This window comes from Xiphophorus couchianus, chromosome 6 (genome assembly GCF_001444195.1).
Source record: "Xiphophorus couchianus chromosome 6, X_couchianus-1.0, whole genome shotgun sequence".
NCBI classification, from domain to species: Eukaryota; Metazoa; Chordata; class Actinopteri; order Cyprinodontiformes; family Poeciliidae; genus Xiphophorus; species Xiphophorus couchianus.
In genome coordinates, this window is record NC_040233.1 from 1,331,599 (window position 1) to 1,394,080 (window position 62,482).

The 62,482-nt window shown below is 41.7% G+C and overlaps 1 protein-coding gene and 1 long non-coding RNA gene across 2 annotated transcripts; one reads left to right on the forward strand and one right to left on the reverse strand.

Annotated features, from left to right (window-relative positions):
- The first annotated feature begins 2,559 nt into the window (after positions 1-2,559).
- On the forward strand, positions 2,560-20,920 carry LOC114146703 (uncharacterized). The gene is made up of 3 exons (XR_003595945.1): positions 2,560-2,737; positions 3,484-3,489; positions 20,911-20,920. It is a non-coding gene; the product is annotated as an uncharacterized LOC114146703 (long non-coding RNA).
- Positions 2,890-40,461, reverse strand: LOC114146702 (phospholipid phosphatase-related protein type 4-like). The gene is made up of 11 exons (XM_028020991.1): positions 39,819-40,461; positions 28,911-29,096; positions 26,574-26,703; positions 26,145-26,340; positions 24,643-24,700; positions 24,350-24,523; positions 19,530-19,665; positions 18,092-18,320; positions 17,222-17,837; positions 14,649-14,784; positions 2,890-14,451 (listed from the first exon to the last, which is right to left on the reverse strand). Exons 1-11 carry the CDS (start codon positions 39,897-39,899, stop codon positions 13,541-13,543), a joined length of 2,853 nt encoding a protein of 950 aa, XP_027876792.1. The 5' UTR covers positions 39,900-40,461; the 3' UTR covers positions 2,890-13,540.
- Positions 40,462-62,482: the final 22,021 nt, after the last annotated feature.

Here is a 62,482-nt window from a genome sequence, read left to right on the forward strand (position 1 = left end):
ACTCCATCTCTTCCTTTTTTGCAGTGTGTGTTCGTGTGCAACACTGTGGTGAAGTGAGCTCCTTGGCATTGTTGCCATGGTGAATTTTTGACCAGCCAATCAAAGCTTACACAGCAGTGTAATTGTCACGTGTGCGTGTTTGTGCAAATGTGTACACACATGGTTATGTAAAGCTCATACTACATAAAGACATGAAGAGATTGCATTTCTATACCAAAACGTCTCTGGTGTCTCTGCACCCGCCCCCAGTTTGTTTGGCTTCCCAGCGCTCCCTCCTCTTATTGCCATGGAAACTCAGCTGAAATTGCAGGGTTGCAGCTGCAGAGAGGAGATCTGGTGAAAACCAGGGAACGAGGAAGACAGAAGAGATGCTTTTGTATATTTTTGATTTAAATGCCTAATCAGGTGATGTGGAGGTCATCATTCCCACATCAGTCCTGCATCTGCACAGAAATCAGGTCAGCAGCTCTGTCCCTGCTGTCTGTCCCTCCCTCTGACTGAGGGGGTGAAGAAGCTTTCCTTGAAAAGCTTTAACAGGCACTAAACACTGCTGTGCTTCTCTTTCCCTCTCCTGACTCAAACCAATCCAGATTTCAGTGACCTTATAATGTTCCATGTTGGCCCTAATCACTGTCACTCAGTTAGCTATTAATAGCAGGGAACACTTCCATTAACACATCCCCTTCCTCTGCTCTCATACCTCACAGTGTTTATCATGTGAGCTGGCAATCTAAGGCTAATCATCACTTTGATAAGAAGCAATGACCGCAGAAATCAAATCTTTTCATAGCAATTATCACACTTAATGTTTTGCAAGCATTCTTGAGCCCTTGAACTTTTTTTACACATTTTAACTGAGATTTTATGTGACAGACCAACACAAAGTAGAGCATGATTGGAAAGAAATGATGCATAAATTGGAACTAACGTCAGAACAAAGCTTGTGTGAACAGGAGGTCTCACTTTAACATAAACTGTAGGAGTGTTTTGTATCTCAAGGTTTTGGTTAAAACAAGCTTGGTCTTTATTCAGTGAAGTTACTGACCGTGGGAAATTTTTCAGAAGTTTACTCAATTAAGAGTAGCAATACTTCATATTTAAATTACTCAAGTAAAAGTAATAAAAACATTGTAGTAAAGCCTAAAACTATGTTGTTGTTTTTGTTTTGTTTTTTGCAAAGTTTCTGAAGTAAATATAACTGAGGAAATGTAACTAGTTACTACCCACCTGTACATGTTTGATAGATTTTTTTTTTCTTTCAAAAATCATCAACTTTTCTATAATGGAATATTCATCCATCCATCCATGTGTTACCTAACACGCTTCTCCTTGCAGGGTCACCAGTGGGACCATCAGAGGGTCACCAGTTCGCCAGTTCCCTTAGTTCACCCTGGACATTCATATTTTATAACATTTCTTTAAGAAAAAAAAAACCTTTACTTTGCAAACTGAAAGCAAAAACATATACTCAGTGCATATACATTTGAGAAACTGCTAAGGAAACATTTATTTATTTATTATCTTTCAATTTAAAAAAATTCTGACTGTTGTCATAAAGTGTCATTTGGTAAATCATGACACTTTTAATACAAAGTTGACATTATTCAAAATGTCTTTGTTATGACAACTTGACATTAACCAAGAAATCATGCTCTGACATAAATTTGTTATAAAAGTATTAGTGATTCAACTTAAAAAATTATGTATCTTTAAGCTATTAAAGTTAAAGTTTAATCAGTAAAGACATTTTGAATAATGTCAACTTTGCATTAAAGTGTTATGATTTACCGAATGACACTTTATGACAACAGTCATAAATATTCATGAAGACTTCCTCATATTCATGACGGTGTTATGTCATGTTTATGACGGTATCATGTCAGTCTTATTCACAACCCATCAAATAAAGAGTTACCAGAATTTGTTATCATTTTGGTAACAGTTACTGGTAGAGGATGCAGATCCCTGACTCAGACCGTTCTACTGCAGCTCTGGCAGTCTGTTAGGGGAGGTAAATCTCTGCCCAGTGAAGATTTGTAGCTCTAACAGGTTTAAATCCTCCCCTTACTTCTGACCAGCTTCACTGTTCCTACTGAATCTTCCCTGCTGCACGATTTTCTCAACACAAAGTGTCAGAAATATTAGAGGGTGTTACTCCTTTTTTGAAATCTCTCACTCCTTCTAGCAATGGATTGTCAGCAACTAGAATGGATTTCTGCTTAGTGTCTTTCTGTAGAAATAAAATACAGTTTCTGTTCCAATAAATGCAGATCAGAGAAATATAACAAACATTTTACTGACAGGGTCATTTTGATATCAAACCTTTATTTTGTTACAGAAACACCACTGCAAAACATAAACTTTGATATTTGTCAGTATCGGTTCACTGAACTGATCAGTGACGGTAGAGTAACAGTTAATTATCTTCATCACATCAACAGTTAGTCTCAATTGTACTGCATGTAGAAACCTTTCTGTTTCCTCTAAGCAAGGCAGTGCTTGTCTTCATGTGACACTTTGAATGTGGAAGCCACCTTATAGTGTCAGCTCAAGAGCAACCTTCACCCGTTTCCCTTGTTTAACTTTGATCCCAGTTTCAATGTCTGAGCTGGTCGTCCTGTAAAAACACTGTTTTACTCTGCATGTTGGCAAATAACAGCAAAGATGATGTGAAAACACGAAACAGGCTGAGAAAAATCCCAGTTTGACACAATCTCTTCATCTGAGAGGGCCTTTAGTGAGTGAGGTGAAGCACACCTCACTCACTAAAGGCTGGGGAAAAGAAATGCTTATGTTCTAATTCCAAGAATGGAAAAGAAATTAAAAAAACATCTTGATTTACAGTGATTAATCACTGTAAATATCACATTTAAAAATTTTTTTTAAAAATTCCATCTCTGAAGGCTTTATGCTTCTCTATATAAAGACAATCTGAAATGCTTATTGTTTCGAGTCAAAAGCATAAGGCGGAAAATACATGACCAGTATATAATTCACTGCCCTCAGAAACAAAAACATACTTCTCAAAATCTGAATATTGTGAAAAAGTTGAATATTTCTTGTCAGAACAGACTCTTTACACATAGAGAGTGGAATAGTTCAAGTCCTTATGTCTTGCAGTTTTGCTGCTTACAGTTTACAGATAATGAAAACCAAAAATGCAGCGTCTCAGAAAATTACATTAGATTAATGAAACAGGATTTTTTATACACAAATATGAGGCAGCTGAAAAGCCGGTTCATTTCTCTGCACTCAGTTCTTGGTTGTGGCTCCTTTAGCATGAATTACTACATCAACACAGCGCAGCATGGAGGAGATCAGCCTGTGGTTCTGCTCAGATGTAATAAAGTCCAGGTAGCTTTGATAGTTGGGTCTGGGGCCTCATCTTTCTCTTAACAACATCCCACAGATTGTCTGTGGGGTTAAAGGTCAGGCCAGTTTGCTGGTCAATGAAGAACAGGAACACCAGAATCACTGAAGCAGCTTCTGGTACCTCTAGCAGTGTGGGCTGGTGCCAAGTTTTGCTGGAAAATAAAATCAGCATCTGCATTCAGAGGGAAGCATAAAGTGCTCTAGAATGTCCTGGTAGATTCTACATCGACTGTGGACTTCAGAAAACCCAGTGGACCAGAACCAGCAGATGACAAACCATCACTGACTGGAAACTTCACTCTGGAGTTCCTCTCCACTCTTCCTCCAGACCCTGAGACCTTGATTCCAAATAAAGTTACTTTCACCTGAAAACAGAACTCTGGACCATAGCGTTCCAGTTCCAGTTCTCCTTACCCTGACAACGCCTCTGGTTCAGGAGAATGTGACATGAGGAATGCAGCATTCGTCACTCATGTCTGGTATTCGTCTGTGTGTAATGACTCTTCTGAAAAAGATTTCACTTGACAACCCTCTCAAGGCTGCAGTCCTCCCTGTTTCTGTTACCACACTTCTTCCTTCTGCTCAACTTTCTATGAATATGCTTGGATGCAACAACCAGCTTCTTCAGCATTGATTTGCTGCGTCTTCCCCTCCTTGTGGACGCTGACTGTGACTACACACAGTCAGCAGATTGTGTGTAGCCGACTGACCCAGAGTGAGAGAGCACTCAGGAAACCTTCAGCTGTTTGCAGGTTAATTCACTTATTATGGTGTCAGTTTCACCATGAGGTTCTAATATTTTCCTTTTTGTAATATTCACATTTTCCGAGACATTGAATTTTAGGTGTTCAATATCTGAGCCTTAATCATCAAAATTACAACAATATTTCCCTCCATGTGATTAATCTATTGGTGTGAGTTTCACTTTCTGAAATGAATGACAAAAATAAACTTTGAATTCTTTTATTAGCGGAAGATGGGTGCCTGTACTGAGCCAGGTTCTGGTTCTGGTTCTGCTGCAGGATTCTTCCTGTTAAACGGGACTTTTTCCTTTCCATGTCACTACATGCATGCTCAGTATGAGGGATTGCTGCAAGTCAATAACTTGATGCTCTGCTGGTTTTACTTAGAAACTTTTTAAGCTACTTTGAATAATTAGTTGAGCATACTGTACTGTTTGATAACTAGAATCAATTGGAATTGAACTGAAATGATTGTTTTGTAAAGTCCTTTGAGACAACATTTGTTGTGAATTTTGGTGCTATATAAATAAACTGAACTGAATTGAACTTCTTCATGATCTTCATGTTTAATGTACTTGTAGCTACAGAGTCAGCACACTTATACTGAAACTTATACAGGTTAGGAACAGATTCCAAATGTCTGTTCTTTCCAACATACCTGATGATGTCAGAATCAGCAGGTTGGCTAACACTTTGGAACAATGAGCAAATCTACATGGAACCAGGAGAACCAGTCTGAGCTCATGAACACTTTACAGGGATAAGTAAAAAGATATAAATATTTATTTTTTTTAGCAATAGAAACAGCAAAGCTCACATTAATAAGCATATTTTAAAGAAAAAACCAAGCCAAAACCACACTAAACCTTCAAAAACATTTTACAGCAGCAACATTTTAGAAATGCAAATCTGGACCATGTGTGAGACATTCTTGGACATTTGTCTTTAACAGTCTAGAGGCAGTGTCTTGATAAAGGGAACACTGCAGCAGCTCTGTGAGAAAAACCTCTTATTTAGTCCATAAAACATCGAGAGTGTGAAGCCCTCAGGAAAAGCCCTCGCTGCTGTTTATAGGTCGTACAGTTTGGTAGCTCAGCAACCTATTATTTAATACACAAAAAATATAAGAGTCTTCTAGTTTGTAGCATTTCATATGATTTCTTTCCTTTGCTTCAGAATGTGGAACTTGGACCTGGGATCATGTTCAAGGTTCAAATCTGAAACCCAGTGAAATTTTGCTACGTGTGCCTAAAGTAGAACAGATAACAATGGAACGCTCTTTATTTTATGCATCCAAGTGCAATAAAAACATTTTCACTAGTAGACGCAATTCAGTAGCATCACATGTACTGAGACATACTGTTAAGGCCAAGACCCACCGAATCCGATTTGGCATCTGATCCAATGTAAAAACCTCACAGATGAAATATGCAGCAACTAGAAACTCCAGCAACTAGAAACACATCTAAAGGTGGCAGGTCCGTGTCCTGCCACCTTTAGATGTGTCCCTTGTCCTACACACTGAAATTACTGTAAATGGCTAAACTGCATGCAGTCAGCTTCCACAGAGCTCTGCTGATGAACTAATGTTGGTGTGAGACATCTAAAAGTTGCAGGAGACCGACCCTTCAGGGCTGGAGTTTGAGATCACAGCTAAACTGGAGAAACTTTGGCCTGTCCCAGTCTTCATCTGACTGGGATCCAACCAGACATCGGTGCTGGCTGGAACTTTAAACATGAATTGTTAGCCTTAATGCAATGCATTATATACTTCAAAGTTAAATTGTAGGAAATTTTAAGGGTTAAGTTTGCTTTTCTTACGCTCATACTGTACCAATATGCCTCCTTCAGCCAAGACAGCCACTGTCCCATATGGCTGCATATAAAATCCAGTCAAGGTTGCAGCATTTTAATATTGTGTATCACATTTACAACCCCTACATATGAACATGTCTATTTAGCCTTTTAACATAAAACAGAGAGAAAATTAATTCTGTTGACTTGAATTGCTAATGGTAATTAGCAACAAAGCAATTTGTTTTCTGATTTGGCATGATGTCATTTCCACATCCAAGCACCAGTTTCTCAGACAAACCCACTGTAAGTGTTTCAGCATTTCAACGTGTCTGGAAACAAAGTGGTGTTAGATGGACCTGATGCTCTCAGACGGTTACAGCAATCCCTTCACAGCTCACTACAGGCCTGACCGGAGAGCCAGTCCCCACCCTGTCAGTACACTATATAGTTGCTATGGCAAATATTCACATTTAGCCAGAGTAAATAAAAGCTATACACTAAGAGAAATATCTACATAATGTTTAATACTACAAGCCATAAAAAGAAAAAACACAAAGTATTAGAAATACGTAGTATTTAAATCATTTTCTCTGAACCATTCACTTTCAGTGTCATTAACTTTGGACCAATAGGTAGTATTAATTATGTTTCAGAATGTTTGTGCGGAACCGTCCAGGACACCAAAGGTTCCTACAGAAAACTCTCACCATGGTTTGAATGAGTGAAAGATGAAATCAACATATGAACTGTAAACTCTTGATAAAGCTACTTACACATTTGATATTAATAACGCAGCTCCATAGCAACGACATAGAAAGCAGTTCAGACTCAAGGATGGACCACAGACATGTAATCAGCTCTTTAGAATGCTTCTCATGTCATAAAGTTGGAAATTGATCAACATTTTAAACGGCAAACTCATTCCATTTTAAAGTCAAGGACAGCTCAGTGAATTTCCGGTGAATAAGTGAGATTTGTTGGAATGTTTTGGGGTCGACTCATTTCTTGCGTGGATCTAAGTTGTGCTTCCAGATCGTTCAGACTTGTGCCAGTACAGCCTGACTTTAAATGTTATATTCCAGAAAAAGAAAAGGTACATAAGGTCAATAACATTTCACAACATCGAAAAAATGGACATAAGTTTCCATTGACAAATGACTTTAGGCTTTGAAATCAAATTTCTTTACATTTACATTGAACAGTAGTTGTTAAGCAAGGAGATTTTCAACAACATCCTGCCGAAAACATAAATAATTACAACTACAGGTACAACCTGAAACTGAAGCAAATATCAAATATGATCAAATATTCTGAGGGATTCATGTGTCGGGTAATAAGTGTTAACACCAGACTAGATCACACCATGGGATGATTAGAAATCATATTTACTAACATTTATCAAAATATTCTTTCCTTTCTGCAGAACTATACAGAGGGATAAACGTATGCATAGGGTACACTGTCCCCCAGTATTGTTGGAAGTTATGGACCACATATCTGCAAATAGCTCAAATTAACTTCAGAGTCCCTCTAAAAAAGCTTTGAACTGTGTGGGATGTGCACACATAAACTCAGTTTTATTTTCATTCTCAGAACTATGCAAGTTAAACAAAATGGCACTGGATGTGATGTCGATTCCTAGCTTATGATGATTGAGAAACATTGTATTTGTGGAAGGTAATGTAAGAAAGTTCTGCTCTCCAATTGTGACTGATAAAGCAGTTATTCTCTTATTTATAAAGATTTGCAAAAACAACAAAAAGGTACTCTTGGTTTGCTCTTTTTTGCAGTGGTTTTAACGGCACAGTTTGGAGAAGCACCAGAAGTAGTTTTTGCCCATTATCACATATAATATTAATGTAAAAATAAGTAAACGCAACTGTGAAAGAATAAACTTCAAAATGTTAGAATTACGTTTGGAAAAATTGCACTTTTTGAGAAATATTTCAAACTAACAAACTGGAGTCGTTCATCCTTGCCAGGATTGTATGTTGCTAACATTCATTATAGATCCTAAATACAACTTTATTCAGTCTGAACCTTCTAGACAGAGTGCTGGTCTTTTAGGGCACTCCAACAATCTATGTATTATCTCTAATAGAATTATTTTAACTAAATAAGCATAAAAGAAAATATTAATATTTTTAAACTTATTAAAATACATCTTGATTTGTAAACAAACGTGAACACTTTTAAGTTCTATATATTTTAGGATAAAGTCACAATGACTTCCTTTTGACATTCTGTATAATAACTTCCTTTTTCTATATTAGTGTTCAAACATTTGAAAATGAATACTGGTTCTGTGAGAGCTCCTCAGGGAACGTTGTTAAGACCTGCATCACACTGGATGAAGACGCTCCACATGAACTATCAGAACTGATGCATTCCAGTGAATTAGCTCAATTTTGCCCATGACGCTGATGTGCTCCTAGTACTTTTCAAAGTAGTTTTTTCTGCTGTTTTCTACCAGATGCTCTACACACTTTAAAGATGATTTATTCCTGGAACATTCCTATGCTCGGGTCAATGACCTGACGTGACTCTCTGACTGTGCTTTACAATAGAAGATCCTGCTACCAACACATGAACAAAACCATGAGGGTCAAATTTTAGCTGTGTTCAAACTGTCAACTAGCAGGCTCTTTTGGCTCAGGCTGGTTCTGGTGGCTCAGGGTGGTTCTGGTGGCTCAGGGTGGTTCTGGTGGCTCAGGGTGGTTCTGGTGGCTCAGGGTGGTTCTGGTGGCTCAGGGTGGTTCTGGTGACTCAGGGTGGCTCTTTTGGCTCAGGCTGGTTCTGGTGGCTCAGGGTGGTTCTGGTGGCTCAGGGTGGTTCTGGTGGCTCAGGGTGGTTCTGGTGGCTCAGGGTGGATCTGATGGCTCAGGGTGGTTCTGATGGCTCAGGGTGGTTCTGATGGCTCAGGGTGGTTCTGGTGGCTCAGGGTGGATCTGATGGCTCAGGGTGGTTCTGGTGGCTCAGGGTGGTTCTGGTGGCTCAGGGTGGTTCTGATGGCTCAGGGTGGTTCTGGTGGCTCAGGGTGGATCTGGTGGCTCAGGGTGGTTCTGGTGGCTCAGGGTGGTTCTGATGGCTCAGGGTGGCTCTTTTGGCTCAGGGTGGCTCTTTTGGCTCAGGGTGGTTCTGGTGGCTCAGGGTGGTTCTGGTGACTCAGGGTGGTTCTGATGGCTCAGGGTGGTTCTGGTGGCTCAGGGTGGTTCTGATGGCTCAGGGTGGCTCTTTTGGCTCAGGGTGGTTCTGGTGGCTCAGGGTGGTTCTGGTGACTCAGGGTGGTTCTGATGGCTCAGGGTGGTTCTGGTGGCTCAGGGTGGTTCTGGTGGCTCAGGGTGGTTCTGATGGCTCTGGGTGGTTCTGGTGGCTCAGGGTGGTTCTGCCCCCCAGCTTCTCCATCCTCCCAGTCAGATAATGATAGACTGCCATCACACTTCTTTTTCCTCCTTTCCTAAATTCCGTTTTCAGAGTTTAGGGGCTCTAACTCCTTTTCATCCTTCCACCAACTCTGATTCAGGACAATAGAACCGATTTCCTATAAAATCCTTTGTATAATCTAACAACTGCAAAACATCAAACCAGGTCAAAGGTTAGCACAACAATGTGCTTTTTGTTGAGTGATCAGGATATTTGGAGCCCATCCTTCACTGACTAGACTCAACCTGTGTAGCTGCTAAAACACATTCAGTCACACTTCTAAAATAATGCCCACTATGTAATAAAAGTTGAAATATTTTTTCCTTTTACTATTTTGGATGAAGTTAAAAATACATCAACACATACTGACAGCGTATTATCATCATATAAGCTTCATCATGACAGCTAAAATTTCATAATAAGCAAACTAACATCTGAGCAGAAGCCTATAAAATCATAATATACAAAGCAGCAGTTATACATATCTATTGTATTCTGTCTATTTTCTGACAAAGCCAACACCTGATACTTACATACTGTATAAAACATTAAAGTCATTTCTAAAGGCTTCTTTAGAGAAATTTTATCTTGCCTCATGTTCATAGTTTCTATACATGAGGATTACCATGCCTTTAAAGAATTTGTCTAACCATAACATTTGATGAGGCTGTGCTTTTAAAGGCTATTGATTTAAAGGTTAATTCACAACTTCTGAGTTGCGTCTCAAACAAACTGTTTAATGTGTGTTTTTATGGGAAAATCCAAAGAAATCAGCCAACTGAAAATCTGGTCCATCCATGGCTGGAAGGTGCCAGGTTCATTTATTTAAACTATCATTGATGAGGATGAACAGCAGTCAGGAAGGACCTGGTGTGAAATGTGTGCATCAACCCCACAACAAAAGTAGGAGATCTGGTGAAGATGCTGGTGATGGCTGATGATATTTCGGTTTGCAGATGCATTCTGGGATAAACTCTTTAGGTTCTGGTGACATGTTCAGGTCTGATAAACTAGAGTTGAAGTATTGGACCATAATGACCATTGTAACATTTGAAGTAAAAAGGCGGAAGCTTGTAACCCAACTTTGAGGTATGGGAGTGGCAGTGTCATGCTGTGTGATTGTTATTCTGCAGGTGCACTGATCAAAATAGCTGACATGATGAACAAAGACTGCTGTGGGGAAATATTGAAGCAACATCTCAAAAGATCAACCAGGAAGTTAAAACTTGGGTAGATATGGGTCTTCCAAACAGACAGTGACCCAAAGAGACAAATGAGTTCCAAAATATTACTGGGCAGAACCATAAAGCTGTGTGTGAGCAAGGCAGCCTACAAATGTGACTCAGTTCCAGTCTGTCAGAGAGAATGGACTGTAAAGGCAAACCAGTCTGAGACTGAGAAAAGTTACCAGAAACTTTTGACCCACATCAAAAAACTTAACAGAGAATTCTACTCAATACTGAGGAAATGTATCAAAGCCTTTCAATGTAAAATATGTTTAAAAAAATCAAAACTAATGTATCTCACTCATTATAATGATCCTAACTGACCAAGAACCGTTTTATCTGAATAAATGTCAGACTGTGAGAAAAGGAGATTGTTTTTATACATAAATAGCTCTTTCAACTGTGCTTATATATCAAACAAGCCAAACATGACAGCATTTCTGTTTCCAAGGAAGTTGCAATAAAACGATGAACACACTGAGAGCAGCTGACAGTACATGTCTTCTTTGATGACACTTTGGCAGGAAGTAAAACAGGAATGTGAAAACAGATCATGTCTGTGGACAAGCTGGCTTACCGGCAAAAAGAAAAAAAAAATCACTGAAGGATTTATACCTGCTGAATTTATCCTATTGATGTGATCACTGCTGGAGCTGCACTGTTGCGTGGCAGCAAGAAGCTTTTGGGTTCAAATTCCTACCTGGGTATTTTCTGCATGGAGTTCACATTAGGGCTGCACAATATTAGAAAATGTTGTGATAGGATCATATCAGTAAATACTGCAATAATATCACGTGAGATCTGTGACTACAGGAAAGAAGGAAGGAACAAAGAAAGAAGAAAAAAGATGAAAGGAAGGAAGGATATGATTGATAGAACCAGCTACATAATGTCTCACTGTTGAATGATGGCAACATAAAGCTTGAAGCGTTCTTCATAAACCATAATGTTCTGCAGCAGACTGTTGTTCTGGTCTGTTCATCGTCTCTCATGTTTTCGTTAAAAAGTTGTGTTACTAACAGAGTTTCACATTTTGGTTCCACTTGTTCTTCAGGTTTAAAACAGGACTAGGTAGGTTTGGTACAAGTGAGTACAAGGGCTGCACAATATTATAAAATCTACTGATGGCAATCATTTTAATTTTGGTAAATATTGTGATGATAATATCAGGTGCCTGTTTTCTTCTTTCCTCTCTTTTGAATCTGTGGTTACTCTGTGATCTCTTGGCCTGGTTTGACCTTTTGCTGTCCAGACTTTGTCCTACTGGCAAAATATTGCATTAACATGAAAAATACAACTTGTAAAATATATTACCCAACAATTATTGCTGTCCAAACATTTTTTTGTGATATGAATATTGAGCACACTGATATTTTGATGATAATACATTTGTGATATATTATGCAGCCCTAGTGAGTAGAGAACCAACAGAGCCATACTGAACATTTTTGACATAAATATATGTACAACTACCTAGCAATTATTAATATCAATTGTAATGATATTGATATAGCAAAAAAGGTTTAGGTGTGTAAAATTCATTAAAACAACTAAAAAGTTGACTTATACATTAAAGATAAACTGCCTTATTCATTTTGGTGCTATAAACACATTAACATCTAAAGCTTGTTATGGATACAAAATTATAGACAGGTAAAGAAATTGCTACTGTTTAATTATCATTTTGAACAGGGATTCAGATGTGTTATGGATTGTTAGTTTTAAAATCATATTGAAATTTATATAATTATAAATAAATAAAATTACATTTCCCATAATACTATATCCCCTAAACCAGTGGTCCCCAACCCTCAGGCCGCAGACCGGTACCGATCCGTGGACCAATTGGTACCGGGCCGCGGAAGAAATAATTAAATACTTCCGTCTCTGCGCGCAACCCCCCCAGCCCCCTGATCCGCAGTGCAGTCTTGTGCGCAACCCCCCTCCCTCAGGCCCGTCCGTAGCAAATATGCTAAGTGTTGTTGCGTGCCCCGCCCCCCCGGTCCGCAGCGAATTTTCGAAGTCTTGACCGGTCCGCGGTACTAAAAAGGTTGGGGACCACTGTCCTAAACTATATGTAGATTTTTATAATAAATTAATCTGTCTGAATCGTAATGTGTAATTTGTATCTCTACGTCTTGGGTTTAGTCTTTGGCCTCGTTGTTGTTTCGGTGGATTTAGATCATTCCCACTCCACATGTCAAAGCACCAACAACACTAAGATCAGCAGCAAATCATACTGCACAAAATTAAAATGTTGCATCTAAAAGAATAAAGACAGCATGTTTTACTGTATATTTAACACAATATGTAACTTATTGATCTCTGCCACCACAAACACAATACCACAGTCAGCTATAAGATACTGTTACTGCTCTGACTGCACTCAGGACTGCGGCCCACTCACACTGAAGATTGGGGGGTCGATTCAGGCTGCAGATTCACACAAAAAACATCACAGGGTGGCCATAGAATGTAGATCAATTGCTCACTCTGTAATGTTCACAAGTTGATGGTTTGTGTAGTAAAAGTATAAAAGCTGATAAATTTGTAAATGATTGTGAATCCAATCAGCGTCAAACTCACAGGTGTAAAAGGAGGACAGCGGATGGAGATCTGGGTTCCCTTGTACACTAGCATCACTCAGTTTGTTCAGCCCATTGTGTATGTGCCTATGAAGTCACTGTTTGGCAAAAGTTATCCAGTCTCTCCAACAGGCGTTGATTTAAATATAAAGTTAAATAATAAACACAATGAAAAATGGGCTCAAACTCTTACACATAGAGCCCAGGCTATAAAATTCACAACTGATGGAGTTGGTTGGAACTGATTGAATACTCACTATTGTGGGAGAGGGAAACATTCCCAGTCTTGATCCCGGACAGTGGATAGATATGATTCCACACTCTTACAAGTTTTGGTCCCACCAGCAGTCTCAAACTGGTCACATTGTTTTAAACACAGGTACAGATGGATGACTCATTCTTTATAGGCCAGCCCCAGAGTAGGAGGTGGAGTGTGAGTCAGGAGAGGGCGGGGCAGAGTAGGGGGAGGAGTTGGGCTTGGACGACCAAACACAACCTGCATCTGCCTGTTGGGGAAATTAGGCTGGATTGGATTTTCTTGAAAATTTCGAAGGTTTTCATGGAAACGGTTGCTGCTCTCATTGTCAAGGCGGTTGCTGTCATCACTGGGGCGGTGGTTGTTATGCAGATCCGGGGTGGGCCCTCGGTCTTGGACATGAACAACATTGGTGCTGCCCTTTCTTCGAAGAGTGGACTCCCGGCTGGACGAGGCCACTGACTGGCTGTCTGAACCTCCGTCACTGCTAGCAGCTGTCGTCTCCACTGGGGTCACCCTGATAGTGGTGACTGCTTGGGGATGAGGGTGGAAGGGAGGAGCAAAGGTGACAGTGGAAGGAAAAGACATGTTGGAGTTGTTGGAGCTGGGGTTATAACTTGGATGAAAATTGTTAAAGTTTGGATTTTTGGGATTGTTGGGGTTAAAATTGTGATGCTGGTAATTGTTAGGATTATTTTGGTGTAAGGGGTGCAAAGGATGCATCACACGTGGATGATTGGCGAATGCACCTCCTCCCCCCACCCCTCCACCTCCTACATCCCCCCCACCTTCACTCTCTGATTCAGTCCCTGTCACGCTCCTCCTTCCGTCCACTGAACCTCCATCTCTCAGAGAATCGCAGCTGTCTGTGTGTCTGTTTAGGTCATTTAGGGCGAACGTTGACTGTCGAAGGGATGCTCTTTGTTCTGGCGGTTTCCATCGCCATGATCCACTGCCATCTGTGCTTGGAGGTTTCACCACAGGCTTTTGTCTGGATTCAGGATGAGCTTCTACACGAACTATGCTGCCACTTCTTTCCAAACCACCTCCTACAAAACAGACCAAGGAAACAACTATCTATTGTACATCATACAACAACAGTTGGTGGCATGGCATAGAACTGTCTGAAGTCCATTTTTGGGATTTGTCTTTTCACATCTATGTGCTTCTAAAGACTTCTGAAACAGAAAATATCTTGGCATGATTACGCCAAGATTCATACTGCCAAAGAAAAGTGCGCAGATACCTCCAACTCCTATTGCCCCAGTGGTAGAGGCCGGCGGAGATGGATCTTGATCTGTCAGCGCTCTGTACCGAATAGATCCACCATCTTCAGAACGAGGAGAGTGAAGGAGACCTTGCTGTTTGGACAAGGCTATGACCTGGAAAAAGAAAGAAGCAATAAATGAAAGCCAATTCCAAACACTGCTGCCAGGAAACTAGACCAAAAAAATTGCCTAACTTTCCAGCTGAATGTGAAGTAGCAGTGCTACAGATAGAAGTCTAGGAAAAGGATTCCTAGATAGACATCTACAGTATAAGACAGGGGCCCGGAGGACCAGAGTTAAGACCCACTGGATAAAAAAGCTTTATAATGACTGCATGGCTAAGCGATATAAAGCATTCTAGTGCTGTCCCATAAGGGTGTCAGAACAACATTGCTGATCAGAAGCAGAGCAGCAATTGCAACACCTTCCTGAATACTGGCTGAATTTGTGTTTTTGAAAGTATTGATAGTATGGCAGCCTGGTGAATTACAGGCAGAGTAGACTTGCTTAAATCTGTTTGTTTAAATCAGTGGGTAGCAAACTGTTCGGTTTGTTTGAGTCTCCAAGCTACCTCTGTCAGACATCCTCCTCCCGTCTGGTATCTTGCCACATTAATCTTCACTTTATGAACTCCAATTTAAGCTGGGGGCTTTGCTTTCACTTCATTCTCCATGAATGGCCACTGATCCCCAAGGCTCAGGTTCCAAACACAACATCATCCTCCTGCCACAGTTCAGTTGCCTTGTGGTGACTTTGTCTTTTAAGCAGTGTGCAAATTCAAAATATGTAATTTTGAATTTGCACACTGATATTAGCCCAAATACAACCTTAAAGGAAAACTTCTAAAAACATCACATAGAGTCTTTAAGTTGAATTATTGTAAACATGAATAGAGAGGATCTACAGAGGATGAGCCTCTTCTATTCCAATTATGTCACTTTGGTAGAAATGAACAAAATTAATTTGCAGTACAGTAAATCTTTTAAAAATATGTTGTTAAAGGGGTGGCATTCAGTGACATGCTGTCAGGGGAAGCAGATATGTAAACATATCAAATGAAACATACGCCCATGAAAAGTAATATATACGTATGTTAACAATGATGAGAGAAAATCAGTTTGTCCACTTTCTATAAATGGTTTATATTGCTAATTTCAACATTTTTATGGTCAAACTCATTGAATTTAAGCTTTTGAAATACATGAAGTAAGATCAGGGTGAGGCAGTGCAGTGCTGTGCCTCACCTCTGGCGCTGTGTCAGACAAGAGAATGAAGCATGCAATTGGCGCTTGCTGCTGTCTGTCTCCAGACTATATTGCTAATGTACTTGTTTAACTACCCATTTTCTACATTTTTGACGTTCCACAGCCTGTTTGATATATTTAATGAATGTGTGTGACATATTTCATTATTCTATTTGACCATAGATGTGCAGTGAAAATGTGTGGCTGAAGCAGAAAGTACTGTGCTTCACTGATAGGGGGCAGTGCTGAGTGAGCTCTATAGACACAATGAGCAACAGGTGCTCTTCTTCTACACATTGAAGAGAATTAAATCAGTTGGGGGTGGGGATACAGACCATTCTATTTGGCTGACACATTTTAGAAAATTAAAGGAAAATGAGAAGCAAGGATCTCTCCATGACATATTCATGGAGAGGGATAGGTGCATGAATGTCATGTAAAATAAATGTAAGATCATACATTTTCCAGATTTTCAATTTTAATCTGGAAAGAGAGGTCAGATAAAGAAAAGATTCAAATAATTAAAAAAACTGTGACCTTATTAAATATTAGTTTGTCTTTCTTGCTATTATATTGTTACAAGTTTCAATTAGTGACTGTCAAAATTAAAATATAGGTTCTATACTGGATTTTGAATTTGCACATCTGATTTTGGTGGAGTCTGTGCCTCACCAGTCATGGTGGCATTATATGTTTTTCAGGCACATGATGCCATTTTGTAGCACAATCAAGTAAGTATGTTACCTTTAGTTTTTATAATAATGTTGTTTATATCAAATATAACTTAAGAGAAATTGACTTCACAATTTGATGCCATGAAATTGGGCCTATGTCTCTTTCATAACCTCCTGCTTTTTCCAACACTCCTTCTTCACAAAGTCGTCACAACAGTGTTTCTCCATTATTCCATTTACAAGTGTTCCTAGGAGAATTGGATGAGAAGAAGTTCTCATGATGAGCTCAGCAGACTCCAGTTCCACCAGCTGTTTGCTAATTGCTGCTGCCACTAGTCTGAAGGGCTAGGAGCAGGCAGGGTGGAGGGCTGCTCTGTGAAGCAGAAGCTCTGCTGAAGACTGCAGCTCTACGGGGGAGCTTTGTGGACATAGGTGGAGGTGCAGGTGTTTAGGTTCCTCTGAATAGAATAGGCGCCTCTCAAACATGCATGAAAAAATCAAAGCAACACTCCAGAAATGTTTTTGATTATAGTATAACATTATAGTATGATGTGAAGCCAAGAGAAAACTTTTTTTTCCCATAATACCCTCCCTTTAAAATATCTGTGGATCAGAAAGTAAAAGAAGTTTAACCTGCATTAGACGAGGCTGTCCTCCAGCACTCAGGGGTCTGCAAGGAAGGGTGGTCTTCTCAGCCACTCTCAGCCATTTTTCTCTCACTGACCCTCCACCGTCCATCATGCTGTCCTCTGATTCACTCTCCTGGTCCTTGTTGTTAGGATTTTCCTCCTCAGGAATGTGAACCAGCTGGGAGGATCCAGGACGAGGCTGCATGGAGACTCTGGCCCCACCGGCCATTCCACTGCTGCCATTATGTGCCAGGTGATTATGATTGCTAATGGGGACAGAGCTTGCTGCTAATTTCATGTACTGCGCCGGGATATGGGCCCCAGCACGCATCTCCACTTCCTGGCTTGAGGACGAAGGTATGTGGGCTCCAGCCCGGAGCTCCGCCTCCAGGCCCATTGCACACGGCTCGGAGGAGCAACGGAACTCTGTGTTCCTCTGGGGAGAAGAGGAAGGGAGCGGCCTTATTCCATCCATCACCTGCATCGAGAGCTTCCTGTTATCATTCTTGTTCTTCCATTGGCTGAGCAGCTGCTTGGATCTGGTGGAGTCCATGGAGGTGTGGATGGAGGCATGTCGTCGTGGGATACGGCCTTCCTCCACAGAGGAGCCTCCATGGGACCTGGAGAATGATGAGATGAAATACAAGACAAAAGAAGACTGTGGCAAAGGTCACTATGTAGGCACAAATCTCTCAAATAAAGTTGTTCCATGAAAAGATAAATTTAAAAAAGAACAGAAAGACCCTCTGAAAGGCCAGAGAAGCTCAGATCAAAACCACTGTAAAAGAGTAACTAAAGTACCTGGTGCTTTAAAACTTCACTAGAACCTTCAACATTGGTGACTAAATGTGTTCGGTGTGAAACAAACTGCTACCTTGGCAGTGTGCTGCTGCTGAAGGTCATCATGTTGTCACGGTTTCCAGGTGGACTGGACTGAGTGATCACCTCCACATCAGCACTGGCTCTCTTCAGATTGCTCATAGATGGCTCTCGATAGGAGGAGCTTCGGGTTAGGATGGGTACTGGATGGTCAGGGGCCAAAGTGTGGGAGGAGGTCCTTGTAATGATGGGCTTTGGTGGGCTGGGGGCCAGGGTGTGGTGGACTATCAAAGACAGCAAAAAAGGAGTTAAACTCTTACTGCTGGGTTAAATCTGAGGCAATTAGGACATCTGATTAAAGTGAAAATTTAATTCAGATAGCCATATCTGGACCACATCAAAACTGATGGAATTCCCAGAGCTTTAATACAGTTTGACTTTAATAATAACTTGCTATAGACTGAACAAAATGTGAAGCATTTGTAGTTTTTCTATGACCCCTAGTGAGGCACCAGGGGTCAGGAGGCACTGCCGATCTCCAGCTAACGTTCCGGGCAAGAGACGGGGTCACCTGGACAGGTCGCCAATCTGTTGCAGTGCTTTTTACATATTTGTGAAATTAATAGAAAATGTGAATCCACACAACAGGGCGCAGTACAAAATGCTGTAGAAGGTATGCCGGGCCAATCGGTGGTGCTGTAAGCAAAAATATTGTTTGTTATTTGTGTGAGTGAGGTGGATGGAGGTTTTCACTTTAAAATGTATCAACTCTGGGATCCAGTGTCAAAATGACTGTTGTTTCTGGCCTGCCAAAACGCTGAATTCATGCAGACACAGAGTCTAAAAAAACAAAAAACCTAAAATTGTCTCAGTGTGTTCTGTCTGTGTGGTGTGTACCTTAAGGCCCCCACATACTCTGGTGTACTTCACTCCACATTATATCTGCTGGACACGTCTGTGCAAAGGTACATTTTTACAGCCATATATGCATATGCTCAGTGTTTCAGTGGAAACTGTGTTCACATCAAACTGTTTGATAAGCGACACTGAGCTGATAAGGCTGAGAGTCAGTGCAATCTGTTGCTAGAAAGCGCATCAGACTGCTACTTTGTGCCGCACTGACAGGTGTGCAGTGGTTGCCCTGGTGAAGCAGAAACGGGACTAGGTGCCCAGCTGGCTCAGCAAACTTGCTAGCAATCTGCTGGGTTTGTTTAGACAAAAAACTCATTTTTACCAATTTGAATAATGAAGTGAACTTGGCTTCATCATTTGATAACTAGTATCAATTCGGAAAGATTGTAAGAAATTAAAGAATTTGTCACAAGAAATGCAGGCAATCAGTATACTTGACTATAAAATTTCAACCGTATGCAGAGTTTGTGCAGCTAACAGCATATGTGCAGTATGTCTTAGTATGTGGGAGTCTTTAGTGTGAAAGTACAATGTGTGTTAAAGGTGTCATTTAACACATTTCAAAAGGCACAAGATTTTACCTTGGTGGCTGTTGCTGGTTGCTGATTGGCTAACATTGGGGAGGGAAGAGAGGGATCGCTCTCTAAGAATGGGAGGATTCAGTTGACTTCTGCAGCGATCTTCACTTGGCTTGAAGTTGCTTACTGCGTATACACCCTGTACAAACAAAACCCAAGCAGACAAAGACCCAGGCTAGCAGCAGAAAATAAAGATGTGTCATGATGTTAGATGTCAAATGGAACTGTCATAAGTTCAGCCTCAGTAGAGTCAAATAAAACAATGTATAACCAGAAGGGATGTCAAAACCATGAGGGTTTATCAGACAACAACATGTTATATGTTCGTTCAGGAGGAGTGACTGCTACAAGTCAATGACTCAATGGAATCTGCTGAGTTTCCTTAGGCAGAAAATTAATTTATATAAATTTGAATAATAAACTGAACTTGGCATCATCAGGTAGTAACCAGCATCAATTTCTAAACCATGTAACTGACTGCAAATCTTATCTGACTGTATGATTGGACAGTTACCTTATTTTATAATGTGCCATAAGACAACATGTTGTGAATTGGTGCTATAAATAAACTGAATCAAACAGAAGCAGTCTGCAAGCCAAGCTGCCGAATTTTATACACCTGTACATGTAAGTTATTGGGACACGTGAACTCAATGTTCTGGGGAGCTGACCCACTATGATGGCATTATTGTGTACCTCAAATCTGTAAGAGAAGAGAGTAGGACATGTCAGACTTCCACGAGTATGTTTTCTTTAACTATGAGTAAATTCAGATTTTAATTCTGAATAAAAGTTTCTCAACATGACCAGGCATATCTGCTGGCAGAGTTTCACCCTGCAGGACAAACCAGAACAACAAAAAACGTGGGTAGCTGCAGAGGGAAGTGTTAGAATGTGTAGATGTGTCAATGCTTCAGCAGAAAGTCTGAAAGTGTATACTGGCAGTGTCTAAAGCAGAGAGTGGGCCAAGGGTTGTGGTGTGTAGGAGGTATTATACTATATGACTATCAACCAAGCAGTTCCTACATATCAGGATTTCCTCCCAGTCAGAAGCTTGGCTCTAAGAATCTTACATCTAATAACATGTACCATATGTTATATGAGTTTGACTATTTATTAAGCAACTTTGATAGCTAACTGACTAACTAGATGCTAAACACTATTAAAGTATACTATAAAAACCGATAAGACTGTTGGTGTAATATTTTCATGTTATAATGCTCACTCTGCTCATGAAGTTAATAATGAATTTCTTCTTTTCTTTTTCCATCATTAGGATATAATCAAATAAATGACTCAGCAGGGTCACCAGCCACCTGTCTACTGTTCACACAACCCACAACTGCAGAGACCCCTGCAGGTTGGTCCAGATGGCTGTGTTCAGAGTGATAAAGGAAGTGAGAGAACAGGCTGAAGTGATGGGGATCATACTCTGATTTAGGATGAGATGAATAATCAAGTCACTTAAATTATTTGATACCAAAAAATCCTGGAGCGGAAACTCCCTGATTTGATGCTCTGAATACAAAATGCAGGCTGAGCAGCAGGCATGCTTCTCATGCTGTACAGATATGTGGTAAAGCACCATGCTTTTTCCCACATTATGACAGCCAAGTCAAACTGCTCCACAAAAACAAACTAATTTGTTTCCTGACACTACAAGAACAAAGTACAGTAGACTAGATTTTTCTATAAGACATGTCTGAAATATATAAAAGAAAACGCAGGTTGGAAAGCTGCACTATTGCCTGTATTTGCAAAGCAGCCAATGCAGGAACAGCAATCATTTTCCTTGGTGCTGATTGATTGTACTCCCAAGAGGGACATAAAATGGACCATAATTAGTTGCTTCAACTGTAATAACAAGATGTTTTTCACTGTGATAAGTTTATTAAAATGCATTAATAGACTATTAATGCATTTAATAATTTATTAATGTATTAATAGTTTCATGCATTTAAACTATTAATGCATTGAACTTTAACTATTTAACTATAAATAGTTAAATAGTTAACTATTTATTAACTATTAATAAATAGTCAATAGTTTGTTAACTATTTATTAATAGTTAAAAAACTATTAATGCATTTTAAAGTATATTTGGTAATTGAACTATGAAAATAGGAAGTTAAAGGTGTCTTAGAGGGAGTCCCAAGTGTTTGCTGGATTTGACCATTTTTCTGTTCTTGTAGCTCATGTGTAGGTCTCATGATGTGAGTCATGTACCTGCTATATACACAGTTGTTTTTTTTCTTTGTTCATTTCTTGAACACAACATAGGCAACAGCACTCTGTGCTCTGCATGCTGCTACCATGTGAGGAAGACTGAAAGGCCATATATTTTCACATTCACTGAAATTCAACATACTAGATTTTAAAATGTTAGACTTAGACTGACTTTATTGTCATTTTGCATGCACAGGGTGAATACAGAACGGAATTTCGTTGCATACGGTTCAGGACAATGTTTGAGGTTCCAAATTCCAGGTTCCAAATGTTAGTAGTCTTTTGGAAGTTTAGTGGTAAGAAACTATATTTTCAAGACAATACACACACAGACAGACAGTTTCTAGTTAGTAATGTCCCACACCTCTGTTAAAATGCCAGGATTTTGTGATGTAAAAAAAAATCAAATGACCAGGATACTGTTATTAATTTTTTTTTTGCATATAATGTAACAAACATCCAGTACAATTCAACTGAATACAAACAAAACTGTTCAAAACACACAAACATAAAAAAATGAAAAGTGTAAGGTTTAAAATCAATTCAATCAGACAAACATTCCAACTGATCCTAGTTTTCAAAAAGCGCATCAGTTTCAGTTCATCATTCAAATTGGTTTAAAGTTTCTATATAAGGAAATCCAGCCGATTGCATCAAGTCACGTAGCAATCACCTGCTTGGTGTCGTTGACTTTGCAGCAATCCTTCATACAGAAGATTTTTGTTTGCCCTGATAAAGCTCAAATGTTAAAAGTAAGCCAACCTTTCTGCTGCTACATGTAGAGATCACCAACTTTCAAGTGATGCTACCGGGGTGAGTGAGCCTGGCTGTAGGTGTGATAATAGATAGAAAACCTATCAATGTCATATCAAATTTAAATACAAGTATGTTCAGGGTGAAAGGGTTCATGTACCAAAATTCAACAATTTGAAACAACTGTTTGAGGGAAACTGGTTCCAGTGCTTAACTGGTGATAGAGCTTGCTACACACCATCACTTTGTGTTTCCACTAGTAACAATTGGTGTTACTAGTGCAAATGATCTGCCTCGACGCTTACTTAAATGATGTTTTACTGTTTAGCGCACCGTGTTCTGGCCGGTGATTATTATTTATATTGTGCTACTCTCACTTCTTCCTATGAGTTGTTGATGAATGCTATCAGTGTAGAGTCCAATTTTCAAGTTCTATCCAGGAGAATTTTATTTTGTCCGGGTTTTTATCATTAATGGGAGGACCAATAGGAATCCTTAAAATGACTGGCATGAAGCCTGGAATACAACAGACTTTTTCCTCCAGACCTGCTGCTTCGTGACCAGTTTAGAATAGAATAGAATAGAACAGAATAGAATAGAATAGAATTACTTTATTCATCCCAGCAGGGAAATTATTTCGCACTTTGGAGCAAACAGTGGCGAAGAGTGTGGCAGGTGTATCTATACAGGTGAAGCAGAGACTCACCTGTATAGATATGCAGATAGATATAAACAAAGAAGCTATAAATGGCTGTGCAAAGTGAGAGTCCAGTTATTAAATTGACTGAAGATGAATATATAAACTAAAAACTGGTGTAGACATTTTTTTAGAAGTGTCTTTATGAATCTGTTGCTTTATTATTAAATTAAATATAATTTCAAATTGTCCAGGTTAACTTAAAAAGTGAGCTACTGTTGTTACATTTTAATTCTCTAAACTACAAAAAAGTAATTGTTAGGGATGCTCAAATATAAAAAATTGGGCCGCTGTTCATATCTGATATTGATACTGTAATATTTTACCAATAAAATATGGTTAAAATATTTACCAATATTTTATTTCATAAATGTTTTTTATTCAATTACTCGATGAATCATCAGAATAATTGATAGATTACTAAAATAGTAACTTGCAAAAGGCCAACACTAATGTATGTTCCGCCTTCTTCAGGAGAGCATTTCTAATGCCAGTTGGGCAGGTTAGGGTTAAACCTAAATGTCTAGTGAAGCGTTATACTCAGAAAAAGGTGGCACACTAGAATGTCTCATGCTGTCTCCCAATCAATGGACTGTGTTGTGTGACACCCAGAGCTCCAGTCTAGCTGTCCAGTACCGTTGTGTTATGGAGCTGCAGCTGAAGGGAGCCCAGGAATGGAGCGGCATAGGTCACTTTTTACAATGGAAAGTCAAAGTAATGCACAGAATGCACCAACCTGTGCTCCACTGTGGACCCAGCTCCTAGTTTCAGTTCGCCCTTCTAAATGGGCAGAGGGATGGATCAGCAGTCTTGTTATTGTACAAAGATCATAGCCAGCATTAAGCTCTCCCTAACCTCCTTAAGTTGATATTTATTATCTTGCTAGTGGTGACGAAAAAGTGTACTGAACCAAAAACCATCAGTCACGAACTGAGTCAGAAGATTCATTTTGAGATATGTTACCTCAGCATATTATTCACATTCAGATTTAATATTAAAATCAGCCATAACTAGAGCAACAAAGACAACAGAGTACCGGTTCCCTGGTACTCTGGCCGGTACTGGCGGCCTTGTGGTGTGTGTTATTGACTGACTCCCTTCTATCAAATTAAAGTATATTCTCTCAATACTGAAACATGGGTTTTACCAAATAAACAGCGATGGCAGCTCCCAGTAACCAGCCACAGTACACATCCACAGGGTGGTTTCTGAACTGAATGATCCGGATCAATCCGGCCAGGATGGCCAGCATGACGAAAGAGAAGACCAGCAGAGGCTTCAGGAGCTTGGCTGAGTCTGTCAGCACTGTGTTGAAGTACATCTAAGAGACACGGTTACAAGTGTACCACTTATTATTTCTGATCATTTTTTAACAATAATGACAGAGTTCAGCATTTACATGCTTCACTCTGCACATACAAAAGTGCAAAGACTACTTACAGAGATGTAGACAGCAGCAAAGGCAGCCAGTGTGGCATGCTGGGATGGAAAAGACTTCCTAAAAGACAAAAAGCAAGGAAAGTTGAGTGTTCTGCACCATGTTCACACAGCCAAGGACATCGCTGAATATTTATCTAAAAGAGGAATGTGACTTTTAAAGAAACTTGGATGAGTTATGTGGCAACACTGCACTAGCAGGTGTATAAATGCAGCATGTAAAAGAATAACAATGAAGGCCACATTATGTGAGGATTTGTTTGTCCTGTTGTCCCGTCTACCCTTGATTGATCCCAGCTGCGTTCTGTTTCCCTGATTACCTTCTGTGTATTTAAATCCACCTGTGTCTCTTGTTTCCTTGTCAGGTCCTCGTCTGTTCTGTCGTTTGTCATGTTAGCCTGTGTCTCCCCAGTGCCTGTTTTGAGTTACTGCAGTTGCTACCAGACTCTGAGTTTCTAGCCTTATTGCTCACTTGTGCTGCCTGGACTTTTCTGTACTCCTCATTGTCGTCATTAAAAGTACAAATTTATGTAGGGTTATGGTGGGTTATAATGTGTCACACATCATGACACATTATGCCTCTTTAGTATAGTTTAAAATGTAACTTTGGCTTGGATTGGTAAAAACACATTATTACATTGTTTAACACACAGTTGTTGCTACTTCATGTCCTGATGATTAGTTTGTTCATGTTAATGATAAATCCTCTTGTAGCTGCATTTGATCCTGTTGATCCTTGTATTATAAAGGCCTGAACATGTTGTAGTGATCAAGGAAACAGCCCAAGGCTAAGTTGGATAAATTTCCACTGTTATCCTGATGATACTCAGCTATTTTTATCCATAAATACTGATGCTCAGCATGAGGGATTGCAGCAACGACACCAACTGTCCACTGCGGCCACATGCTCATTCAGGAGGAGTGAATGCTGATTGCATCACATCAATGACTTGAACCACTTTGCTGGGTAGGTAGGACACTTTGAGCCCTTTTGAATATATGCAATTGATTTGAATCTGTCTGTATAATTGGATTGAAATGACCTTTTTTCTACAAAGTACCTTGAGACAACATCTGTTGTAGATTGGTGCTATATTAAAAAAAAAGTGAATTTAATTTAATTGAACAAATATCTACCGAAAAGTATCTCGCATCTATCCAGATCAACAAATGATTTGAATGTTCCTATTCCCAAAAATAATGAGATAATGGAATGGTAGTAGTTATGGCAACAACTGAGGAAAACTGATCTGGGAGAAAATTGTCTTGGGTATCTCTATTCAATGTATACGCACATATATAATTTATAGTGTGGAACACAACAATTTATTTGATTTTGAATTTTCTTTCCATGGCCATTAGTGAACTGAGAACAAACAGGCCACCAAAAACTGTGATGAGAAAATTGAACCCTATGTGAGTCAGTGCAACTACCAAAACCGACAAATAATCCCCACACTCCCACAAGCATCCTCTGACATCCTGAGTGGCTCATTGAGCTTCACCTCCCAGCGTTGATGAGTCCCAGGTCCGGTCCAGAACAGATATCCTCCAGAATGAAGGCTTCATCACAGCTCGACATGTTAATGTGGGTCAAGTTGGGTTTGCACACATCCAGCCAGTAGGGCGTATGCTGCCCAGTGGACAGCTGGAGGATGTCCGTAATCAGAGCCGTCACACACAGGCCAAAGATATGGACACCTGTGCAACAGAGCGCATTCAAAGCATGCTTGTGTTAATAATCATACAATAATGTACAACTTCTACACCTGCAGATTAATACACATATTTTGTAGACGTTTTGCTTTCTTCAGTTGTTCTGTTTGCCATTATATCCTCTCACACAGGAAAACAGCTCTGCTGGTTTTATGTTTCTTACAGACACTATGGAGATGTTTCTAATCTGTTGTGGTATAAGGCATATATTCTCCCACCTATAAAGCGGACAGCTCTGCGAATGTAGGAGTTGAAATTACAGCCTGCGGCGTTGATGTTAGCTTCAGTCTGAGTGGTTGACGACCTCCTGGACAGATAGCAGTACAGGATGGCTTCTCCTATCAGGATCTGCAGCACAAAAGAGTTGGCAAACCAGACTTTTATAGCTGCTGACTAACTAAACTGTTAAGATAAAAAAAAAAAAAAGAAACACAGAGTAGTGTAAGACGTTTGATTGCAGATGTAAATATTTTTTTGTTTTTAGGAATGCATGGATCTTCATGTATTTCACAACCACCCACGATTCGCTGAAATCCACCAATACTTCAGACTCATTTGAAAAACTTTTATAAATGACTACTTAAATAGTTTAACAAACAAATAGTAGTTACCAGTAGGTGCGTTTCCATTAACCATAAAATTGCAGAAATTGAAATTACAAAAATAAATTTGCTTAATGGAGACACGGCAAGTAAAAAAAAAAAAAAACCTTTTTCAATAAAAAGTTTTTTGCACTAGGATGAGGTGGTTTTCAGCCATATTGAAATAGGTGTATTTTGCAGAACTACAATGGAAACACTTTTTTGCATCACACGAGTCACATGAACGAAAACTGGCTGTTACTACTGGCGGAAACCATGAAGAAGACATCAGGAAGTCGTATTAGGAAGATGGCTTGTTTTTGTTTTTTTCAGACAATGTGCAGCTAAAAAAACCAGAGCTCTCACAGCATCACACTGTTCACAAAAGGTTTTGTGTCATTTGAACATGTTGAATCCTGTGGAGAATTATCCGTTCTCCATGCTGAGTTCTTGATGTATGAGGTTACAGAAGAGTCAGTGAGTTGAATTCATGAATTCCATTTATTAACACCAAAATACAGCTGGTCCATTATGACCTGCTACCTTTAAGAGCTAACAGTCAAAATGGTATCCCACAAGAGTTTCCCATTCCCTTTGTTACCCTCTCTGTGAGCTCCGCCCCAAAGAGGGCGTTACCTAGCTCCTAGTATTCTGTAATCTTAGCTTTGAGGGCTTTTCCTAACATGTCCTTTCCTCTGGCTTTAGCTTAGCAACTAACTAAAAGAGATAAAAGGAAAACACAGAATTATTTATTCTCAACAATCCATAGCTCTTCTCTAAATTCACTGACGACAATTTCCCAAAATGCCGCACACTTAGCGTTCCAACGCCTGAATGAGACGGCAACGACTCCTCTGATGGATGATGACTAGAGCCAGAACTGAATTATGAATATATATCATGTAACTCTTTGCATTCAGTGCTGCCATGATTTTTAATGACTCATCTCATGAACAAGCTTATTCACATGTGATTTTAATTTATATTTCTTATTTAATAAAAACAACACAATTGCAAAATTTTGGTTTTTCGATATTTGCAGGAAATAGACAAAAATTTGTGCATGTTTGTAACAGAAACGCAGCCAGTACAACATCTGACAGAGATACATCTCCAGACAAGAACATGAATCCCCATCATGTTCTTAACATAAAAGCTCCAGTGAGGTGGAAACAGAAATGGCTAATCTAGGATGAAATGTATTTTTTTAGAACGTGATAGATTTTTGGAACTGTTTTTTTCTTATCATTTAACAACTAACTTCAAAGATGGCAGACAATATAAATTGCTGACAAATTAATTGTTATTTGTGATAAAGTGCTGGAAAACCAATATATGCATTTATATGCAACAGAAATTTAATGTGTTTGTATGCTATATATTTGCTTTATGCACCAATTTTTAAAAAAATCACACTTTCTTTGCTGGTGAACAGAACCTACCATCATTTAGATCAACCATTTTCCCAACATTGGCAGGTTCTCACTCATTTTTAAAGTTTAATGTTTTCATTAATTCTGAATTTCATAACAGATTTGTTTTCAATTTCAGCATTGAAGAAAAATAAAAATACTGATTAAAAAGCTGTTGGTATTTAGGATATAAAAATAAGGGAAAGATTACTGCTAGAGAATCATTAGAAAAATTATTGATTGATTGAAATAAACAATATATAAGTTTATTTCACTTTCAGTTTAAATAAACAACTGAAAGTGATGAGTAACTGAATGGCTAATTACATAATCACACTGACATTAGGAACTAAAAGCAACTTAACTTACATACCCAAGCTAATATGATATTCATCTCACAATTTATAAATGGCCTGTATTTTTTCCACTGTGATAAATTCACCTGACTGATGTGTTGCTTAAGACCTCAGATAAGAATTCTAGTATATCTGTTTTGATAGTTCATTAATAAGACCAAATTCAATTTCATTCATTAACAAAATGTGATTTCTATAAAACTTACTGTGACTGTTGGAGCTGCAAAGGCCAAGCTGAAGAGCAAAGGGAGTGGGCAGACTTCCTGTCTGGGCGGGATGTAGGGCAACGACAAGCTGCGGTCATTACAAGTGTACCCAGAATGCACCGGCTGGAAAATATCAGTCAGCTCCAGAAAATAAAGACTGACAACAGAGGAGGCCAGGATGGGGAGCTGCGACACAGAGAGATCAGAACAAAACCTCAGAGAAAAGCCTTAAAATCAGGCAGTCACACTAACATGAACACGCCAGCATCTCATCTCCACTATTATAAAGCATAGGTGTTGAAACCCCTGATGTTATTTCTGGGTCTTAATTTCTGGGTTATATCACCTTTATCAATATTGGTGATAAAGGTGATATTGACATTGTTGGTAACAACCCAAATAATCCATACATAGAAAAAAAAAAAAACAAGTTCAGAAATTAAGTCGTGTAATAATGTCAAATAACCATCCATCCATCCATCCATTTTCTCCCACTTATCTGGGGTCGGGGCATGGGGTCAGCAGTCTAAGAAGGGAGGCCCAGACTTCCCTCTCCCCAGTCACTTGTTCCAGCTCCTCTGGGGGAATCCCAAGGCCAGCCGAGAGACATAGTCCCTCCAGCGTGTCCTGGGTCTTCCCCGGGGCCTCCTCCCGGTGGGACGTGCCCGGAACACCTCACCAGGGAGGCGTCCAGGAAGCATCCTGACCAGATGCCCGAGCCACCTCAACTGGCTCCTCTCGATGTGAAGGAGCAGTGGCTCTACTCTGAGTCCCTCCTGGATGACTGAGCTTCTCACCCTATCTCTAAGGGAGAGCCCAGCCACCCTACGGAGAAAACCCATTTCGGCCGCTTGTATCCGCGATCTCGTTCTTTCGGTCATGACCCAAAGCTCATGACCATAGATGAGGGTGGGAACGTAGATCGACCAGTAAATCGAGAGCTTCGCTTTTTGGCTCAGCTCTCTCTTCACCACGACGGACCGGTACAGCGCCCGCTTAACGGCAGACGCTGCACCAATCCGCCTGTCGACCTCCCGCTCCCTTCTTCCCCCATTCGTGAACAAGATCCCGAGATACTTAAACTCCTCCACTTGGGGCAGGACACCCCCCTGACCGAGAGAAGGCACTCTACCCATGTCAAATAACATAAGGAAAAATATTGAACACATACAAAGGGAAGTGGAAAAAGGCATGGGAAGTGTAACCCGCAATTAGTAAAGGACTTTTATTTTTGCGGGCCCACTTCCTGTGTTGCCCAAACTCTAACCCAAACTTAAAGCTCCGCCTCCAGTGCGCAGTAAAAGGTCCTCACCTGTTCCACTGTGATTGTGGTTTGCTGTTGGCGTCTTCCTCAAGAATTCCTCCAAAAATCTTTGAACCTATTGATTTGATTGCTGGGTGAGTTTGTTATTTGTTAACAGTATTACTTTTTCATGTGGTACTTCTGCTCGATTTCTCATTGGAGCGTTGTTTTATTAGAATCACTGGCATTGTTTACCTGGACCGTCACCGGGATTCTGTCAGTGCTGATTGTGGCTCAGTACGGCCCACTGTCTTCTAAAAGGTAACTTGTTGCTGAATTTTGTGTTCTGACACCTTTACATTGATGCCGAGGCACTGAAGTTTAAGATAAAATTGATCAGAATAGAATGTAGCTACACTTAAGTTGATATTGCGCAGTATATTTACTTATTTATTTTCCTTCCCTCACTCTGCTTGAGTATTTGACAATTAATTTATTTTATTTTTCTTGATTGATATTTTGGAAGTGCACTTTAACTTTAGCACTTTAAATTGATTAGTTGAAATATGATAGTTTTGTTTTATTTAAATTATGGTTAATTTAACCTGATTGAAATGTTTTTTAATTATTAGGAATCTAATTATTGCATTTGCATTTAGTATGCATAAACTAGATGTTTAAATTTAATAATTATTTCCTTTGTATTATATTTGTGCATAATTGTTTCTGATAAAACACTTGATGAGTTTTCTGACCTTTTAGGTCGGGTTTTTTTTCACCTGTCGGATCAGATCCTCATCTGGATCGAAAGATGGCGAGCTAGGAATGGACTATGGACTTTATGATTTGGAAATCAATTTATTCTGAGTCAATTCTCATGTGTCTCATTGTGTTATTGTAAATGTATGTTTTTTATTCAAATCACTTAATATATATTCACCAAAACTAAAAGCACTGCCTCCTGTTTTTTTCACACCTCAGGCTCCTTAAAGGCCACTCTTCTGATGCTGCTTATGTAGCCGCAGTTAGCTGCTTAGCCCATAACTGTTACAGAAGCAAAGAGGCCAGTTAAAATCCATCAGTGATCAGAAAGACATCCTGAACCTTATGAATATCAGCTGTTTCAGTAATAATCTATCTTTACTGAAAATCAATAAACAAACGGAGATAAATTTATCACTAGCACTGCAATAGACAAAGTGATTGGTCTGCATTTGGGATCAGGTCCCAGTAAAACAATCGGGTTTAGTAAGTGAGATAAAGTACACATTATAATTATTTGATGTACATTATCAATGGAAGCTAAGAAGCAATTTGAATAAAATACTTTGGTTTTATTCAAATGACCAAATGTATTAAATAACTTAGTTTGGAGTATTTGGAAACTAACTAATCCAAAGTATGGAGCAGATTGGAGGGAAGAGAAGAAGTAAGGAGGAGGAAGAAGGTAGATTATGGTACCAATCGTGCATATTTAAAGTTCTATTAAATGGTAGAGAAATATTTTCTGAGGTCAAATTGAAAATCCAGTGGCTGCATTTGGTCTCTAATTATTTCCTTAATGTTTGAAAGTGTTAAATCAACCAAAACATTCTCCTAGAAAAACCATGAGGTAAGCATAATGTAACTGGAGGAGAACGGAGCCCAGCGACTGCGATCTGATTGCTGAATTCAAGAAGACGTTTTATTAATCTAGCACTTTTTCAGCAACAAGGCAGTTCAAAGTGCTTTACATGAATTAGAAGAAAAACAAGAACAACACAAGCACAATAAAAGAAAAAAAAATCTAAGTTTGTTTTAGATTAGTAAAGAATACAGTTAAATGTTGGTTCTCCATGTTTGATTCTTGCTCTGGGATAATAAGAATAATTTCTAAACTTATAAACATGAATTTCTCTAGGTCTCGCTCCATTATTAAAATTATAAAGCTAAATGTAGGTCTAAAGCAATAGGTACTCCACAATTCATAATGAAATAAAAAGACAGACAGGTGATGAAATGACAACATCAGGAAGGAGAGAATCCCAGCAGCACACACAGCAACATTCAGACATGCGGCCAGCGAAAAGCGGTGAAATCAGGGAGTGTGTATCTTTAGCCTTGAGATATGTGTGCAATAAGTCCGTGAACCCCATGCAGCCAGCTTTCTCAGGCAACAGTCTCTGATTGTCTTATCTAAGAGCAAGTCCTTGGGAGCACTCTGCTCCAAAGTTGCATCGATGTCTTCAGGAAGAGAACGAGGTGAGAAAGAGAGTCTTGTTTACATATCATCCAGGAGATCTGAGATAACCTGCTGGCCAAGGCCGACACAGGGGAACCAGTTCAGATAGACAATATTCTTTAGATTGCGTAGTTTTTTTAATTTTCCATCTGCCCTAAAGTCTCACCAGTACATTTCTTGATTCCAATCATCCAAATTAGTTCCTGCCGGGCCAAACTAGCAACTACTCTAAGATAAAGAGGCTCCAAAAACCAGCACAAAGAGAAAAAAAGTCCAGGATACAACTTTCTAGGACTGCACAATGTACAGCAAGTATATTGTTATTGCAGTATTACTGTACACCAAATATCAGTGTGCAATGAACTGCTTCGATTGCAATAAATTTTAACTAGCGCTCAGACTTTAACGTGTCAAATTTGATTATTAATTGAATATACAGATTTTAAGACAATAAAATTTTTTACACAATTAATCACTTTTTTTTTTACATACAAAAATCCTGAGCCAGACTCTTTGTATTTTGTTTCTGGTACAACCTTAAATCGGACGTACAAGTGACAATCGCTAACAACAGTGACAGCCTAGTGGGGGTTCATTTCTGATTAGAGAAACGATCTGATGGGAAGCTAAAAAAAACACCATCAAGTTGTGCTATAAGGAGTTAGCTTGTAAGTGAAGCTATTCAAGCCTAAAATAGTATCTCAATGCTAAAAACATGTAGCAGCAGCACAGATGTCCCCAATGCTAATGTCAGTGTCCACTGTTCACATTTCTAAACAAGTTCCACGAATCATCAGGAAATGCTGAACACTGAAATGCTGAATGAATGGATAGAATACCACTTTGCTCCAATCTGATAACTGAAGAACCTGAAGAACAGATTGAGTAAAAAAAAGATTTTAAAGATAATCGAGTCTCACAACCTGCTTTCACTAAATATAACAATTCCATGGAAGTGGACTAAACCATTTCCAAATTGAACCATTTCCTCTGGGTGTTTATTTTTATTTTGTAGTCAGCATAATCCTCACATTCATTTATAACTAATCAAACGCTCATCAGATTATGATGTCATACTCTTTACAGTAAAATACTCCCACTGCTGCCAGAATATACTGTGCTGCATTGCAATGAGGCTCTTGCCCTAATTTACTGCCCTAAATCAACTCACATGCTGAAGTTACCAAGGGAGGAGACACTATGCAGGTAGATTCCCCAGCACAGACACACATAGAAACAACAGTTATCTAAATTTAGTTGGAAAGAAAGTATAAAGTCTAATTTTCTGTTGTTAAGAACATAAAACTGATCTGAAGATAATGCATAATGATAATTGAACCAAAGGTTTTCTATTGAGCATGCAGCAGAAAACAGGCTGCAGTAAGAATGTTTTCTTCCTCATAACATCCATAGCCCTGAGCACACAGATATAAAAATACACCCCATTCAGAAGGCCATGTTGCCTAGCAGCCAGCAAGTGGGTATCATAGTGTGGCGGTGTGTGAGATACAAGCACAGCTTTGCTGTGGACAGAAGGACGCAAACGGAGAAATTTGCACTTCTGATAGTTAACCCAAAGCTATACTGAACCTCCCCTATCATTCAGATCAGAAAGAATGAACATATCAATTCAGTCAACAACTCCTCAGTCATCTCCAGTCCAGTCAGTCTATTCTCAGCCACATTTAAGCGAGCTATAGGCACACTTCTAGAAAGAGTTGCTTGAAAATAGACATAAAGGCCTCAGGGAGAAAGTAAACAGAAAAATACTATAAAGCCACAGTACCATGACAAAGTAATATGCTTCTAATTCAGAAAGGACTTGAGTACAGTTGCACAGTATTGGTGTCCTGTGGTTTTAGAATCTCAATGTGTTTTATAGGAAGGAGAACAACAGAAAGTTGCACATACATGTGTCAGGAAAAAATGATCATTTTTCTATGAGTCCAGGTTTGTGGAGTGTAACTGCACTGGACTTCTCACAGCAGCAAGAAAACTAAAGTTTGTTGTATAATCACTTTTCTTATGGATCTACATCCAGGCAAGTCCTACCACAGGATGTCTATTTTATTCAACGGACCTGAGTAAGTCACAACCACCCTTTGACTTTATTTAACATATTATTAAACATAACACACTCCAGGAAGGCAGATTTTCCAGATTTGTTTTGTTTTTGAGGTTAAACTATGTGGCAAATTTCACTATAATTCAGAATTAGTGGTTATAAGTGCATTTCAACTCCATAATCCTGATTATTTTAGCATCATGGATAGAGGTTGATTAGTTTTAGACTTTTAGCAACTATTGAATCTGCAATGCAGGGAAGAAGAGTATCTCACCTACTGTTTGTCTCCGTTTTTGTTAGAAGCGAAACCGCGCACAAAGATCCTCGTAAAAGCGCACGCCCGGACTGCGCACAGGGTAAAAAGTTTGCAGAGTTCAATTGATCGCTTTGGATCAGACAGATCCAACTGACTGATGAACCAGTGCAGATTTCTCTGCAGATGTGGACCAGGAGGAATTTGTGAAGCTGTGTGTTCAGACCGCAGTAGGTGAAGTGCTGGTAATTTAAGTGGAGTCGTTTAATTTCACTTATTATAAGTTATTGGGGCCACAGTCAGTGGTTTTTGTCACTCCAGAGAAAAAGGTAGATGCATTCATCTCCTATATGTGTGATGGGATCTGGATTCACGTTCAACTAGGTGAATATTAACTAAAAATCCCCAAAGTAGCATATGTTAATATGATTATAATTTGACGGGTAAAAATAGGAGATTTTGGGGTTTTTTAATGCTGTCCGTCAAATGATGGAGAACAAAAAAGTCTAGGGCAACTCCTGGTTGAATGTGGGTTTTTTTCGGATATATTTGACATGTTAGAGTTTAAAGCTTTCAGTTCCAGCAGCGAGGCTAAGTGTCTGTTACTGCAGCGCTGCAGTCAGAGGGAATGCAAAAATTCTGGCAAATGCAATTTATAATGAATTTGACGTAAATGAGTATATTCAAATTATAAATTTTCCTAGTGTCTATTTATTGAGATATTTATTATTTTGATAATGCTAGTAGTGACTAAGGTTGTCTGATGTCTTTTCCCACTGATACTAGATTCTACATAGTTTTATGGTACAGGTCAGTCAAATGTCAAAAAATAGACTGAAATAGTACTGACTGAAGAAGATAACTCTGTATGCCTTTATATGAAATGAACAGATTCTCCGAGGGGCTGGCAGGTTGGCCAGCATTTTTGCAGGAGCAGAGTTTCCTAAGACCCGGCGGCGCCACTGCTAATGAGACGTTAAATAGTAAATGGACTGAATTCTTTGTAGCACTAGTCATACCAACAGATCAAATTATTTCACAATAGAGTCACATTCACACAGATTTTTATTCACACAATAATGATCAGATGAGTATTAAGTGCCTGGCTCAGGGGCACATCAGCATGTGGAAGAAGGAAACTTGAACAACTTTTCTATTGCAGGACAACTAACCCTAACCCTAACCCTAACCCTTTCCACTGAGCCAAAGTCACCCATTCAGACTCGGATCAGTCTGAATAGGTGAATGAATTTTCTAATTTAGTAGAAATAAATGAAAGTTTATTTCTATATTTTCTGAGTGGAAACACATTTTCAGCTGTTTGTTAATTTTGCTTGCTTTCATTCTGAAGACTGCTATGTAATAAAGCAGAATAGTTACAGCATGATGCATTTCATTTCATAGTTTTATTTAACAACAACAATAACCATCGTGTGATTTTGCAAATTGGGATGTCAGCAAGGAAAACATATAATCTCCAGCCAGAAGAGAGAACTAGTGAGCATGCTGGAGGGCTGCTCAACAGTCTGGAGGCGGTGAACCAAATGCAACATGACTGCAGGCTTTAGGCCAAGAGGAAAAAACAATTACACTGAAAGTCAGTGATTTGCTAGAAAAATGGCTAAACCCTAAACTGTGAGCATGAATGTCCAATACCATGATTAAATGGAACCAGGCCCTAAAGTGCATTAGGACTGTCTTATATGCTTTGTGTGAACTCTTCACTGTTAAATGCCAATCAAAATATTTGCCTCAGAATTTTTGGGCCAAACTGCTGGATGCTGGATGAATAACAATATCCTGGAAACGACTGCAGAGTCACTGGCAGCCAAAACAAGAGGAGCAAACAGGCAGAGAGGAATGAGAATCAAACTTCCAACCCGCACAAGTCACTTCTGGCGACAATCAGAATAACTACAGAGGGGGATGGGATGGAAAAGATCAGCAGTCCACCTGACTGACATCTGATGGATGGATGGATGGATGGATGGATGGATGGATGGATGGATGGATGGATGGATGGATGATGGATGGATGGATGGATGGATGGATGGATGGATGGATGGATGGATGGATGATGGATGGATGGATGGATGGATGGATGGATGATGGATGATGATGGATGGATGATGGATGATGGATGGATGGATGGGATGGATGGATGGATGGATGGCTGCTGGCTGGCTGGCTGGCTGCTGGCTGGATGGCTGGCTGGCTGCTGGCTGGCTGGCTGGCTGGCTGGCTGGCTGGCTGGCTGCTGCTGGCTGGCTGGCTGGCTGGCTGGCTGCTGGCTGGCTGGCTGGCTGGCTGGCTGCTGGCTGCTGCTGCTGGCTGCTGGCTGGCTGGCTGGCTGCTGGCTGGCTGCTGGCTGGCTGCTGGCTGGCTGGCTGCTGGCTGGCTGGCTGGCTGGCTCTGGCTGGCTGGCTGGCTGGCTGGCTTCTGGCTGGCTGGCTGGCTGCTGGCTGCTGCTGGCTGGCTGGCTGGCTGGGGCTGGTGCTGGCTGCTGGCTGGCTGGCTGGCTGCTGGCTGGCTGGCTGGCTGGCTGGCTGGCTTGCTTGGCTTGCTGGCTGGCTGGCTGGCTGGCTGCTGCTGGCTGGCTTGCTGGCTGGCTCTGGCTGGCTGCTGGCTGGCTGGCTGGCTGGCTGGCTGGCTGGCTGGCTGCTGGCTGGCTGGCTGCTGGCTGGCTGGCTGGCTGGCTGGCTGCTGGCTGGCTGGCTGGCTGGCTGGCTGCTGGCTGGCTGCTGGCTGGCTGGCTGTCTGCTGCTGGCTGGCTGGCTGGCTGGCTGGCTGGCTGCTGGCTGGCTGGCTGCTGGCTGGCTGGCTGGCTGGCTGGCTGGCTGCTGGCTGCTGGATGGCTGATGGATGCTGGCTGGCTGGATGGATGCTGGCTGGATGGATTGTGCTGATGGATGGATGGATGGCTGGCTATGGATGGCTGCTGGATGGATGGATGGATGGATGGATGATGATGTGGCTGGATGGATGGGATGGCTGGATGGATGGATGCTGATGGATGGATGGCTGGATGATGGATGGATGGATGGATGGTGGATGGCTGGATGGATGGCTGATGGATGGACTGATGGATGGATGGATGATGGATGGATGATGGATGATGGATGATGGATATGGATGGATGGATGGATGGATGATGATGGATTGTGATGATGGCTGATGGATGGATGGTGGATGGATGGATGATGGACATGGATGGATGTGAGGGATGATGGATGGATGATGGCTGGATGGATGATGGATGGATGGATGGATGGATGATGGATGGATGGGATGGATGGATGGTGGATGGATGGATGGATGGATGATGGATGATGATGGATGGATGGATGGATGGATGATGATGATGGATGATGGAATGGATGATTGATGGGGATGGATGGATGGATTGATGATGGATGATGGATGGATGGATGATGGATGGATGGATGATGATGGATGGATGATGGATGGATGATGGATGGATGGATGGATGGATGGATGATGGATGGATGGATGGATGGATGGATGATGGATGGATGGATGATGGATGATGATGGATGGATGGATGGAGGGATGGATGATGGATGGATGGATGGATGATTGGATGGATGATGGATGATGGATGGATGTGGATGGATGATGGATGGATGGATGATGGATGTGATGATGGATGGATGGTGGATGGATGGATGATGATGGATGGATGGATGATGGATGTGGATGGATGGATGATGGAGGATGGATGGATTGGATGGTGGATGGATGGATGGATGATGGATTATGGATGGATGATGGATGGCTGGATGGATGGATGGATGATGAGGATGGATGGATGGATGGATGGATGGATGGATATGGGATGGATGGATTGATGGATGGATGATGATGGATGGATGGGATGGATGGATGATGGATGATGGATGGATGGATGGATGGATGGATGGCTGGATGGATGGATGGGCTGTATGAGGATGGGATGGATGGATGGATGGATGATGGATGGCTGAATGGATGCTGCTGTGGCTTGCTGGCTGGCTGCTGGCTGGCTGGCTGGCTGGCTGCTGGCTGGCTGCTGGCTGGCTGGCTGGCTGGCTGGCTGGCTGCTGGCTGGCTGGCTGCTGGCTGGCTGGCTGGCTGGCTGCTGGCTGGCTGGCTTGCTGCTGCTGGCTGGCTGCTGGCTGGCTGGCTGGCTGCTGCTGGCTGCTGCTGGCTGGCTGCTGGCTGCTGGCTGGCTGGCTGGCTGGCTGGCTGGCTGCTGGCTGGCTGCTGGTGCTGGCTGGCTGGCTGCTGGCTGCTGCTGCTGGCTGGCTTCTGGCTGGCTGGCTGGCTCTGCTGGCTGGCTGGCTGGCTGGCTGGCTGGTGTGGCTGCTGTTGGCTGGCTGGCTGTGGCTGGCTGCTGGCTGTGGCTGCTGGCTGGCTGGCTGCTGGCTGGCTGGCTGCTGGCTTCTGGCTGCTGGCTGCTGTCTGGCTGGCTGGCTGCTGGCTGGCTGCTGGCTGGCTGGCTGCTGGCTGGCTGCTGGATGGCTGGCCGGCTGGCTGCTGGCTGTCTGCTGGCTGGCTGGCGCTGGCTGGCTGCTGGCTGGCTGGCTGGCTGGCTGGCTGGCTGGCTGCTGGCTGGCTGGCTGGCTGGCTGCTGGCTGGCTGGCTGGCTGGCTGGCTGGCTGGCTGCTGGCTGCCTGGCTGGCTGGCTGGCTGGCTGGCTGGCTGGCTGCTGCTGGCTGGCTGGCTGGGCTGGCTGCTGTGGCTGGCTGGCTGGCTGGCTGGCTGCTGCTGGCTGGCTGGCTGGCGGGCTGCTGGATGCTGCTGTGGCTGCTGGCTGGCTGGCTGGCTGGCTGGCTGGCTGGTGCTGGATGGATGGCTGGCTGGCTGCTGGCTGGCTGCTGGCTGGATGGTGGATGGATGATGGATGGATGCTGGATGGATGGTGGCTGGATGATGCTGCTGATGGATGGTGGCTGGCTGGCTGGATGGATGGCTGGCTGGCTGATGGATGGCTGGATGGCTGGCTGGCTGGCTGCGGCTGGCTGGCTGGCTGGCTGCTGGCTGGCTTGCTGCTGGATGGATTGCTGCTGGATGGATGGATGATGGATGGATGGATGGATGGATGGATGGATGGATGGATTGATTACCTCCACAAAATAAAAGCACGGCAGCAGAGTGACACTGTCCTTCGTCTTCCCGGCTTTCAGTCGCTCCTTGGCGCGAGACATGACGAGCGGCCGGTGGTCTCCCCCGGTACCGGGAGACAGTGAACTGTACTTGATTCCCGTCGTAATTTTGGCGAAATTCCTGCCAAGTCCCTGTCCGCCCACACCTGGACCGAGTGGAATTAGATCCCTACAGGCCAGCCTGCATCACCTGACGGGGTGGACATGAAGGGTCGCTGCCCACAGAGCAGATGTGTCCGCTGTCGCACCTTCGGCTCAGTTTCTTCTCTTCGAAAAAGAAAACGTCAGCGCAGGAATCCAGCCGCTGTGTCCTCCACACATGTCAGTGGAAAAACAGTCTCGTTCAGAAACGTGCGGCGTCTCTGAAGCAGAGCAGAGTTGAAGTCCCGCCGCAGCTCCGGTCATTCAGTCAGCAGGTCTGTAGCCGCTCTGCTGCAGCAGGTGGACCTCTCTACCTCTACCTCAGCCAAAACAAGCCACATATCCTGTCGAGGATTTCAAAATAAGCTTCTCCTCCACCGTCTTTCTTGAGCACAAAACACACAGAGAGCAGCGCAGCGGGCTGCGCAACGTATGACGCACACCACCTATTACCACCCATCTTCAATTGATTTCGATTCAATATATCTATATACCGCTAAGAGAGAGAGAGAATAGAATATAGGCCAGTCAGGTTCATGTGAACGAGACGTATCCAAAGTTCGGCCATTTATGGTCACAACACAATTTTAGAATAAAGCAAATCTGTCCTGTAAGCTCAACAAAAAATATTTTGAACTTTTTATCCAGGCTTCTGCATTCTTCTTAATTATCACTGACCCCTTAATATAAATGAACTTTGGACAAGTGACCCATGTCCCATTCTTATTGCTGAACAGGCTAAATCCTAAACGCATCTGTTCAAGACCCTCTAAATGATTCACAGATCCATTTTCTACAAAGGTCTATTTTGTTTGTTTCAATACAATCTTGCGCATTTAGTTTATTATTGAAAAGAAAAGATACATTTTTAAAACTGTGCTTCCCCATCCCGCTTCTACCAAGTGCTTTTATTTTGGCCCTCATGGCAAAAAGTTTGGACACCACTGATCTAAGCCAGAGTCACTCCTCTATGCTTTAAGGCCCTTACTTTGTGAAGCTGTTTCCACCGTGAGCAGAGATTGTCAAAAATGTCTTGGTACGCTACAGTATTATTTTCTCTTTTCAGTCCATTCTGTGTGTGACGACACCAGAAGATCAACATTTTCTATGACCTGCCAATACAAACCACTGCTAAAGAAAGGTATAAACTAATCTCGCTTTTGAATAGAAGTCCAGAGAACACAATTACACAAGGTCTACACTGTGTGCACAATTATTAGGCAAGTTTTAGTTTTGACCATATCAACATTTTTATGCATATTTTCCAACTCCAAGATGTATAAACTTGAATGCTTATAGGATACTTATATTCAATAAGCAGCAGCAATAATAAAAATAATAATAATAATATGTTTATAAACATATCAGGGGAGGGTGGGTCCTAAGGAGATCAACACTCTATATTAAGGTGTGCATAATTATTAGGCACCTTCTTTTCCTCAGGCAAAATTGGTCAAAAAAGAGATTTAGGTGACTCTGAAAAGTACAAAATTGTAAAAAGTCTTTCAGAGGGAGGCAGCATTCTTGAAATTGCTAAGATAATGGGGCGTGATCACAGAACCATCAAATTTTTTGCTATAAATAGTCAACAGGGTTGCAAAAAATATGTTGCAAAAAAAAGATGTAGATTAACTGTCAAAGATTTGAGAAGAATCAAACGTGAAACTACAGGAACCCATCATCTTCCAGCACCCTCCCCGGAGTTCCCAGAAGGACAAGCTGTTCAGAGCTCAGAGACATGGTCAAGGTAAGGAACGCTGGAACCTGACCACCACTGAACAAGACACATAAGTTGAGACCCCAAGCCTGAGCCAAGACAGACCTGAAGACAGATTTTTCAAAGGTTTTATGCACTGATGAGATGAGAGTGACTCTTATGGACCAGATGGACGGGCCCATGGCTGAATCAGTAATGGGCACAGAGCTCCACCTCACATCAGACGCCATCAAGGTGGAGGCAGGTAATGGTATGGACTGGTGTTATAAAGATTTTTTGGGTTGAAGATGGATTCAAAATCAACTCCTGAACCTACAGCCAGTTTTTAGAAAACACTTTCTTCAAGCAGTGATACAGGAAAAAGTCTGCATCTTTCAAGAAGACCATGATTTTTATGCTCCAACAAGCATCAAAGTACTCCACTATGTGGCCAGTTATGTAATAGTGTTTAGGTTGTAGAATCCCACTTGCTTCAGTGCAATGGGGAAATAGCGCCCCCATCTCTGTGTGGCTGGTTATAGGTTGCTGGCCCGTGTACTCAGAGCCAGTCTGTGAAAGCTGCATGAGAGGTGAGTTGCATTCTTCATCACACAGTGTAGAAAAGTGTTAGCAACACATAAAAAACTATTTTTATTAATTTAGATAAATAGAGTGTAATTAATATTGACTAGATGTGTGCCTGGCACCAGTTTTTGTACATTTAGTTTCTTTAATACTATATGTGCTAAAGTTAAAATCTAACATAACATTCTGTTGTAGTGTGCTGAGTGAAGCTGAGACGTTGCACTGATTCGAACCCCGATATGTTCTCATTCAGGAAATAAACTGCCTGATCACCCAGAAACTCCTTGTCTTCATTAAAAACAAATACACAACGCAGTCGAGGGGTTACTTGGACCGGAGAGAGCTGAAGTTGTTCAACAATAAAATTAATCCTCAAAACTACAACTTATTACACAACTTGTGTAATGAAGCCTAGACGCAAATTCAAACTGGAAGACTCTCTTATCCCCACCGGGACCCGTTAATTGAAGCGACCTGCCCACAATCGTCGACCTATCAACGCCGGACCAAGCCACGTCATGTCCAATCATCGACCAAGTCCCAGCTGATAAGGACCTTCATCCATGGTGTCCTTCGCTCTCCAGCCGAGCTCAACCCACCACCACCCCTTCTCCTCCATTCACCTGGTCCTGAGGCCCGCACCCTTCTTCAACCTCCACCACCAGTGCCGGGCCCTGGGGGATGACGTTCCTAACAGCATCGGGGATGTTCATCTGAAGCTTATCGCTAACGCTGCGATAACCGTTATCCCCAGCCGGGGCCCGAGCGCCAAAGACTTTAAATTCTGTTTGTTAATAAACTCTTCTAATTGTCTTCTCATCTCCGTCTGAGTCTCTCCAGATTGAAATAATTGTGCAAAAATCCATCCATCCATCCATTTTCTCCCACTTATCTGGGGTCGGGGCATGGGGTCAGCAGTCTAAGAAGGGAGGCCCAGACTTCCCTCTCCCCAGTCACTTGTTCCAGCTCCTCTGGGGGAATCCCAAGGCCAGCCGAGAGACATAGTCCCTCCAGCGTGTCCTGGGTCTCCCCGGGGCCTCCTCCCGGTGGGACGTGCCCGGAACACCTCACCAGGGAGGCGTCCAGGAGGCATCCTGACCAGATGCCCGAGCCACCTCAACTGGCTCCTCTCGATGTGAAGGAGCAGCGGCTCTACTCTGAGTCCCTCCCGGATGACTGAGCTTCTCACCCTATCTCTAAGGGAAAGCCCAGACACCCTACGGAGAAAACCCATTTCGGCCGCTTGTATCCGCAATCTTGTTCTTTCGGTCATGACCCAAAGCTCATGACCATAGATGAGGGTGGGAACGTAGATCGACCGGTAAATCGAAAGCTTCGCTTTTTGACTCAGCTCTCTCTTCACCACAGCAGACCAGTACAGTGCCTGCTTCACAGCAGATGCTGCGCCAATCCGCCTGTCGATCTCCAGCTTCCTTCTTCCCTCATTGGTGAACAAGATCCCGAGATACTTGAACTCCTCCACTTGGGGCAGGACACCCCACCCTCATCCTGATCCTCATCCCGGCCGCTTCACACTCGACTGCGAACCGCTCCAGTGAGAGCTGCAGATCACGACCTGATAAAGCCAGTAAGACCACATCATCCACAAACAGCAGAGATGAGATCCTAAGGCCACCAAAACGGATCCCCTCAACACCCTAGCTGCACCTAGAAATTCTGTCCATGAAAGTAATGAACAGAATCGGTGACAAAGGGCAGCCCTGGCAGAGTCCAACTCTCACCAGAAACGAGCCTGACTTACTGTCGGCAATGTGGACCAGACTCTGACTCCGGTCATACAGGGACCTGACAGCCCATATCAAAGGGCCCGGTACCCCATACTCCCAGAGACCCCCCACAGGGCTCCCCGAGGGACAAGGTCGAACACCTTCTCCAAGTCCACAAAACATATGTAGACCGGTTGGGCGAACTCCCATGCACCCTCTGCATGCACACCCTCGGCATGCACACCCCTGCTGAGGGTGTAGAGCTGGTCCAGTGTTCCACGACCAGGACAAAAACCACACTGCTCTTCCTGAATCCGAGGTTCAACTATCCGACGGACCCTCCTCTCCAGGACCCCTGAATAGACCTTGCCAGGAAGGCTTAAGAGTGTGACCCCCTGTAATTGGAGCACACCCTCCGGTTCCCCTTTTTGAACAGGGGTCCACCACCCCAGTCTGCCAATCCAGGGGAACTGCCCCCAATGTCCATGCAATGTTGCAGAGTCGCGTCAGCCAACACAACCCTACAACATCCAGAGCTTTAAGGAACTCCAGGCGAATCTCATCCACCCCTTGGGGCCCTGGCACCGAGGAGCTGTTTAATCACCTCGGCGACCTCATCCCCAGAGATTGGAGAGCCCAACCCAGAGTCCCCTGGCTCAGCTTCCTCAATCAAAGGCATGTTGGTGGGATTGAGGAGGTCTTCGAAGTATTCTGCCCACCAGCCCACAACATCCCGAGTTGAGGTCAGTAACACACCACCCCCACTATAAACACTGTTGGTGCTGTACTGCTTCCCCCTCCTGAGACGCCGGATGGTGGACCAGAATCGCCTCGAAGCCATGCAGAAGTCTTTCTCCATGGCCTTTCCAAACTCCTCCCACGCCCGGGTTTTTGCCTCAGCAACCACCCGAGCCGCATGCCGCTTCGCCCGCCAATACCCATCAGCTGCTTCCGGAGTCCCACAGGCCAAAAAGGCCTGATAGGACTCCTTCAGCCTGACGGCATCCCTCACCGAAGGTGTCCACCAACGGGTTTGAGGGTTGCCGCCGCGACAGGCGCCGACAACCTTGCAGCCACAGCTCCAATAAGCTGCCTCGACAACAGAGGCACGGAACATGGTCCACTCAGACTCAATGCCCTCCGCCTCCCCCGAAACGTGTTCAAAGTTCTGCCGGAAATGGGAGTTAAAGCTCCGTCTCACCGGGGATTCCGCCAGACGTTCCCAGCAGACCCTCACAACACGTTTGGGCCTGCCAGGTCTGACCGGCTTCCTCCACCACCACTGGAGCCAACTCACCACCAGGTAGTGGTCAGTGGACAGCTCCGCACCTCTCTTTACCCGAGTGTCCAAGACATACGGCCGCAGATCCGATGAAACGATGACAAAGTCGATCATTGAACTGCGGCCTAGGGTGTCTTGTTGCCAAGTGCACATATGGACACCCTTATGCCTGAACATGGTGTTCGTTGTGGACAATCCATGACGAGCACAGAAGTCCAACAACAGAACACCACTCGAGTTCAGATGGGGGGCCATTCCCCCCAACCACGCCCCTCCAGGTCTCACTGTCATTGCCCACATGAGCGTTGAAGTCCCCAAGCAGAACAAGGGAGTCCCCAGGAGGAGCACTCTCCAGTACCCCCTCTAAGGACTCTAAGAAGGGTGGGTAATCTGAACTGTCATTCGGCCTGTAAGCACAAACAACAGTCAGGACCCGTCCCCTAACCCGTAGGCGGAGGGAGGCTACCCTCTCGTTCATTGGGGTAAACCCCAACATACAGGCGCCGAGATAGGGAGCAACAAGTATGCCCACTCCTGCCTGATGCCTCTCACCTTGGGCAACTCCAGAGTGGAAGTATGTCCAGCCCCTCTCAAGGAGACTGGTTCCAGAACCAGAGCCATGCGTCGAGGTGAGACTGACTATTTCTAGCCGGAACCTCTCAACCTCACAAACTAGCTCTGGCTCCTTCCCCACCAGAGAGGTGACATTCCATGTCCCAAGAGCCAGTTTCTGCAACCGAGGATCGGACCGCTAGGGTCCCCTCCCTCGGCTACCACCCATCACACACTGCACCCGACCTCTTTGGCCCCTCTCAAGGGTGGTGGGCCCATGGGAGGGGGGACCCATGTTTCCTCTTCGGGCTGAGCCCGGCTGGGCTCCATAGGAAAAATCCCAGTCACCAGGCGCTCGGCATCGTGGTCCCCCTCCAGGCCTGGCTCCAGAGTGGGGCCCCAGTCCCGGCGAGGGAACACCAAATTCAAAGGTGCCATTCATCATTGGGGTCTTGTGCAACATTTATCTTTGTTTGTGCATTCATATGGCAGTAAAACTATTATTAATCTGAAGCAAACACAGCAGGCTTTGGGGAAAAACAAATGGGTAAAAAGAAATTGAAACTGTTCTCAACCCTTGAGGTTGGAAATCAGGGGCTAAGAGCTGGATGGCCTTTCCAGGCAGGAGGTAGGTAAGAAGATGGTCTTTTTGAAAACAGAGGTCCAGACCGGCCCTGAAAGGATGTGGGGACAACTTAGAAACAGCTTCAGTTCCAACAAGTTACTATGGCACCACAGAAGTCTTTCAGTACATCTGTATGGATTTTTTGGACATGTTCACATGTTCTATATTCCATGTTTCATCCTACCATTTCTGAAGGTTCTTTATTTTTTATTATACTTTTGCTGTTCGGTCTTTGCCATCTGTAAACATGACATGGGACACAAACTTACCAATAACTTGACAGAACCTCAACTCAGAAATGTAAACAACCTTGTAAGATATTTAATTGTGCCAATATGCCCAGGTGTAATTTAATGATGCAAGGTTCAATAGATTTGTCATAAAAACATCTTTTTCTAAGGTTAGCATACATGACTACAAATGCCCCACTTGTAGCACATCAGAATCATGTTTGTAATAATATGTGGGACAAGCTCCCTCTGAGGGGAGGATGGACCATGTCCGCCCTCAGGAAAGAGCCTGCAATATGCCATCTATGCTGAGACAGACCACTGCCACTCTATTCCACTCAGCGTTGGGAAGAAAGACAACTGCAGGAAAGGCAGAGCAGCACATGAAAAAGCTAATGTGATCTTCTAATGTGAAGAAAATTCAGAGGCCAAGTTAATAATAAACATGCATTTTAAGTGTATAAAATCCATTATATCCAGACAGCTACTTTAAAAATTAATGTCAAGATTGCTGTTTCTGCAAATCACAAAGCTGTAGAATCCATCCATCCATCCATCCATTGTCTGTTCACCCTTGTCCCTAATGGGGTCGGGAGGGTTGCTGGTGCCCATCTCCAGCTACGTTCCAGGCGGGAGGCGGGGTACACCCTGGACAGGTCGCCAGTCTGTCGCAGGGGAAAGCTGTAGAATAAGAGCTGCTTTTCATCAGCATATCAGAATTTCAATCCCTTCCATGTCCACAGGTGTATAAGATCCAACACCTTGGCATGCAGACATGCTTTAACAGCCTGTTAAAGAATGGTCTGAGACAGATAATCTGGTTCTTCTGCTTCCTCCCAGTGCTCCCAGTGCTAACTAGGAACAATCAATCAGAGCCAGGAGTCAAAGACAGTCTCATCCCCATCCCTTCCCCCTTGCTTTCTGCTATTCGGCAACTTCTTCCTGCTAAATCAGTGCCAAAGCTATTTAGCATAGCCACTGATAACGGCGGATAATCAGTTTTACTATAACACAATTTATTTGCATGTTTCTCTGCCATTAGCACATTTAGCAGTGTGTATACAAAGATGATTGTCAGTGCTAAGATCCTCCTCTTGGCTCTGATTGGTTGTTTTTGACCAGAAGAACATTTCTGCAGACAGCAATAGCAACACAAGGGGAAGGTGGAAAGTTCGATCTTTTCACAGATTATCTGTCATTTATGACACTAACAGTTTCAACAAATATGTAAAAAAAAATAAAAAGTTTTTTATATACTGCATCTATAAAGAGTTGTCAAAACTCTGAACATAGCTCCAGTTCATCACCATATTTCTGACTCTTCGAACAACTCTTTAGTTATGGACTTTCTTTAGCAATGACTTGTTTTGGCTAGCCTGGCTAGCGGTGTCAGGGACTGTGCTGGTTGATCTATAACAGGGTCTTAACAGAACATTTCCATTTAAAAGCCCTTTTAAAAATTGGACTTATGTAATATTTTGTTTTTGAGTAACTGAAAATTGGGTTTTCTTAAGCTGTAAAACATAAAAGAACAAAAATAATTGCTTGAAATATATAACTCTGTGTGTCACATAAATACAACAGTGAACATTTTTCATATCAAATGTTTTTGCTCCAAACAGTGATAGCTCTTATTGAACAAACCTAATGGACTGCAAAGCAGAATACAACCCATTGATGTCAAAGATATTCGTTTTCAATCAGTAATCAATGCAGCCTTCAGTTACAAGAATTCAATAAATGACCTGCTAAAGAAATTTAAACCTGAAGAAATGTCTTATATAAACTCATCTTATCAAATCCTGCTTCTGAAAGCTCAGAGGAGAAATGAAAGCTTCTGCTCAGAATCAGACTCAAGGCTGCCATCTGGCGTCAGCAGCAGGGCATGAATGAGAAAATGTTTCTGTTTAGTAAAGTCATTAATGTTGGAATAAATCATGTCTTAATAAACCATGTCACTCTGACAGCAAGGTCACTAGAAAAAATACTCAGAGTATTGTCTTTACTCTGAGTGCTGTTTTCAATACATTGAACTTCTACAGCAGAAAACAGGGTCCAAAATGTCAGCCCTCTCAGGATAAACAAAGACTCATTTCATTCCATCAAGTAGTGACAATAAACTACTTGCTCTACTTCTAACATGTGCATAAAAAACTAATGTTTGAAAAAGTGAATACATTTGGAGAGGTGGTAAACATGCGTGGATCCCTTCTGGATACAGATGGAAGACATGAGCCACACAGTTTGTTTGTCTAACATGTCAGAATGGAAAATCCTGGAAAATCAGCAATAATTTAGTGCTCAGCCAAGCTCTCCTTCTTATTAATACTGATAAAATAGTTTTTACTTTTTGTAATTTTAACTTACCTGTGACGTGTCAGACGTGTCAGAAATCCATGCTGAGACGCGTTGTTGCACTTGTAAATGATTTATTATTACAATAAAATGATTTAATTTGTGCTTTGCATTATAATGGTTCAGCACAATATATTAATGAATTTAACAAAGAAAAACCACATTTATGTATTCAAACCTGAAGGCTTGAGCATTATCTAATGATAATAACATATACATAGGAAACCAGATATTTACATACATATTTTCTCTTACTCTGAATTTAAATCAGATCAAATTTCTCCTGTTTTGGTTCAGAATTACCAACAACATTTCTGTTTGCTAAATGCCATAAAACATTTTTGAGTCAGTGCCAGGAGTAATTGTCTTTTAAACTGTACAACTCAGATCAAACCTTCCTTCCAAAAGCTTCTCCCAGCAGCTTGCTGGAGTTCTGGTCCATTCGTCCTGCAGAACTGAGGCAGGTTTGTTTCAGATCAGGGCTTTAGGATCACCACTGACTTCGCCAGTCAGTCCCAAACTGTTACTTCCTGGTTGATGTTTTTCGATGTTGCTTCAATATTTCCATATAATGTTCTTTCCTTATGATCCCATTTATTTTATAAATCGCACCAGTTCCTCCCTCCAGCAAAACAACCCCACAGCATGATGCTGCCACTTCCATTCTTCACAGTTAGGATGGCACAAGCATTGCTGTTTTTCCTCCAAATGTAACAATGGTCATTATGCCCAGAAGGTTCTGCTTTAGTTTCCTCAGACCACAGGACATGTCTGCATTAATAAAGGTCTTTGTACCTGTGGACATTTGCAAACTGCAATCTGTGTTTTGATGTTTCTTTTGGAGTAATGGCTTCCTCCTTGCTGAGTGTCCTTTCAGCCCACGTAGGTACAGGATGTGTTTCACCAGACTGGAGCAGCTCCATGGTTCTCTTCCTGATATCTTGGTTCATTTCTGCTGACCTTTCCATCGTGTCAAAGCAGAAAGCGGTGTGTTCCACGGCCTTGAAATACATCCTGAGGTGTGACTTCAGTTTACTCAAATATGTCAGTGAACCAATTAGAGGTTTCCAAAGCCATGACATCGTCATCTGGACATTTCCTCATCGTTTATAGAGACAGTAAATATATAGTATGTAAGCTCTGAATTCAAAGGAAGTTACAAAACACATCTTTAAAAAATATTCTCGATATGTTTTCTAGCATTTAGCAAATATAAGTTAGTTTGAACATTTTAACTGACCCAAAACAGGAGAATTTTGGTCTGATTTATCTTTAGACAGTGAAAAAAAATCCGCATGTCTTCATTTGGTGTATATGTAAACTTCTGGTTTTAATTGTCCATCATGAATCAGATTTCTTATTGGCAATTTAGTTTAAAGTTTAAGAGAATCTGAAGGCCCAATCACAGAATCCTGATAAATACCAAACCGAGGAAGCTAACATAGAGGTGCAGCTGTTTTGTTTTAGCAGATATGTTTGCAGCTGCACTATTTACAGAAATACAATAATAACTTGAGATGTATGAGGAGATCAGCCCCTTCCTGTGGTTTTTAGATTATTTTCTTCTTTTCAACATCGAGCCTCATGTGATTCTGCTGACAGTATTTCTCAACCTTTTTTGGGCCAGCGTCCCCATCAAAGAATTTGTAGGCTACTTTTCACTGAATATTATTTTATTATTAATTACTAGCACTTCAGAGTAGAAAAATATTCTTGTTCTGAGCCATTTTAGTTGTTAAATGTTGAACAAAATGACCAGATAAAAGATGTACAACAATGCCAGTTTAAATTTTGAACCATTTGCACAAAGACTGTGCTCTGAAACATTAAAACATGGATAGAACTCCAACCATATCAATCATAACTCTTCTTCTCTTCAGCATTTCTGGTTCAGGTGCTGCAGCTCTGTGCTGCTTTCAGGAGAATGGGACATTAGAGTATCATTCATAAAATTTCAGCCACATGGCATTTACTGCGTAAACCAGAGCTTTCAGTGGAAAAACAAAAGTTCCAGATCCTTTTAATGCCACACGAATATGAGACAGGAACATGGATTATATCTTTATACAGACCTGTCTATTGATTTATAGATTAATAGTTTTGCTGGACAGAAATGACAAAGAACAAAGCTTGTTCTTAGTCAAATCCTAATGAGTCAAACTGAAAGTGTCATGGGAGTCACTGAACAGCATTATGACTTTAACACTGACATGAAAAATAATACTGAAGAAATAAATATATAACATAAAATCTAATTAAAAACATAAATAAGTGATAAGTTCCTTACTGTTATTGTCTGTAAAATATATTTCTTCTTAGTATTAGATGTGGTCCCAACAAACCCATGGCACTTCAACAATATTATCTTACCTTCTAACTGAAAACAATGACTGTTTTTTCTTGCTATACAGTCCTCTGTATTAATTATTGCTCAAAAGGTCTTGCCATACCAGTTTATTCCTCTGTATTTAATTTAGTTTCTTAGTTTATTCTTGCATTTTGTTCTTCATTCATTTCCATTTAGTTTTCTTTGATTAGTATTATCCTCTCTTGGTTTATTATTATGTCTTCTTTAGTTTTTTTTCTTGTTGCTAGTTTTATTTTATTGTTTGTATAGACGCTCTCCACCAGTAATCTTCACTCATCATATGTTTCACCTAAATTGACTCATATTTTCACTGGATTCTCTGATCCTGATTCACATCTAGTCCGTTGCTCCGCTCTACATCCTGGTTCTAATGTTTCAGAGTTTTGCTCAACGTGCGCGTCTTCTTCTTTTATCTTTTTTTTTTTCTTTACCCCCTGCGGTGCGGAGCTGTCGGGAAACGCGTATCGATGGAGAACAACAGACTGTCGTAAACCTTTTAGCTCAGGTATTGTGGTGATTAAAATTCAAAACTGCTGTGGTAATACCGTTTCATACCGGATCACTTACAACACCGATGTTAACTGTATAAAATGAACGCTGTCTATCGTGGTATCACCCATGGAGGATTTAGACTTAAACTTAGACTGACTTTATTATCATTTTGCATGCACAGGGTGAATACAGAACGAAATTTCGTTGCATACGGCTCAGAACAATGTTTTGAGGTTCCAATGTTGTGAGGTTACTCCAGAATAAAAATAAAATACAGTATAAAATATGAATATAAAATATAAAATATAAAGTGCAGGAATGACAGTAAAATAGAAGTTACTTAGCTCTGTACATGTGCAAGGTATAAAGTGGAGACCAGATTTAAGTGCAGTCCAGTTAAGAGTTCAGCAGTCTGATGGCAAGTGGGAAAAAGCTGTTTCAGAACCTGGTGGACCTGCACCGGATTCTGCGGAACCTCTTTCCAGAGGGCAGCAGGGAGAACAGTCCATGGTGGGGATGTGAGGGGTCACTGACGATGTTTCGGCCTCGGGACACGCAGCGCTGGGATGATTTATTATTATTATTTAAATGGGTTCATTTTTCAGAGGGACACACAGTGAGGGTAACGTGATTTTAGTCATCACATGTTTATAAGAGTGATATTCTGTTGTCCTTCCATGGAAGCGGGCAGCATCCAAACGGACAATAAAACACTTTTTAATATAAGTTGCTGCTTTGACATGATCACAGTACTGTCAAAACATATGTACAGAAATCCTCAATAAAACATAAAATATTTGAAAATCAGACACCAGACAAGTAAATCATAGCAAGGCCATCAGTCTAAGGCTGAACTGATGAGTCGAAGCTACTAGTAGCAGGAGAAGCTATCAGACACTGAAGAGAAGAAGCTGCCATCGATACAGTTGCAGCCAGACATGTTTTAATGTTATACAATACAGTTTTATCAAGTTGCTTAAAGTCTAAGTTGGTATTGTTGTGTATTTAAAGTGTAAAGCTTACCTTGGACCCCCCGCCCTGCGATCCTCTGAACGCCCCGTTGAGAAACGCTATGCTATGACCAACACTCTTCGATTGTCCTGTTGGCTGATGCTGTACATAATTTATAAACTAATGCTTGTACCAAAATGTAAAATGAAAACAAAATGTGCAGTGAATGAGGCAAGTACTGATAACTATGGAGCTAAAACTGTCTCATAATTCACAAATGCACAGGACGAGATTTTGATGCAAACACAAATATATATTGTTTTACAAGCTGTTTCTGGCCTGTGAGTTTGTGTGTGAATTTTGAGAATTCCCTCACGTTTCAATCCACAAATGTCTTTATTGTAATAAATGTTCTATTTGATTGGATGATCAGCAACCAATCAGATAGCTTCCTTGTTTCACCCAATCATATGGTTGGGGTAACCTTTGTTTCAGCCAATCATATTAACCCATTCCCGCAGCTGTAGCTATGACGACGCACCGACAGTTTGACCTCAGCCTGGCTTCTGACAGAGGAGCGGTAAGTGAAATATCTATCTAATGTATTGAGCTGTTTATCCCCAAGTTATCATTATTAATGTTAATCAATGTAATTGTGCAACTATCATCACAAGCTAGTGATCTAAGTGAGTAAGCTGTGCTATTTGGATCAAAAATACAAGTGTGGATCTCGTCCTGTGCAATTGTGAATCTTGGTCTGCATTTGTGAATTATGAGACAGTTTTATCTCCATAGTAACTGACCTGGGATCTGATCCTCATCATGTCTTCATGATCCAGATGGTGTCAGTGCATTCTGTGATCTTCTTTGGCCGATCTCTTCATTGTGCTAATCTCTCTTCTTTGTCACTTATAGATTCTGGGCCAGAGAACAATGTCAGTCCATCAGGGGATAATTCTCTCTCTTTTCCTCTCTCTCTCTCTCTCTCTCTTAAAGTCAGTGTGAAACACAGTTTGTATAAAACCCTGGTTTAAAGACCCATAACAACAGTTTGGGACTGGGATCCAGTGGAGAAGCTGATCATGTGTCTGAACCACCTCAACTGACTACTTTTCATTTAGAGGACTGAGGCCTGTCCATCTGCTGACAGATTACTGGAAATCACCTGGTGGCACCACCATGCACACAGCACAATGCTGGCCATTAAGGGTAACTGTAACCACCCCCTCAATAACATCTCAAAGAGACAAAACTTATGCAGTGGGTGGTCTAGTCAAAGTTCAAACATAAGACCAGCTGAGAGTTTGTGGAAAAATTTTCAAACTGAAGTTTGTAGATGTTCTCCATCAATCTGTCTGAGCCACAGCTGCTTAGATATTAGGTAAAAGAAAGAAAAAAAGTCAACTGCATCCAAAAGTGGTTCTCCAAGTATTGGCTCAAGAGGATGAATATAAAGGAAAATTTGAATATAAATGTCAGATTTCACAATCATGCTCTACTCTATGTTGGTCTGTAAAATAAAATCTAATAAAGTTCTGGATGCAAGCAGCAGGTTGCCTGGTGATGTCCAGTGGTCCGCGCTGACGGCTCAGCTCTTCTTACAGGAATCATCTCTCACTGACAAACTCTGTCAGATGCTCAGCTGAAGACATTGTTGCTGAAGCAGCACAAATATTCAGTATGATAAATGAACAGGAACAACAAAAGGACTGCAGACTTCAGGTTTCATAGCTTTGCATCATTGCCGCCCCTTTCTGGTGCCACATGCCTACTCAGTAACTTAGTTTGTAAACTAAGCAAGTTGTAAAATGTGGATATATAGGCAGCAAATTAAGATTAAAGTTGATTTGTTAGAAGCTGTGAAACAAAACCCATTGAAAAATGTGGGGAAGATTCACAGAGAGTGGACTGCAGCTGGAGTCAGAGCTTCAAGAACCACCACACACAGACATACCAGGACCTGGGGTTCAGCTGTCACATTCCCTTTGTCAAGCCACTCTTGAACAAGAAACAGCATCAGAAGCGTCTCAGCTGGGCTAAAGACAAAAAGGACTGGACTGCTGCTGAGTGGTCCAAAGTTATGCTCTCTGATGAAAGTGAATTCTTCATTTCCTTTGGAAATCAAGGCGCCAGAGTCTGGAGGAAGAGAGGAGAGGCACAGAATCCACGTTGCTTGAGGTCCAGTCAAAGTTTCCGCAGTCAGCGACAGTTTGGGTTGCCATGTCATCTGCCGGTGTCCGTCCACTGTGTTTTCTGAGGTTAAAGGTCAACGTACCCGCCTACCAGGACGTTTTAGAGCACTTCAGGCTTCCTGCTGCTGACCAACCTTATTGAGATACAGAATTCATTTTCCAACAGGAGTTAGCTCCTGCACACAGAGCCAAAGCTACCAGGACCTGGTTTAAGGACCGTGGCATCCCTGTTCTTAACTGGCCAGCAAACTCACCTGACCTTAACGCCATAGAAAATCTCTGGCGTATTGTGAAGAGGAAGATGATGTGATACATCAGACCCAACAATTCAGAAGAGCAGAAGGTCACTATCAGAGCAACCTGGCCTCTCATAGCACCTGAGCAGAGCCACAGACTGCTGGACTCCACGTCACGCCGCATTGCTGCAGTAATCTGGGCATAGGCGTAGGAACTGGGGAGAATGGGGTGACGATATTGGAGACAGTCACATTCATCCCACCCAATAGTTTCACCGCAGTTACGACGAATTTTGAAATCTTCCACTTGCGTGCTTTTATTTTGAAGGCGCACCGCATCGTCTACAGCACAGTGCGTCCTCCCCCCTCTGAACGGCTCAGAGTGTTTAGGAAGCAGCGGGAGCCAGAAACTCTGTATGAATGAGGTCAACAGTCTGTCAGGAATGTTGCCATGAATATTGCTTGTTTACAAAATCTTCCTGTCAGTTTACTTTCACATATATCACAAAAATATTTTTGGTTAAGCCGTTTTAATTCTGGAATTGTCACATGTCCAAAATTTTACTGCTAATTTTGTCCAAAAGTTAGTTACTCTAACCACAATGTTTTATTTGATCAGAATGAGACTGAAAAATTAACCTTTTTATTATTTAAAGTGAACAATGGCTATACAACACCTGATCATACTGACCACTTAACGTGTGTATTATATTATATTAATTATATTATAATTATAATAAAAACCTTTGCTGTAGGAAACGGTTTACACAGTAAATAGAGTTGAGATGTATAATAATGTATGCATCTGAAAATTGTAAAGTTGTTTAAATTCTCATTCTGTATGATAAAAACATACTTTTTTTTAGTTACCGTATTTTCCGCACTATAAGGCGCACCGCATTATAAGGCGCACCTTCAATGAATGGCCTATTTTAAAAACTTTTTTCATATATAAGGCGCACCGCATTATAAGGCGCATAGAATAGACGCTACAGTAGAGGATGGGGTTACGTTATGCATCCGTTAGATGGAACTGCGATAAAGGGAATGTCGACAAAATAGTCAGATAGGTCAGTCAAACTTTATTAATAGATTACAAACCAGCATTCTGAAAACTCTGTTCATTCCCAAAATGAACAGCTGTTGCTTCCTCCACTTCTGCACCATTGATTGTTCATGTTAAATTCTCTCGCTGCTGCTCTGTGGGCTCTTTGCACCTCAGCTTAATGATGTACATGGAGCCGAAGCCCTGACAAGTAAGCTGGAGAAAAGGTTTTAAGATGTTCGCCTCGTTATACACAGATACGAAGGTGAGTTTTACTTTCTTTAAACTTTGTGGCTAACATTAGCTTTAGCTTATGCCGGACATTTTTCTTGTAAAAATGTGCTATTTAAGTATCTAAACATTTTTCATCCATTCATTAACAGACAATGTTTTTACCTTGTTTTCAAGTATATTAAGTGGTTTATTGTCGTTAGTGTCAGAGACCAAGTAACGGGGATTTTACGGTTCAGGCTTTTTGCTTCTGAAGCCTGAGGAACAACAAGCCCATAGCTTAACAGTAGAGCAGCTCTGGTGTCAGAGTTCTAGTTCAGCTGACTGTTCAGGTTCAAAGTTGTTGCTTTTAGAAAAATGTGGTCCTGTTCCTTAAGGTCTCTGTGTTATTTCGCTTTATTAGTTTTGCATGCTTCTTGTGAAGCAGGACGGTGTTTACAGCAGTGTGTATCAGTTGCTCGGCTGTCAGGCTCTGGTCTGTTCTCTAGTTCCCATAAACTCTCTCTTTCAGGCTGAATACAGAAGTGAGTCCATGGAAATAACACAGGAGGCTCCTTTACCTTCTTCTTTAGGCTGAAGAAGTTGATCCGGAGTGAAGTGAAGGCTGTAAACTTTGCTGTGCGGCGTTAGCTTTAACTGGTAGCGACAAATATTTACAAGCCACCATCTTCTTAATTCAGGACCGCTTGGAAATCCATGAAAACTTAAAAGCCCATTATATTAGGAAGACAGCAATGTTCATAGTATTGTTTTATTTGCGTCTGAAATAAGACTTTGTCTTTTCTAGCTGTCATGGTAACTCAAAGCGAAAAAAGAGAGCCGCATTTGCGCTTGCGACGTCAGCGCGGCAGGTGCAAAGAGCCCATTCCCCTGTTCTACTGTGTCACTGATCGCCTTGAGCTTAAACTCTGCGTCATAAGCGTGTCTCTTAATAGGAGCCATTTTGGGGTCTTTACACAAAACCCAGCTTGCACTGCTGGCTGCATCGGCGTCTGCTTTCCCGTTTCTTCTTCCACGGGGAAAATGAAGTCGGCGGCTGCTTACCGTAGTTGCGAGACCTGTTGTGGCTCAATATTGGTCCATATATAAGGCGCACCGGATTATAAGGCGCACTGTCGGCTTTTGAGAAAATTGAAGGTTTTTAGGTGCGCCTTATAGTGCGGAAAATACGGTAATTCACATTCTGATACTGTACATCACTGTAGTGTCTGAAAATACATGAATCCATGCAGGAGCATCAGTCTGCAGACAGTCAGAGGGAGGCAGAGAAAGAAACACAATCAGTAGATATTTTAGTTAAATGTTTGTGGCTGAAAATGACAGGAGAAAAAAACCATTTAGTCTGTTTACCTGAGTGTTTTGTTTGGTAAATTACTGAATGCAGAGCCGGAACGTAAGACTGAGTTATCAGTGAGGAGCTAAGGCGGGGTGTCAAACTCGAATCCACAGTGGACCAAAATTTTAAATTGAACAAAGCCGCGGGCCAAGGTTGAACAAATGAATCTTTTAATATGGACCCAAACAAGTTTTGATTTAACAATAAATATTGAACAAGCAAGGCTTATATAACTTAAAAGTGCAGGCGTGCAAAATTGAGTTGCTAATAATAATAATAAAACATATAAATGGCATATTAAATAAAATTTAAATAAAAATTGAAAGCCTCCTTTCTGAGGTAAATGTCAAAATTAGCTTCGTACACAGGATAATAAATTTGAAAATAAAATAACATAACAACTATGAATAAATCGTTAAATAAACTATGAATAAACCATTCAGGCTTTGGAGTAACAAGAAAAGGTGCATAGAAAACTTATTTATTGCTCATTTTGCGACACACTGATCTACTCTGATGCAGCCAAGCCAGATACCTGGCATCTTTTCTTGGATGCCAGTTCATCAATGTCGGGGCTCAGGGTTTGAGCTGAGGAAACCTTCATTATCGAACAAAGGTGTTCGTCAGTCAGACGTCTCCTGTGAGACGTTTTCATCATCTTCACTGAGGAGAAAAGTTGCTCACATACATATGTAAACAGATATTCTGTCTCCCACCTGTCCAGAAAAGTTCTATTTTCTGTCTTTCTTTTTGCCATTTTTTGGTAGGGTAACACAGTGACGGCTGTAGTTTGAGGTCACAGTGTGGTTTGGGGGAGAGGCCCGGGGATGCGGGGTGCGCCGGGGCTTTCACCCAAGGAGTGCGCAAGAAGACGGATCGCCACCTTCCTACTACATCCATGTCCGCTACCATAAGTGCTACTGACACAGAGGAGGAGGCGTGTCTGCCTCTGTCCTGATTGACACGCCAAAAAAACAGCAGAGCATTATGGGATTTGTAGTATAAGCGGTGAATGCGGCGTCACAGCGTTGCCACTGTATAATACCGGCGGGCCAGCTCTAATATTAATTTGAAATTGCCTCGTCGGGCCAAATATAATTACACTGCGGGCCAAATTTGGCCCGCGGGCCAGAGTTTGACACCTATGAGCTAAGGTGTCAGTTATATGTGAAAAGTATCATTTTTATTTATTTTGTAGATCAAACTGCTGCACTGATGTAGAGAGTTGTTCAAGAAGAACAAAACTTGATTTTAAATGTTATTTTTGTTGGTCAAACTGCTGGATTGAGTTTAAAACTGATGAGTCCTATTTTATGAGCTGTTTTAGAAAGAGGCAGAACCTGTTCAATTGCCAGTCAACTTACATCAATGCATTTTGACCAATAATCAAATGTCTTTTGACCAATAAAATATATCAGAATCTGGTAGCCTGTGTGCTACCAGATTATTTAGCTTGCTAGTTGTGAGCCAAATGATAAAGTTTAGTGTTCAGTCCTGGAATGACAGTCATTATGCTACATGGATGCATAACTTTAATCTGATTATTGGATTGTAAATAGTAACGTGTTAGAATACTTGTTACAGAAACAAGGGGCCAGATTAGAGTAACGCTTTACTGATGTGTTGATGGCACAATTGTTTATATTTCTGCTCAAGCTATTTCCGATGTGCGTCCCCCCCCCCCCCCCCCCTCGTTCCTACGACCTTGAATCTAGGAGCCCCAACTAAGTACTGAGTGCTGCACATGCTCATACTTTTAATGTTCATAGTTTTCAGGTGGCCAACAGGTGGATTTCTAAAAATCCTTTTTTTGTATTGGTCTTAAGTAATATTCAAATTTTATGAGATAAAGAATTTGTCTGTGACAGACTGGTGACTTGTCCAGGGTGACCCCGCCTCTCGCCCTGAACGTTAGCTGGAGATAGGCACCAGCACCTCCTGACCCCACTAGGGACAAGGGGGTTAGAAAATGGATGGATGAAGAATTTGTGGTTTTCATTAGTTGTCCGTTTTAATCATCAAGATTAAAAGAAATAAACATTTGAGATATATCAGTGTGTGTGTAACAAATTTATATAAAATACAAGTTTCACTCTGACTGGAATTGCTGACATTTCAACCTTTTCATGATATTCTAATTTTATGACCAGCACCTGCATATGAAAGAACACAGAGTCACTATTTGCAGCTTTAGCCATTTTTACTACAAAATTGGAACAGTTTGGTGAACCAGGCACCTCTGTATCATCACACTGCTAACATACAGACAACAACAATAGCACAGTCATTGATTATACGCTTCTCAATCATTTCATAATTATATATATATATACATACATACATACATAAGATGTAATCAGGAGTTCCAGAGTGTGGCGCAGCAGGATCAGGGTGTGGATAAAGTCATCTGTGTTCTTTTCAAAAACTGGTTAGCAGAGACAAACAAACGATAATGTCACAGAGTGTTGATCGATGCGAAAGTTGAACTTTTTTTAATCATCTGTTCTTTGAAAGTCATAAGTGTCACATATAAACTGTCAGTAACTTTCATTCAGTTTGTAACATCATCCACTGACGAAGAGCATCATAACTTTTCCTGGAAGCAGACACCAGTTAGTTGATGTGGCCACTGTCTGTTCATCAACCAAGGAAAAGTCACACTTTGGAAAATCATGACCCCTCCCTTTAGGCGGAAAAAACCTTCCAGAGGGACAGATGGAGCAGAGAGGAAGGTGTTGGCCTGAAGCAGTCGGTTCAGTCACATAGACCTCAGAAGCAACCCTGATTGCCGAGTGATGCATACAGAGAACATTGAATTAATCAGAGCACTGTTTCTCAACAAATGACACTGTAACACTGTTGACTTATTGCTCAGCCCAAAGTCAGTTTAGGATTTTGCAGACATGCAACTTGAATTCTTCAGCTTTCTGCAGTTTATGACTCATGTAATTGACACAGTGACCTCTTTATCAGAACAGGCCAGAGAAAACTCCACAGAGTTCCCTGAAAGCAGAAGCAAAGCACGGCTTTCTGATTGGTCCAGTCACCTCTGGAGCGTTGTCAGGAGTTGGCTGGGATCTGTTGGTACAAAGTGAGCTATTCCTGATTTAGATCTTCAACTTTGACATTCCTAAGACATTCTGAAAGAACCTGGGTTTGGTACTGCAAATTCCACTATTTAAATCAAGGTTCTTTAACACCTTTTCTAAAATAAAAATATTTAAAAAAAAATATGTTATGGCCCATGACTTAAGAAAACATTGCTTTTACCAAATGGTAAGATCTAAGTGAACTCTGTATCTGAGGACAAACAAAAGAAATAAAAATCACAACAAGCATTTTCAAAGACTTTGATGACATGGGCGACGCCTTACTTTGGGAAATATTTAGCGGAAGGATGAAAAGGGGAGGATGAGTCATCTGTCTGAGCCAGTGTTATGCATCCCTACTCATGATGGGCTGCTGTGTTTGACAGACTGCATCTTTCTATGGAATGTTAAAAAGCTTTAACATGGCCTAAATGAGGCTGAAACAATTAAGTGAAAGTGAGAATAAATAAATTTAGGTCAGTCAACTTATTGGTCCATTTTCTCATTGTAAAATAATGAAGATTTTAAGTTAATGTGCAATTGACAAGAAGGGGCAGGAATGTCTGACAGGCAGCCCAGAAGCTGCTGCGATGCTTTACAATCAGCAGGTGAAGGTGCAAACATGCTGAAAATATCCTGAGTTCAAATCGCTTCCCACTTATCTCAGGCCCTGATGGGAAACACTGAGGCTCCACCTTATGGCTCTACAGCTGCTCCCTCATCAAAACACAAGGAAATGTCCACACACAAAACTAAACAGCACTTATATGGTCCAAAATTCTGACATTAACAGCCAAAACCCCTCAAGAGATGATTTTCTAAATGTACCTACTGAAAATATGAAGGTGAACTCCTCATCCTCTCTCTACAGCAGAGCCAGCCAGCCAACAGAAGGAGGAGGAGCCGACTCACATGTCAGCTTCCTTCTGATCAAGATGGGATGGATCTTCCTTTCTGCACTCTTGGTTAAACCAACCAGCAAAGAACCTAAGTGTGACAACAGTCCAAGTGGCTCTCTAATGTTCAACCAGGTAGAAACCACAACATTAGACACAAAGCATCATCAACCTCTTTGTACCACCAGAATCTAAAGGTTCTGCTCTATTGTGTCCAAACAAAGGCTTGGTGATGACGACACGGCTGCACATATATGAGCTACAAACACATGAAAAACATGCACTGCACCAGCTTCCACTGCTGCTCACTGACAAACAGAAAACATTCATCCTTACAGGACTCCTTAAAGAAAAAGAATATCTCAAATTGCACAGCCTGGCAGGTGACATTAGGACAACATACTAGCTTCAAATGAAAACTATGATGGAAGTGTGCATGTTAGCCCAAATGTATACCAGATATACAGATTCCCAGCAGCACATTGGAGGCAGATCAGTTAACATTTAACATAGATTAGCTTCCAAGAACCTTCCATCTTATTCTGGGCGTTCCCAGTGTGGTCCAGCACACCCTGGTTCATGGAAGATGTGTCTGC

Excerpts from the sequence above, each read along its gene's own strand:
- LOC114146702 (XM_028020991.1), bottom strand. The coding sequence starts at position 39,899 with ATGTCTCGCGCCAAGGAGCGACTGAAAGCCGGGAAGACGAAGGACAGT. Across the intron at positions 26,341-26,573 it reads CAGAGCTGTCCGCTTTATAG|GTGTCCATATCTTTGGCCTG; the intron begins GTGGGAGAATAT and ends TCTGTTGCACAG. Across the intron at positions 18,321-19,529 it reads AACCAGCAACAGCCACCAAG|TCCACCACACCCTGGCCCCC; the intron begins GTAAAATCTTGT and ends TGTCTTTGATAG.